General features: G+C 43.4%; 1 protein-coding gene across 1 annotated transcript; it reads left to right on the top strand.

Annotated features, from left to right (window-relative positions):
- The first annotated feature begins 57133 nt into the window (after nt 1-57133).
- LOC139272828 (probable G-protein coupled receptor 139) lies at nt 57134-60110 on the top strand. The gene is made up of 2 exons (XM_070888946.1): nt 57134-57203; nt 59206-60110. Exons 1-2 carry the CDS (start codon nt 57134-57136, stop codon nt 60108-60110), a joined length of 975 nt encoding a protein of 324 aa, XP_070745047.1.
- The last annotated feature ends 11979 nt before the right edge of the window (nt 60111-72089 follow it).

Genomic DNA, 72089 nt, shown 5'->3' with positions numbered 1-72089 from the left:
CTAATTAAGCGGTCACTGTGTTTCCCTTACTGTCCCCACTCTCTATTTCTAATTAATCAGTCACTGTGTTTCCCTTACTGTCCCCACTCTCTATTTCTAATTAATCAGTCACTGTGTTCCCCTTACTGTCCCCATTCTCTATTTCGAATTAAACAGTCACTGTGTTCCCCTTACTGTCCTCACTCTCTATTTCTAATTAAACAGTCACTGTGTTCCCCTTACTGCCGTTGTCCTCTGGTTTTAATTAAACAGTCGCTGTGTTCCCCTTATTACCCCAGACCTCTGGCTCTAATTAAACAGTCACTGTGTTCCCCTTACCGTCCCCACTCTCTATTTCTATTTAAACAGTCACTGTGTTTCCCTTACTGCCCCCATACTCTATTTCTAACTAAACAGTCACCGTGTTTCCCTTACTGCCCCCATACTCTATTTCTAACTAAACAGTCACTATTTTCCCCTTCCTGCCCCAGCCCTCTGGCTATAATTAAACAGTAACTGTGTTCCCCTTGCTGCCCCAGACCTCTGGTTTTAATTAAACACTCACTGTGTTCCGCTTACTGCCCCGACGCTCTATTTCTAATTAAGCAGTCACTGTGTTCCCCTGACTGTCCCTGTCCTTTGGTTCTAATTATAAAGTCACTGTGTTCCCCTTAATGCCCCAGACCTCTGGTTTTAATTAAACAGTCACTGTGTTCCCCTTACCGTCCCCACTCTCTATTTCTAAGTAAACAGTCACTGTGTTCCCCTGACTGTCCCCATTCTCTATTTCTAATTAAGCAGTCACTGTGTTTCCCTTCCTGCCCCATACTCTATTTCTAACTAAACAGTCATTTTGTTCACCTTACTGCCCCAGCCCTCTGGTTATAATTAAACAGTCACTGTGTTCCCCTTGCTGTCTCCACTCTCTATTTCTAATTAAACAGTCACTGTGTTCCCCTTACTGCCGTTGTCCTCTGGTTCTAATTATAAAGTCACTGTGTTCCCCTCACTGCCCCAGACCTCTGGTTCTAATTAAACAGTCACTGTGTTCCCCTTACCATCACCACTCTCTATTTCTAAGTAAACAGTCACTGTGTTCCCCTTACTGCCCCCACTCTCTATTTCTAATTAAACAGTCATTATGATCCCCTGACTGCCCCCACTCTCTATTTCTAATTAAACAGTCACTCTGTTCCCCTTACTGCCGTTGTCTTCTATTTCTAATTAAACAGTCACTGTGTTCCCCTTACTGTCCCCATTCTCTGTTTCTAATTAAGCGGTCACTGTGTTCCCCTTACTGTCCCCTTTCTCTATTTCTAATTAAACAGTCACTGTATTCCCCTTACTGTCCTCACTCTCTATTTCTAATTAAACAGTCACTGTGTTCCCCTTACTGCCCCACTCTCTATTTCTAATTAAACAGTCATTATGATCCCCTTACTGCCTCCACTCTCTATTTCTAATTAAACAGTCACTGTGTTCCCCTTACTGCCGTTGTCCTCTGGTTCTAATTATAAAGTCACTGTGTTCCCCTCACTGCCCCAGACCTCTGGTTCTAATTAAACAGTCACTGTGTTCCCCTTACCATCACCACTCTCTATTTCTAAGTAAACAGTCACTGTGTTCCCCTTACTGTCCCCATTCTCTATTTCTAATTAAGCGGTCACTGTATTTCCCTTACTGTCCCCACTCTCTATTTCTAATTGATCAGTCACTGTGTTCCCCTTACTGTCCCCATTCTCTATTTCTAATTAAGCGGTCACTGTGTTTCCCTTAATGTCTCCACTCTCTATTTCTAATTAATCAGTCATTGTGTTCCCCTTACTGCCCCCACTCTCTATTTCTAATTAAACAGTCACTGTGTTCCCCTCACTGTGCCCATTCTCTATTTCTAATTAAACAGTCACTGTGTTCCCCTTACTGTCCTCACTCTCTATTTCTAATTAAACAGTCACTGTGTTCCCCTCACCGTCCCCACTCTATTTCTAAGTGAACAGTCACTGTGTTCCCATTACTGTCCCCACTCTCTATTTCTAATTAAGCGGTCACTGTGTTTCCCTTACTGCCCCGACACTCTATTTCTAATTAAACAGTCACTGTGTTCCCCTTACTGTCCCCATTCTCTATTTCTAATTAAAGAGTCACCTTGTTCCCCTGACTGTCCTCACTCTCTATTTCTAATTAAACAGTCACTGTGTTCCCCTTGCTGCCCCACTCTCTATTTCTAATTAAACATCATTATGATCCCCTTACTGCCCCCACTCTCTATTTCTAATTAAACAGTCACTGTGTTCCCCTTACCGTCCCAACACTCTATTTCTATTTAAACAGTCACTGTGTTTCCCTTACTGCCCCCATACTCTATTTCTAACTAAACATTCACCGTGTTTCCCTTACTGCCCCCATACTCTATTTCTAATTAAGCAGTCACTGTGTTCCCCTTACTGTCCCTGTCCTTTGTTTCTAATTATAAAGTCACAGTGTTCCCCTTACTGCCCCAGACCTCTGGTTCTAATTAAACAGTCACTCTGTTTCCCTTACCGTCCCCACTCTCGATTTCTGAGTAAACAGTCACTGTGTTCCCGTTACTGTCCCCAATCTCTATTTCTAATTAAGCGGTCACTGTGTTTCCCTTACTGTCCCCACTCACTATTTCTAATTAATCAGTCACTGTGTTCCCCTTACTGCCCCGACTCTCTATTTCTAATTAAACAGTCACTGTGTTCCCCTTACTGTCCCCATTCTCTATTTCGAATTAAACAGTCACTGTGTTCCCCTTACTGTCCTCACTCTCTATTTCTAATTAAACAGTCACTGTGTTCCCCTTACTGCCGTTGTCCTCTGGTTTTAATTAAACAGTCGCAGTGTTCCCCTTATTACCCCAGACCTCTGGCTCTAATTAAACAGTCACTGTGTTCCCCTTACCGTCCCCACTCTCTATTTCTATTTAAACAGTCACTGTGTTTCCCTTACTGCCCCCATACTCTATTTCTAACTAAACAGTCACCGTGTTTCCCTTACTGCCCCCATACTCTATTTCTAACTAAACAGTCACTATTTTCCCCTTCCTGCCCCAGCCCTCTGGCTATAATTAAACAGTAACTGTGTTCCCCTTGCTGCCCCAGACCTCTGGTTTTAATTAAACACTCACTGTGTTCCGCTTACTGCCCCGACGCTCTATTTCTAATTAAGCAGTCACTGTGTTCCCCTGACTGTCCCTGTCCTTTGGTTCTAATTATAAATCACTGTGTTCCCCTTACTGCCCCAGACCTCTGGTTTTAATTAAACAGTCACTGTGTTCCCGTTACTGTCCCCACTCTCTATTTCTAAGTAAACAGTCACTGTGTTCCCCTGACTGTCCCCATTCTCTATTTCTAATTAAGCAGTCACTGTGTTTCCCTTCCTGCCCCATACTCTATTTCTAACTAAACAGTCATTTTGTTCACCTTACTGCCCCAGCCCTCTGGTTATAATTAAACAGTCACTGTGTTCCCCTTGCTGTCTCCTCTCTCTATTTCTAATTAAACAGTCACTGTGATCCCCTTACTGCCCCACTCTCTAATTCTAATTAAACAGTCATTATGATCCCCTTACTGCCCCCACCCTCTATTTCTAATTAAACAGTCACTGTGTTCCCCTTACTGCCGTTGTCCTCTGGTTTTAATTATACAGTCGCTGTGTTCCCCTTATTACCCCAGACCTCTGGCTCTAATTAAACAGTCACTGTGTTCCCCGTACCGTCCCCACTCTCTATTTCTATTTAAACAGTCACTGTGTGTCCCTTACTGCCCCCATACTCTATTTCTCAATAAACAGTCACCGTGTTTCCCTTACTGCCCCCATACTCTATTTCTAACTAAACAGTCACTATTTTCCCCTTCCTGCCCCAGCCCTCTGGCTATAATTAAACAGTAACTGTGTTCCCCTTGCTGCCCCAGACCTCTGGTTTTAATTAAACACTCACTGTGTTCCGCTTACTGCCCCAGACCTCTGGTTCTAATTAAACAGTCACTGTGTTCCCCTTACCGTCCCCACTCTCTATTTCTAAGTAAACAGTCACTGTGTTTCCCTTACTGCCCCATACTCTATTTCAACTAAACAGTCATTTTGTTCACCTTACTGCCCCAGCCCTCTGGCTATAATTAAACAGTAATTGTGTTCCCCTTACTGCCCGAGACCTCTGGATTTAATTAAACACTCATTGTGTTCCGCTTACTGCCCCCACTCTCTATTTCTAATTAAGCAGTCACTGTGTTCCCCTTACTGTCCCTGTCCTTTGGTTCTAATTATAAAGTCACTGTGTTCCCCTTACTGCCCCAGACCTCTGGTTCTAATTAAACAGTCACTGTGTTCCCCTTACCGTCCCCACTCTCGATTTCTAAGTAAACAGTCACTGTGTTCCCGTTACTGTCCCCACTCTCTATTTCTAATTAAGCGGTCACTGTGTTTCCCTTACTGTCCCCACTCTCTATTTCTAATTAATCAGTCACTGTGTTCCCCTTACTGCCCCGACTCTCTATTTCTAACTAAACAGTCACTGTGTTCCCCTTACCGTCCCCACTCTCGATTTCTAAGTAAACAGTCACTGTGTTCCCGTTACTGTCCCCACTCTCTATTTCTAATTAAGCGGTCACTGTGTTCCCCTTACTGCCCCACTCTCTATTTCTAATTAAACAGTCATTATGATCCCCTGACTGCCCCCACTCTCTATTTCTAATTAAACAGTCACTGTGTTCCCCTTACTGCCGTTGTCCTCTGGTTTTAATTAAACAGTCACTGTGTTCCCTTATTACCCCAGACCTTTGGCTCTAATTAAACAGTCACTGTGTTCCCCTTACCGTCCCCACTCTCTATTTCTTTTTAAACAGTCACTGTGTTTCCCTTACTGCCCTCATACTCTATTTCTAACTAAACAGTCACCGTGTTTCCCTTACTGCCCCCATACTCTATTTCTAACTAAACAGTCACTATTTTCCCCTTCCTGCCCCAGCCCTCTGGCGATAATTAAACAGTAACTGTGTTCCCCTTGCTGCCCCAGACCTCTGGTTTTAATTAAACACTCACTGTGTTCCGCTTACTGCCCCGACTCTCTATTTCTAATTAAGCAGTCACTGTGTTCCCCTGACTGTCCCTGTCCTTTGGTTCTAATTATAAAGTCACTGTGTTCCCCTTACTGCCCCAGACCTCTGGTTCTAATTAAACAGTCACTGTGTTCCTCTGACTGTCCCCATTCTCTACTTCTAATTATGCAGTCACTGTGTTTCCCTTACTGCCCCATACTCTATTTCTAACTAAACAGTCATTTTGTTCACCTTACTGCCCCAGCCCTCTGGTTATAATTAAACAGTCACTGTGTTCCCCTTACTGTCTCCACTCTCTATTTCTAATTAAGCAGTCACTGTGTTCCCCTTACTGCCCCTGTCCTCTGGCTCTAATTAAACAGTCACTGTGTTCCTCTTACTGCCCCCAGTCTCTATTTCTAATTAAATAGTCACTGTATTCCTCTTACTGTCCCCACTCTCTGTTTCTAATTAAACAGACACTTTGTTCCCCTTACTGTCCTCACTCACTATTTCTAGTTAAACAGTCACTGTGTTCCCCTTACTGCCGTTGTCCTCTGGTTCTAATTAAACAGTCATTATGTTCCCCTTATTGCCCCCACTCTCCCTTTCTAATGAAACAGTCACTGTTTTCCCCTTACTGTCCCAGACCTCTGGCTCTAATTAAATAATCACTGTGTTCCCCTTACCGTCGCCACTCTCTATTTCTAATTAAACAGTCACTGTGTTCCCCTTACTGCCTTTGTCCTCTGGTTTTAATTAAACAGTCACTGTGTTCCCCTTACTGCCGTTGTCCTCTATTTCTAATTAAACAGTCACTGTGTTCCCCTTATTACCCCAGACCTCTGACTCTAATTAAACAGTCACTGTGTTCCCCTTACCGTCCCCCCTCTCTATTTCTATTTAAACAGTCACTTTGTTTCCCTTACTGCCCCCATACTCTATTTCTAACTAAACATTCACCGTGTTTCCCTTACTGCCCCCATACTCTATTTCCAACTAAACAGTCACTATTTTCCCCTTCCTGCTCCAGCCCTCTGGCTATAATTAAACAGTAACTGTGTTCGCCTTGCTGCCCCAGACCTCTGGTTTTAATTAAACACTCACTGTGTTCCGCTTACTGCCCCGACTCTCTATTTCTAATTAAGCAGTCACTGTGTTCCCCTGACTGTCCCCATTCTCTATTTCTAATTAAGCGGTCACTGTGTTTCCCTTACTGTCCCCACTCTCTATTTCTAATTGATCAGTCACTGTGTTCCCCTTACTGTCCCCACTCTCTATTTCTAATTAAACAGTCACTGTGTTCCCCTTACTGTCCTCACTCTCTATTTCTAGTTAAACAGTCACTGTGTTCCCCTTACTGCCGTTGTCCTCTGGTTCTAATTAAACAGTCATTATGTTCCCCTTATTGCCCCCACTCTCTCTTTCCAATTAAACAGTCACTATTTTCCCCTTACTGTCCCAGACCTCTGGCTCGAATTAAATAATCACTGTGTTCCCCTTACCGTCGCCACTCTCTATTTCTAATTAAACAGTCACTGTGTTCCCCTTACTGCCGTTGTCCTCTATTTCTAATTAAACAGTCACTGTGTTCCCCTTATTACCCCAGACCTCTGACTCTAATTAAACAGTCACTGTGTTCCCCTTACCGTCCCAACACTCTATTTCTATTTAAACAGTCACTGTGTTTCCCTTACTGCCCCCATACTCTATTTCTAACTAAACATTCACCGTGTTTCCCTTACTGCCCCCATACTCTATTTCTAATTAAGCAGTCACTGTGTTCCCCTTACTGTCCCTGTCCTTTGGTTCTAATTATAAAGTTACTGTGTTCCCCTTACTGCCCCAGACCTCTGGTTCTAATTAAACAGTCACTGTGTTCCCCTTACCGTCCCCACTCTCGATTTCTAAGTAAACAGTCACTGGGTTCCCGTTACTGTCCCCACTCTCTATTTCTAATCAAGCGGTCACTGTGTTTCCCTTACTGTCCCCACGCTCTATTTCTAATTGATCAGTCACTGTGTTCCCCTTACTGTCCCCACTCTATATTTCTAATTAAGCAGTCACTGTGTTTCCCTTACTGCCCTATACTCTATTTCTAACTAAACAGTCATTTTGTTCACCTTGCTGCCCCAGCCCTCTGGTTACAATTAAACAGTCACTGTGTTCCCCTTACTGTCTCCACTCTCTATTTCTAATTAAGCAGTCACTGTGTTCCCCTTAGTGCCTCTGTCCTCTGGCTCTAATTAAACAGTCACTGTGTTCCTCTTACTGCCCCCAGTCTCTATTTCTAATTAAATAGTCACTGTGTTCCTCTTACTGTCCCCACTCTCTGTTTCTAATTAAACAGTCACTGTGTTCCCCTTACTGCCGTTGTCCTCTGGTTCTAATTAAACAGTCATTATGTTCCCCTTATTGCCCCCACTCTCTCTTTCTAATTAAACAGTCACTGTTTTCCCCTTACTGTCCCAGACCTCTGGCTCGAATTAAATAATCACTGTGTTCCCCTTACCGTCCCCACTCTCTATTTCTAATTAAACAGTCACTGTGTTCCCTTACTGTCCCCATTCTCTATTTCTAATTAAACAGTCACTGTGTTCCCCTTATTACCCCAGACCGCTGGCTCAAATTAAACAGTCACTGTGTTCCCCTTACCGTCCCCACTCCCTATTTCTACTTAAACAGTCACTGTGTTTCACTTACTGCCACCATACTCTATTTCTAACTAAACAGTCACCGTGTTTCCTTTACTGCCCACAAACTCGATTTCCAACTAAACAGTCACTATTTTCCCCTGACTGCCCCAGCCTTCTGGCTATAATTAAACAGTAACTGTGTTCCCCTTACTGCCCCAGACCTCTGGTTTTAATTAAACACTCACTGTGTTCCGCTTACTGCCCTCACTCTCTATTTCTAATTAAGCAGTCAGTGTGTTCCCCTTACTGTCCCTGTCCTTTGGTTCGAATTATAAAGTCACTGTGTTCCCCTTACTGCCCCAGACCGCTGGTTCTAATTAAACAGTCGCTGTGTTCCCCTTACCGTCCCCATTCTCTATTTCTAAGTAAACAGTCACTGTGTTCCCCTTTCTGTCCCCATTCTCTATTTCTAATTAATCGGTCACAGTGTTTCCCTTACTGTCCCCACTCTCTATTGCTAATCAAGCGGTCACTGTGTTTCCCTTACTGTCCCCACTCTCTAATTCCAATTGATCAGTCACTGTGTTCCCCTTGCTGTCCCCATTCTCGATTTCTAATTAAGCGGTCACTGTGTTTCCCTTACTGTCTCCACTCTCTATTTCTAATTAATCAGTCACTGTGTTCCCCTTAGTGCCCCCACTCTCTATTTCCAATTAAACAGTCACTGTGTTCCCCTTACTGTCCCCATTCTCTATTTCTAATTAAACAGTCACTGTGTTCCCCTTACTGTCCTACTCTCTCTTTCTAATTAAACAGTCACTGTGTTCCCTTACTGTCCCCATTCTCTATTTCTAATTAAACAGTCACTGTGTTCCCCTTACTGTCCTCACTCTCTATTTCTAATTAAACAGTCACTGTGTGCCCCTTACTGCCCCACTCTCTATTTCTAATTAAACAGCCATTATGATCCCCTTACTGCCCGCACGCTCTATTTCTAATTAAACAGTCACTGTGTTCCCCTTACTGCCGTTGTCCTCTGGTTCCAATTAAACAGTCACTGTGTTCCCCTTACTCCGCCAGTCCTCTGGCTCTAATTCAACAGTCACTGTGTTCCACTTACCGTCCCCACTCTCTATTTCTAACTAAACAGTCACTATTTTACCCTTACTGCCCCAGCCCTCTGGCTATAATCAAACAGTAACTCTGTTCCACTGACTGCCCGAGACCTCTGGATTTAATTAAACACTCATTGTGTTCCGCTTACTGCCCCCAATCTCTATTTCTAATTAAGCAGTCACTGTGTTCCCCTTACTGTCCCTGTCCTTTGGTTCTAATTATAAAGTCACTGTGTTCCCCTTACTGCCCCAGACCTCTGGTTCTAATTAAACAGTCAGTGTGTTCCCCTTACCGTCCTCACGCTCGATTTCTAAGTAAACAGTCACTGTGTTCCCGTTACTGTCCCCACTCTCTATTGCTAATCAAGCGGTCACTGTGTTTCCCTTACTGTCCCCACTCTCTATTTCTAATTAATCAGTCACTGTGTTCCCCTTACTGCACCCACTCTCTATTTCTAATTAAGCGGTCACTGTGTTTCCCTTACTGTACCCACTCTCTAATTCTAATTGATCAGTCACTGTGTTCCCCTTACTGTCCCCATTCTCGATTTCTAATTAAGCGGTCACTGTGTTTCCCTTACTGTATCCACTCTCTATTTCTAATTAATCAGTCACTGTGTTGCCCTTAGTGCCCCCACTCTCTATTTCTAATTAAACAGTCACTATGTTCCCCTTACTGTCCCCATTCTCTATTTCTAATTAAACAGTCACTGTGTCCCCCTTACCGTCCTCACCCTCTATTTCTAAGTAAACAGTCACTGTGTTCCCCTTACTGTCCCCATTCTCTATTTCTAATTAATCGGTCACTGTGTTTCCCTTACTGTCCCCACTCTCTATTGCTAATTAAGCGGTCACTGTGTTTCCCTCACTGTCCCCACTCTCTATTTCTAATTAAACAGTCACTGTGTTCCCCTTACTGACCCCATTCTCTATTTCGAATTGAACAGTCACTGTGTTCCCCTTACTGTCCTCACTCTCTATTTCTAATTAAACAGTCACTGTGTTCCCTTTACTGCCCCACTCTCTATTTCTAATTAAACAGACATTATGATCCCCTTACTGCCCCCACTCTCTATTTCTAATTAAACAGTCACTGTGTTCCCCTTACTGCCGTTGTCCTCTGGTTCCAATTAAACAGTCACTGTGTTCCCCTTACTCCCCCAGTCCTCTGGCTCTAATTCAACAGTCACTGTGTTCCCCTTACCGTCCCCACTCTCTATTTCTATTTAAACAGTCACTGTGTTTCCCTTACTGCCCCCATACTCTATTTGTAACTAAACAGTCACCGTGTTTCCCTTACTGCCCCCATACTCTATTTCTAACTAAACAGTCACTATTTTGCCCTTACTGCCCCAGCCCTCTGGCTATAATCAAACAGTAACTGTGTTCCCCTTACTGCCCGAGACCTCTGGATTTAATTAAACACTCATTGTGTTCCGCTTACTGCCCCCAATCTCTATTTCTAATTAAGCAGTCACTGTGTTCCCCTGACTGTCCCTGTCCTTTGGTTCTAATTATAAATCACTGTGTTCCCCTTACTGCCCCAGACCTCTGGTTTTAATTAAACAGTCACTGTGTTCCCGTTACTGTCCCCACTCTCTATTTCTAATTAAGCGGTCACTGTGTTTCCCTTACTGTCCCCACTCTCTATTTCTAATTAATCAGTCACTGTGCTCCCCTTACTGCCCCGAATCTCTATTTCTAATTAAACAGTCACTGTGTTCCCCTTACTGTCCCCATTCTCTATTTCGAATTGAACAGTCACTGTGTTCCCCTTACTGTCCTCACTCTCTATTTCTAATTAAACAGTCACTGTGTTCCCCTTACTGCCCCACTCTCTATTTCTAATTAAACAGTCATTATGATCCCCTTACTGCCCCCACTCTCTATTTCTAATTAAACAGTCACTGTGTTCCCCTTACTGCCGTTGTCCTCTGGCTCTAATTAAACAGTCACTGTGTTCTCCTTACCGTCCCCACTCTCTATTTCTATTTAAACAGTCACTGTGTTTCCCTTACTGCCCCCATACTCTATTTCTAACTAAACAGTCACCGTGTTTCCCTTACTGCCCCCATACTCTATTTCTAACTAAACAGTCATTATTTTCCCCGTCCTGCCCCAGCCCTCTGGCTATAATTAAACAGTAACTGTGTTCCCCTTGCTGCCCCAGACCTCTGGTTTTAATTAAACACTCACTGTGTTCCGCTTACTGCCCCGACTCTCTATTTCTAATTAAGCAGTCACTGTGTTCCCCTGACTTTCCCTGTCCTTTGGTTCTAATTATAAAGTCAATGTGTTCCCCTGACTGCCCCAGACCTCTGGTTCTAATTAAACAGTCACTGTGTTCCCCTTACCGTCCCCACTCTCTATTTCTAAGTTAACAGTCACTGTGTTCCCCTTACTGTCCCCATTCTCTATTTATAATTAAGCGGTCACTGTGTTTCCCTTACTGTCCCCACGCTCTATTTCTAATTGATCAGTCACTGTGTTCCCCTTACTGTCCCCATTCTCTATTTCTAATTAAGCGGTCACTGTGTTTCCCTTAATGTCTCCACTCTCTATTTCTAATTAATCAGTCATTGTGTTCCCCTTACTGCCCCCACTCTCTATTTCTAATTAAACAGTCACTGTGTTCCCCTCACTGTGCCCATTCTCTATTTCTAATTAAACAGTCACTGTGTTCCCCTTACTGTCCTCACTCTCTATTTCTAGTTAAACAGTCACTGTGTTCCCCTTACTGCCGTTGTCCTCTGGTTCTAATTAAACAGTCATTATGTTCCCCTTATTGCCCCCACTCTCTCTTTCTAATTAAACAGTCACTGTTTTCACCTTACTGTCCCAGACCTCTGGCTCTAATTAAATAATCACTGTGTTTCCCTTACCGTCCCCACTCTCTATTTCTAATTAAACATTCACTGTTTTCCCCTTTCTGCCCCAGACCTCTGGTTGTAACTAAACAGTCACTGTGTTCCACTTACTGCCCCCACTCTCTATTTCTAATTAAACAGTCACTGTGTTCCCCTTACTATCCTCACCCTCTATTTCTAATTAAACAGTCACTATGTTCCCCTTACTGTCTCCATTCTCTATTTCTTATTAAACAGTCACTATGTTCCCCTTACTGTCCCCACTCTCTATTTCTAATTAAACAGTTAATGTATTCCCCTGACTGCCCAGCCCTCTGGTATAATTAAACAGTCACTGTGTTCCCATTCATGCCCCAGACCTCTGGCTCTAATTAAAGAGTCACTGTGTTCTCCTTACTGCCCCAGACCTCTGGCTCCAAGGAAACAGTCACTGTGTTCCCCTTACTGCCTCAGACCTCTGGTTCTAACTAAACAGTCACTGTGTTCCCCTTACTGTCCTCACTCTCTATTTCTAATTAAACAGTCACTATGTTCCCCTTACTGTCCCCACTCTCTATTTCTAATTAAACAGTCACTATGTTCCCCTTACTGTCCCCATTCTCTATTTCTAATTAAACAGTCACTGTGTTCCTCTTACTGTCCCCACTCTCTATTTCTAATTAAACAGTCACTGTGTTCCCCGGACTGCCCCAGACCTCTGGCTATAATTAAACAGTCACTGTGTTCCTCTTACTGTCCCCACTCTCTATTTCTAATTAAACAGTCACTGTGTTCCCCTGACTGCCCCAGACCTCTGGCTATAATGAAACAGTCACTGTGTTCCCATTACTGCCCCAGACCTCTCGCTATAATTAAACAGTCACTATGTTCCCCTTACTGCCCCAGATCTCTGGTTGTAATTAAACAGTCACTGTGTTCGCCTTACTGCCCAAACTCACTATTTGTAATTAAACAGTCACTGTTTTCCAGTTACTGCCCCAGACCTCTGGTTTTAATTAAAGAGTCACTTTGTTCCCTTTACTGCCCCAGACCTCTGGCTATAATTAAACAGTCACTGTGTTCCCCTTACTGCCCCAGACCTCTGGTTCTAACTAAACAGTCACTGTGTTCCACTTACTGTCCTCACTCACTATTTCTAATTAAACAGCCACTATGTTCCCCTTACTGTCCCCATTCTCTATTTCTAATTAAACAGTCACTGTGTTCCACTTACTGCCCCCACTCTCTATTTCTAATTAAACAGTCACTGTGTTCCCCTTTCTATCCTCACCCTCTATTTCTAATTAAACAGTCACTATGTTCCCCTTACTGTCCCCATTCTCTATTTCTTATTAAACAGTCACTATGTTCCCCTTACTGTCCCCACACTCTATTTCTAATCAAACAGTCAATGTATTACCCTGACTGCCCCAGCCCTCTGGTATAATTAAACAGTCACTGTGTTCCCATTACTGCCCCAGACCTCTGGCTCTAATTAAACATTCACTGTGTTCCCCATACTGCCCCAGAACTCTGGTTGTAATTAAACAGTCACTGTGTTCCACTTACTGCCCCCACACTCTATTTCTAATTAAACAGTCACTGTGTTCCCCTTACTATCCTCACTCTCTATTTCTAATTAAACAGTCACTATGTTCCCCTTACTGTCCCCATTCTCTATTTCTAATTAAACAGTCACAATGTTCCCCTTACTGCCCCCACTCTCTATTTCTAATTAAAAAGTCACTGTGTTCACCTTACTGCCTCAGACCTCCGGCTCTAATTAAAGAGTCACTTTGTTGCCCTTACTGCCCCAGACCTCTGGCTATAATTAAACATTCACTGTTTTCCCCTTACTGCCCCAGACCTCTGGTTGTAATTAAACAGTCACTGTGTTCCACTTACTGCCCCCACTCTCTATTACTAATTAAACAGTCACTGTGTTCCCCTTACTATCCTCACTCTCTATTTCTAATTAAACAGTCACTATGTTCCCCTTACTGTCCCCATTCTCTATTTCTAATTAAACAGTCACAATGTTCCCCTTACTGCCCCCACTCTCTATTTCTAATTAAAAAGTCACTGTGTTCACCTTACTGCCTCAGACCTCTGGCTCTAATTAAAGAGTCACTTTGTTGCCCTTACTGCCCCAGACCTCTGGCTATAATTAAACATTCACTGTTTTCCCCTTACTGCCCCAGACCTCTGGTTGTAATTAAACAGTCACTGTGTTCCACTTACTGCCCCCACTCTCTATTACTAATTAAACAGTCACTGTGTTCCCCTTACTATCCTCACCCTCTATTTCTAATTAAACAGTCACTATATTCCCCTTACTGTCCCCATTCTCTATTTCTTAGTAAACAGTCACTATGTTCCCCTTACTGTCCCCACTCTCTATTTCTTATTAAACAGTAAATGTATTCCCCTGACTGCCCAGCCCTCTGGTATAATTAAACAGTCACTGTGTTCCCATTACTGCCCCAGACCTCTGGCTCCAATGAAACAGTGACTGTGTTCCCATTACTGCCCCAGACCTCTGGCTATAATTAAACAGTCAATGTGTTCCCCTTACTGCCCCAGATCTCTGGTTGTAATTAAACAGTCACTGTGTTCGCCTTACTGCCCCCACTCACTATTTGTAATTAAACAGTCACTGTTTTCCAGTTACTGCCCCAGACCTCTGGTTTTAATTAAAGAGTCACTTTGTTCCCCTTACTGCCCCAGACCTCTGGTTCTAACTAAACAGTCACTGTGTTAGACTTACTGTCCTCACTCTCTATTTCTAATTCAACAGTCACAATGTTCCCCTTACTGTCCCCATTCTCTATTTCTAATTAAACAGATCCTGTGTTCCCCTTACTGTCCACACTCTCTATTTCTAAATAAACAGTCACTGTGTTCCTCTGACTGTCTCCACTCCCTATTTCTAATTAAACAGTCACTGTGTTCCCCTTACTACCCCAGACCTCTGGCTATAATTAAACAGTCACTGTGTTCCCAGCACTGCCCCAGACCTCTGGTTATAATTAAACAGTCACTGTGTACCCCTTACTGCCCCAGACCTCTGGTTTTAATTAAACAGTCACTGTGTTCCCCTTACTGCCCCACTCCCTCTTTGTAATTAAACAGTCACTGTGTTCCCCTTAGTGCCCCAGACCTCTGGTTTTAATTAAACAGTCACTTTTTTCCCCTTACTGCCCCAGAACTCTGGCTATAATTAAACATTCACTGTGTACCCCTTACTGCCCCAGACCTCTGGTTTTAATTAAACAGTCACTGTGTTCCCCTTACTGCCCCACTCCCTCTTTGTAAGTAACAGTCACTGTGTTCCCCTTACTGCCCCAGACCTCTGGTTTTAATTAAACAGTCACTTTTTTCCCCTTACTGCCCCAGACCTCTGGCTATAATTAAACATTCACTGTGTTCCCCTTACTGCCCCCACACATTATTTCTAATTAAACAGTCACTGTGTTCCCCTACTATCCTCACTCTCTATTTCTAAATAAACAGTCACTATGTTCCCCCCCGCCATTCTCTATTTCTAATTAAACAGTCACTATGTTGCCCTTACTGTCCCCACTCTCTATTTCTAATTAAACAGTCAATGTATTCCCCTTACTGCGCCAGCCCTCTGGCTATAATTAAACAGCCACTGTGTTCCCCTTACTGCCCCAGACCTCTGGTTCTAACTAAACAGTCACTGTGTTCCCCTTACTGTCCTCACTCTCTATTTCTAATTAAACAGTCACTATGTTCCCCTTACTGTCCCAGATCTATGGCTGTAATTAAACAGGCACTGTGTTCCTCTTACTGCCCCAGACCTCTCACTATAACTAAACAGACACTCTGTTCCACTTACTGCCCCAAACCTCTGGTTTTAATTAAACAGTCACTGTGTTCCCCTTACTGCCCCCACTCCCTATTTGTAATTAAACAGTCACTGTGTTCCCCTTACTGCCCCAGCCCTCTGGTTTTAATTAAACAGTCACTTTTTTTTTATTTATTTGTAGCCAATCTTTCCAATTCTTTGTCAAATCACAAACACCAGAGGTCCCCTTGCACACATCAAGGATCACTCTGTGCCAATGCTCTTAGCCAAAAGGCCGAGACCCACTGCACCGTTCCTGGAAGTACTGCAATACCAGATTCGTGCCATGGAGGTGGATGGGTCAGCAACCCCACACACCTCCGTGGAGGTGGATGGGTCAATCCACCCCACCCACCTCCTACTTCCAAAAAGCATAGGAGAACCACCTTCCTGATCCAGGGAGAACCACTTTGGGGTCATGGTTACTCCCCTGTCACTGCCCCAGACATGTGGGTATAATTAAACAGTCACTGTGTTCCCCATACTGCCCCAGATCTCTGGTTGCAATTCAACAGTCAATGTGTTCGCCTTACTGCCCCCACTCACGATTTGTAATTAAACAGTCACTGTTTTCCCCTTACTGCCCCAGACCTCAGGTTTTAATTAAACAGTCACTTTGTTCCCTTTACTGCCCCAGACCTCTGGCTATAATTAAACAGTCACTGTGTTCCCCTTACTGCCCCAGACCTCTGGTTCTAATTAAACGGTCTCTGTGTTCCCCTTAATGTCCTCACTCTCTATTTCTAATTAAACATTCACTATGTTCCCCTTACTGTCCCCATTCTCTATTTCTAATTAAACAGTCACTGTGTTCCCCTTACTGCCCCTGTCCTTTGGTTCTAATTATAAAGTCACTGTGTTCCACTTACTGCCCCTGACCTCTGGCTCTATTTCAACAGTCACTGTGTTCCCCTTACTGTCCCCATTCTCTATTTCTAATTATCAGTCACTGTGTTCCAGTAACTGTCCCCATTCGCTATTTCTAATTAAACAGTCATTATGTTCCCCTTACTGTCCCCATTCTCTTTTTCTAATTAAACAGTCACTGTGTTTCCCTTACTGCCCCCACACTCGATTCTAATTAAACAGTCATTGTGTTCCCCTTACTGTCCCCATTCTCTATTTCTAATTAAACAGTCACGTGTTTCCCTTAATGCCCCCACTCTCTATTTCTAATTAAACAGTCACTGTGTTCCCCTTAGTGCCCCTGTCCTTTGGTTCCAATTAAAAAGTCACTGTGTTCCTCTTACTGCCCCTGTCCTTTGGCTCCAATTATAAAGTCACTGTGTTCCCCTTACTGCCCCTGAATTCTGGCTCTAATTAAACAGTCACTGTGTTCCACTTACTGTCTCCATTCTCTATTTCTACTTAAACAGTCACTGTGTTTCCCTTACTGCCCCCATTCTCTATTTCTAATTAAACAGTCACTGTGTTCCCCTTACTGCCCCTGTCCTCTGGCTCTAATTAAACAGTCACTGTGTTCCTCTTACTGCCCCCAGTCTCTATTTCTAATTAAATAGTCACTGTGTTCCTCTTACTGTCCCCACTCTCTGTTTCTAATTAAACAGACACTGTGTTCCCCTTACTGCCCTCACTCTCTATTTCTAGTCAAACAGTCACTGTGTTCCCCTTACTGCCATTGTCCTCTGGTTCTAATTAAACAGTCATTATGTTCCCCTTATTGCCCCCACTCTCTCTTTCTAATTAAACAGTCACTGTTTTCACCTTACTGTCCCAGACCTCTGGCTCTAATTAAATAATCACTGTGTTCCCCTTACCGTCCCCACTCTCTCTTTCTAATTAAACAGTCACTGTTTTCACCTTACTGTCCCAGACCTCTGGCTCTAATTAAATAATCACTGTGTTCCCCTTACCGTCCCCACTCTCTATTTCTAATTAAAAAGTCACTTTGTTCCCCTTACTGCCCCAGACCTCTGGCTATCATTAAACATTCACTGTTTTCCCTTACTGCCCCAGACCTCTGGTTGTAACTAAACAGTCACTGTGTTCCACTTACTGCCCCCACTCTCTATTTCTAATTAAACAGTCACTGTGTTCCCCTTACTATGCTCACCCTCTATTTCTAATTAAACAGTCACTATGTTCCCCTTACTGTCTCCATTCTCTATTTCGTATTAAACAGTCACTATGTTCCCCTTACTGTCCTCACTCTCTATTTCTAATTAAACAGTCACTGTGTTCCCCTTACTGCCCCACTCTCTATTTCTAATTAAACAGTCATTATGATCCCCTTACTGCCCCCACTCTCTATTTCTAATTAAACAGTCACTGTGTTCCCCTTACTGCCGTTGTCCTCTGGCTCTAATTAAACAGTCACTGTGTTCTTCTTACCGTCCCCACTCTCTATTTCTATTTAAACAGTCACTGTGTTTCCCTTACTGCCCCCATACTCTATTTCTAACTAAACAGTCACCGTGTTTCCCTTACTGCCCGCATACTCTATTTCTAACTAAACAGTCATTATTTTCCCCTTCCTGCCCCAGCCCTCTGGCTATAATTAAACAGTAACTGTGTTCCCCTTGCTGCCCCAGACCTCTGGTTTTAATTAAACACTCACTGTGTTCCGCTTACTGCCCCGACTCTCTATTTCTAATTAAGCAGTCACTGTGTTTCCCTTACTGTCCCATACTCTATTTCTAACTAAACAGTCATTTTGTTCACCTTATTGCCCCAGCCCTCTGGTTATAATTAAACAGTCACTGTGTTCCCCTTACTGTCTCCACTCTCTATTTCTAATTAAGCAGTCACTGTGTTCCCCTTACTGTCCCTGTCCTCTGGCTCTAATTAAACAGTCACTGTGTTCCTCTTACTGCCCCCAGTCTCTATTTCTAATTAAATAGTCACTGTGTTCCTCTTACTGTCCCCACTCTCTGTTTCTAATTAAACAGACACTGTGTTCCCCTTACTGTCCTCACTCTCTAATTCTAGTTAAACAGTCACTGTGTTCCCCTTACTGCCGTTGTCCTCTGGTTCTAATTAAACAGTCATTATGTTCCCTTGATTGCCCCCACTCTCTCTTTTGAATTTAACAGTCACTGTTTTCCCCTTATTGTCCCAGACCTCTGGCTCTAATTAAATAATCACTGTGTTCCCCTTACCGTCGCCACTCTCTATTTCTAATTAAACAGTCACTGTGTTCCCCTTACCGTCCCCACTCTCTATTTCTATTTAAACAGTCACTGTGTTTCCCTTACTGCCCCCATACTCTATTTCTAACTAAACATTCACCGTGTTTCCCTTACTGCCCCCATACTCTATTTCTAACTAAACAGTCACTATTTTCCCCTTCCTGCCCCAGCCCTCTGGCTATAATTAAACAGCAACTGTGTTCCCCTTGCTGCCCCAGACCTCTGGTTTTAATTAAACACTCACTGTGTTCCGCTTACTGCCCCGACTCTCTATTTCTAATTAAGCAATCACTGTGTTACCCTGACTGTCCCTGTCCTTTGGTTCTAATTATAAAGTCACTGTGTTCCCCTTACTGCCCCAGACCTCTGGTTCTAATTAAACAGTCACTGTGTTCCCCTTACCGTCCCCACTCTCTATTTCTAAGTATACAGTCACTGTGTTCCCCTTACTGTCCCCATTCTCTATTTCTAATTAAGCGGTCACTGTGTTTCCCTTATTGTCCCCACGCTCTATTTCTAATTGATCAGTCACTGTGTTCCCCTTACTGTCCCCTCTCTCTATTTCTAATTAAGCAGTCACTGTGTTTCCCTTACTGCCCCATACTCTATTTCTAACTAAACAGTCATTTTGTTCACCTTACTGCCCCAGCCCTCTGGTTATAATTAAACAGTCACTGTGTTCCCCTTACTGTCTCCACTCTCTATTTCTAATTAAGCAGTCACTGTGTTCCCCTTACTGCCCCTGTCCTCTGGCTCTAATTAAACAGTCACTGTGTTCCTCTTACTGCCCCCAGTCTCTATTTCTAATTAAATAGTCACTGTCTTCCTCTTAGTGTCCCCACTCTCTGTTTCTAATTAAACAGACACTGTGTTCCCCTTACTGCCCTCACTCTCTATTTCTAGTTAAACAGTCACTGTGTTCCCCTTACTGCCGTTGTCCTCTGGTTCTAATTAAACAGTCATTATGTTCCCCTTATTGCCCCCACTCTCTCTTTCTAATTAAACAGTCACTGTTTTCACCTTACTGTCCCAGACCTCTGGCTCTAATTAAATAATCACTGTGTTCCCCTTACCGTCCCCACTCTCTATTTCTAATTAAACATTCACTGTTTTCCCCTATCTGCCCCAGACCTCTGGTTGTAACTAAACAGTCACTGTGTTCCACTTACTGCCCCCACTCTCTATTTCTAATTAAACAGTCACTGTGTTCCCCTTACTATCCTCACCCTCTATTTCTAATTAAACAGTCACTATGTTCCCCTTACTGTCTCCATTCTCTATTTCTTATTAAACAGTCACTATGTTCCCCTTACTGTCCCCACTCTCTATTTCTAATTAAACAGTTAATGTATTCCCCTGACTGCCCAGCCCTCTGGTATAATTAAACAGTCACTGTGTTCCCATTCATGCCCCAGACCTCTGGCTCTAATTAAAGAGTCACTGTGTTCTCCTTACTGCCCCAGACCTCTGGCTCCAAGGAAACAGTCACTGTGTTCCCCTTACTGCCTCAGACCTCTGGTTCTAACTAAACAGTCACTGTGTTCCCCTTACTGTCCTCACTCTCTATTTCTAATTAAACAGTCACTATGTTCCCCTTACTGTCCCCATTCTCTATTTCTAATTAAACAGTCACTGTGTTCCCCTGACTGCCCCAGACCTCTGGCTATAATTAAACAGTCACTGTGTTCCCATTACTGCCCCAGACCTATGGCTGTAATGAAACAGTCACTGTGTCCCATTACTGCCCCAGACCTCTCGCTATAATTAAACAGTCACTGTGTTCCCCTTACTGTCCTCACTCTCTATTTCTAATTAAACAGTCACTGTGTTCCTCTTACTGTCCCCACTCTCTATTTCTAATTAAACAGTCACTGTGTTCCCCTGACTGCCCCAGACCTCTGGCTATAATTAAACAGTCACTGTGTTCCCATTACTGCCCCAGACCTATGGCTGTAATGAAACAGTCACTGTGTCCCATTACTGCCCCAGACCTCTCGCTATAATTAAACATTCACTGTGTTCCCCTTACTGCCCCAGATCTCTGGTTGTAATTAAACAGTCACTGTGTTCGCCTTACTGCCCACACTCACTATTTGTAATTAAACAGTCACTGTTTTCCAGTTACTGCCCCAGACCTCTGGTTTAATTAAAGAGTCACTTTGTTCCATTTACTGCCCCAGACCTCTGGCTATAATTAAACAGTCACTGTGTTCCCCTTACTGCCCCAGACCTCTGGTTCTAACTAAACAGTCACTGTGTTCCACTTACTGTCCTCACTCACTATTTCTAATTAAACAGCCACTATGTTCCCCTTACTGTCCCGATTCTCTATATCTAATTAAACAGTCACTGTGTTCCACTTACTGCCCCCACTCTCTATTTCTAATTAAACAGTAACTGTGTTCCCCTTTCTATCCTCACCCTCTATTTCTAATTAAACAGTCATTATGTTCCCCTTACTGTCCCCATTCTCTATTTCTAATTAAACAGTCACTGTGTTCCTCTTACTGTCCCCATTCTTTATTTCTAATTAAACAGTCACTGTGTTTCCATTACTGTCCCCACTCTCTTTTTCTAATCAAACAGTCAATGTATTCCCCTGACTGCCCCAGCCCTCTGGTATAATTAAACAGTCACTGTGTTCCCATTACTGCCCCAGACCTCTGGCTCTAATTAAACATTCACTGTGTTCCCCATACTGCCCCAGACCTCTGGTTGTAATTAAACAGTCACTGTGTTCCACTTACTGCCCCCACTCTCTATTTCTAATTAAACAGTCACTGTGTTCCCCTTACTATCCTCACTCTCTATTTCTAATTAAACAGTCACTATGTTCCCCTTACTGTCCCCACTCTCTATTTCTAATTAAAAAGTCACTGTGTTCTCCTTACTGCCTCAGACCTCTGGCACTAATTAAAGAGTCACTTTGTTGCCCTTACTGCCCCAGACCTCTGGTTGTAATTAAACAGTCACTGTGGTCCACTTACTGCCCCCACTCTCTGTTACTAATTAAACAGTCACTGTGTTCCCCTTACTATCCGCACCCTCTATTTCTAATTAAACAGTCACTATATTCCCCTTACTGTCCCCATTCTCTATTTCTTAGTAAACAGTCACTATGTTCCCCTTACTGTCCCCACTCTCTATTTCTTATTAAACATTAAATGTATTCCCCTGACTGCCCAGCCCTCTGGTATAATTAAACCGTCACTGTGTTCCCATTACTGTCCCAGACCTCTGGCTCTAATTAAAGAGTCACTGTGTTCTCCTTACTGCCCCAGACCTCTGGCTCCAATGAAACAGTGACTGTGTTCCGCTGACTGCCTCAGACCTCTGGTTCTAACTAAACAGTCACTGTGTTCCCCTTACTGTCCTCACTCTCTATTTCTAATTAAACAGTCACAATGTTCCCCTTACTGTCCCCATTCTCTATTTCTAATTAAACAGTCACTGTGTTCCTCTTACTGTCCCCACTCTCTATTTCTAATTAAACAGTCACTGTGTTCCCCTTACTGCCCCAGACCTCTGGCTATAATTAAACAGTCACTGTGTTCCCATTACTGCCCCACACCTATGGCTATAATGAAACAGTCACGGTTTTCCCATTACTGCCCCAGACCTCTCGCTATAATTAAACAGTCACTGTGTTCCCCTTACTGCCCCAGATCTCTGGTTGTAATTAAACAGTCACTGTGTTCGCCTTACTGCCCACACTCACTATTTGTAATTAAACAGTCACTGTTTTCCAGTTACTGCCCCAGACCTCTGGTTTTAATTAAAGAGTCACTTTGTTCCCCTTACTGCCCCAGACCTCTGGTTCTAACTAAACAGTCACTGTGTTCCACTTACTGTCCTCACTCTCTATTTCTAATTAAACAGTCACAATGTTCCCCTTACTGTCCCCATTCTCTATTTCTAATTAAACAGATCATGTGTTCCCCTTACTGTCCCCACTCTCTATTTCTAAATAAACAGTCACTGTGTTCCTCTGACTGTCTCCACTCTCTATTTCTAATTAAACAGTCACTGTGTTCCCCTTACTGCCCCAGACCTCTGGCTATAATTAAACAGTCACTGTGTTCCCATCACTGCCCCAGACCTCTGGCTATAATTAAACAGTCACTGTGTACCCCTTACTGCCCCAGACCTCTGGTTTTAATTAAACAGTCACTGTGTTCCCCTTACTGCCCCACTCCCTCTTTGTAATTAAACAGTCACGGTGTTCCCCTTACTGCCCCAGACCTCTGGTTTTAATTAAACAGTCACTTTTTTCCCCTTACTGCCCCAGACCTCTGGCTATAATTAAACATTCACTCTGTTCCCCTTACTGCCCCCACACATTATTTCTAATTAAACAGTCACTGTGTTCCCCTACTATCCTCACTCTCTATTTCTAATTAAACAGTCACTATGTTCCCCCCACCGCCATTCTCTATTTCTAATTAAACAGTCACTATGTTCCCCTTACTGTCCCCACTCTCTATTTCTAATTAAACAGTCAATGTATTCCCCTTACTGCGCCAGCCCTCTGGCTATAATTAAACAGCCACTGTGTTCCCCTTACTGCCCCAGACCTCTGGTTCTCACTAAACAGTCACTGTGTTCCCCTTACTGTCCTCACTCTCTATTTCTAATTAAACAGTCACTATGTTTCCCTTACTGTCCCAGATCTATGGCTGTAATTAAACAGGCACTGTGTTCCTCTTACTGCCCCAGACCTCCCACTATAACTAAACAGACACTCTGTTCCACTTACTGCCCCAAACCTCTGGTTTTAATTAAACAGTCACTGTGTTCCCCTTACTGCCCCCACTCCCTATTTGTAATTAAACAGTCACTGTGTTCCCCTTACTGCCCCAGCCCTCTGGTTTTAATTAAACAGTCACTATTTTTAATTTATTTGTAGCCAATCTTTCCAATTCTTTGTCAAATCACAAACGCCAGAGGTCCCCTTGCACACATCAAGGATCACTCTGCGCCAATGCTCTTAGCCAAAAGGCCGAGACCCACTGCACCGTTCCTGGAAGTACTGCAATACCAGATTCGTGCCATGGAGGTGGATGGGTCAGCAACCCCACACACCTCCGTGGAGGTGGATGGGTCAATCCACCCCACCCACCTCCTACTTCCAAAAAGCATAGGAGAACCACCTTCCTGATCCAGGGAGAACCACTTTGGGGTCATGGTTACTCCCCTGTCACTGCCCCAGACATGTGGGTATAATTAAACAGTCACTGTGTTCCCCTTACTGCCCCAGATCTCTGGTTGCAATTCAACAGTCAATGTGTTCGCCTTACTGCCCCCACTCACTATTTGTAATTAAACAGTCACTGTTTTCCCCTTACTGCCCCAGACCTCAGGTTTTAATTAAACAGTCACTTTGTTCCCTTTACTGCCCCAGACCTCTGGCTATAATTAAACAGTCACTGTGTTCCCCTTACTGCCCCAGACGTCTGGTTCTAATTAAACGGTCTCTGTGTTCCCCTTAATGTCCTCACTCTCTATTTCTAATTAAACATTCACTATGTTCCCCTTACTGTCCCCATTCTCTATTTCTAATTAAACAGTCACTGTGTTCCCCTTACTGCCCCTGTCCTTTGGTTCTAATTATAAAGTCACTGTATTCCACTTACTGCCCCTGACCTCTGGCTCTATTTCAACAGTCACTGTGTTCCCCTTACTGTCCCCATTCTCTATTTCTAATTATCAGTCACTGTGTTCCAGTAACTGTCCCCATTCGCTATTTCTAATTAAACAGTCATTATGTTCCCCTTACTGTCCCCATTCTCTTTTTCTAATTAAACAGTCACTGTGTTTCCCTTACTGCCCCCACACTCGATTCTAATTAAACAGTCATTGTGTTCCCCTTACTGTCCCCATTCTCTATTTCTAATTAAACAGTCACGTGTTTCCCTTAATGCCCCCACTCTCTATTTCTAATTAAACAGTCACTGTGTTCCCCTTACTGCCCCTGTCCTCTGGCTTTAATTAAACAGTCACTGTGTTCCTCTTACTGCCCCCAGTCTCTATTTCTAATTAAATAGTCACTGTGTTCCTCTTACTGTCCCCACTCTCTGTTTCTAATTAAACAGACACTGTGTTCCCCTTACTGCCCTCACTCTCTATTTCTAGTTAAACAGTCACTGTGTTCCCCTTACTGCCGTTGTCCTCTGGTTCTAATTAAACAGTCATTATGTTCCCCTTATTGCCACCACTCTCTCTTTCTAATTAAACAGTCACTGTTTTCACCTTACTGTCCCAGACCTCTGGCTCTAATTAAATAATCACTGTGTTCCCCTTACCGTCCCCACTCTCTATTTCTAATTAAACAGTCACTGTGTTCCCTTACTGTCCCCATTCTCTATTTCTAATTAAAAAGTCACTGTGTTCACCTTACTGCCTCAGACCTCTGGCTCTAATTAAAGAGTCACTTTGTTCCCCTCACTGCCCCAGACCTCTGGCTATAATTAAACATTCACTGTTTTCCCCTTACTGCCCCAGACCTATGGCTGTAATGAAACAGTCACTGTGTTCCCATTACTGCCCCAGACCTCTCGCTATAATTAAACAGTCACTGTGTTCCCCTTACTGCCCCGAATCTCTATTTCTAATTAAACAGTCACTGTGTTCCCCTTACTATCCTCACCCTCTATTTCTAATTAAACAGTCACTATGTTCCCCTTACTGTCTCCATTCTCTATTTCTTATTAAACAGTCACTATGTTCCCCTTACTGTCCCCACTCTCTATTTCTAATTAAACAGTTAATGTATTCCCCTGACTGCCCAGCCCTCTGGTATAATTAAACAGTCACTGTGTTCCCATTCATGCCCCAGACCTCTGGCTCTAATTAAAGAGTCACTGTGTTCTCCTTACTGCCCCAGACCTCTGGCTCCAAGGAAACAGTCACTGTGTTCCCCTTACTGCCTCAGACCTCTGGTTCTAACGAAACAGTCACTGTGTTCCCCTTACTGTCCTCACTCTCTATTTCTAATTAAACAGTCACTATGTTCCCCTTACTGTCCCCATTCTCTATTTCTAATTAAACAGTCACTGTGTTCCTCTTACTGTCCCCACTCTCTATTTCTAATTAAACAGTCACTGTGTTCCCCTGACTGCCCCAGACCTCTGGCTATAATTAAACAGTCACTGTGTTCCCATTACTGCCCCAGACCTATGGCTGTAATGAAACAGTCACTGTGTTCCCATTACTGCCCCAGACCTCTCGCTATAATTAAACAGTCACTGTGTTCCCCTTACTGCCCAAGATCTCTGGTTGTAATTAAACAGTCACTGTGTTCGCCTTACTGCCCACACTCACTATTTGTAATTAAACAGTCACTGTTTTCCAGTTACTGCCCCAGACCTCTGGTTTTAATTAAAGAGTCACTTTGTTCCCTTTACTGCCCCAGACCTCTGGCTATAATTGAACAGTCACTGTGTTCCCCTTACTGCCCCAGACCTCTGGTTCTAACTAAACAGTCACTGTGTTCCACTTACTGTCCTCACTCACTATTTCTAATTAAACAGCCACTATGTTCCCCTTACTGTCTCCATTCTCTATTTCTAATTAAACAGTCACTGTGTTCCACTTACTGCCCCCACTCTCTATTTTTAATTAAACAGTCACTGTGTTCCCCTTTCTATCCTCACCCTCTATTTCTAATTAAACAGTCACTATGTTCCCCTTACTGTCCCCATTCTCTATTTCTTATTAAACAGTCACTATGTTCCCCTTACTGTCCCCACTCTCTATTTCTAATCAAACAGTCAATGTATTCCCATGACTGCCCCAGCCCTCTGGTATAATTAAACAGTCACTGTGTTCCCATTACTGCCCCAGACCTCTGGCTCTAATTAAACATTCACTGTGTTCCCGATACTGCCCCAGACCTCTGGTTGTAATTAAACAGTCACTGTGTTCCACTTACTGCCCCCACTCTCTATTTCTAATTAAACAGTCACTGTGTTCCCCTTACTATCCTCACTCTCTATTTCTAATTAAACAGTCACAATGTTCCCCTTACTGCCCCCACTCTCTATTTCTAATTAAAAAGTCACTGTGTTCACCTTACTGCCTCAGACCTCTGGCTCTAATTAAAGAGTCACTTTGTTGCCCTTACTGCCCCAGACCTCTGGCTATAATTAAACATTCACTGTTTTCCCCTTACTGCCCCAGACCTCTGGTTGTAATTAAACAGTCACTGTGTTCCACTTACTGCCCCCACTCTCTATTACTAATTAAACAGTCACTGTGTTCCCCTTACTATCCTCACCCTCTATTTCTAATTAAACAGTCACTATATTCCCCTTACTGTCCCCATTCTCTATTTCTTAGGAAACAGTCACGATGTTCCCCTTACTGTCCCCACTCTCTATTTCTTATTAAACAGTAAATGTATTCCCCTGACTGCCCAGCCCTCTGGTATAATTAAACAGTCACTGTGTTCCCATTACTGCCCCAGACCTCTGGCTCTAATTAAAGAGTCACTGTGTTCTCCTTACTGCCCCAGACCTCTGGCTCCAATGAAACAGTGACTGTGTTCCCCGACTGCCTCAGACCTCTGGTTCTAACTAAACAGTCACTGTGTTCCCCTTACTGTCCTCACTCTCTATTTCTAATTAAACAGTCACAATGTTCCCCTTACTGTCCCCATTCTCTATTTCTAATTAAACAGTCACTGTGTTCCTCTTACTGTCCCCACTCTCTATTTCTAATTAAACAGTCACTGTGTTCCCCTGACTGCCCCAGACCTCTGGCTATAATTAAACAGTCACTGTGTTCCCATTACTGCCCCAGACCTATGGCTGTAATGAAACAGTCACTGTGTTCCCATTACTGCCCCAGACCTCTCGCTATAATTAAACAGTCACTGTGTTCCCCTTACTGCCCAAGATCTCTGGTTGTAATTAAACAGTCACTGTGTTCGCCTTACTGCCCACACTCACTATTTGTAATTAAACAGTCACTGTTTTCCAGTTACTGCCCCAGACCTCTGGTTTTAATTAAAGAGTCACTTTGTTCCCTTTACTGCCCCAGACCTCTGGCTATAATTAAACAGTCACTGTGTTCCCCTTACTGCCCCAGACCTCTGGTTCTAACTAAACAGTCACTGTGTTCCACTTACTGTCCTCACTCACTATTTCTAATTAAACAGCCACTATATTCCCCTTACTGTCCCCATTCTGTATTTCTAATTAAACAGTCACTGTGTTCCACTTACTGCCCCACTCTCTATTTTTAATTAAACAGTCACTGTGTTCCCCTTTCTATCCTCACCCTCTATCTCTAATTAAACAGTCACTATGTTCCCCTTACTGTCCCCATTCTCTATTTCTTATTAAACAGTCACTATGTTCCCCTTACTGTCCCCACTCTCTATTTCTAATCAAACAGTCAATGTATTCCCATGACTGCCCCAGCCCTCTGGTATAATTAAACAGTCACTGTGTTCCCATTACTGCCCCAGACCTCTGGCTCTAATTAAACATTCACTGTGTTCCCGATACTGCCCCAGACCTCTGGTTGTAATTAAACAGTCACTGTGTTCCACTTACTGCCCCCACTCTCTATTTCTAATTAAACAGTCACTGTGTTCCCCTTACTATCCTCACCCTCTATTTCTAATTAAACAGTCACTATGTTCCCCTTACTGTCCCCATTCTCTATTTCTAATTAAACAGTCACTGTGTTCCACTTACTGCCCCACTCTCTATTTTTAATTAAACAGTCACTGTGTTCCCCTTTCTATCCTCACCCTCTATCTCTAATTAAACAGTCACTATGTTCCCCTTACTGTCCCCATTCTCTATTTCTTATTAAACAGTCACTATGTTCCCCTTACTGCCCCCACTCTCTATTTCTAATTAAAAAGTCACTGTGTTCACCTTACTGCCTCAGACCTCTGGCTCTAATTAAAGAGTCACTTTGTTGCCCTTACTGCCCCAGACCTCTGGCTATAATTAAACATTCACTGTTTTCCCCTTACTGCCCCAGACCTCTGGTTGTAATTAAACAGTCACTGTGTTCCACTTACTGCCCCCACTCTCTATTACTAATTAAACAGTCACTGTGTTCCCCTTACTATCCTCACCCTCTATTTCTAATTAAACAGTCACTATATTCCCCTTACTGTCCCCATTCTCTATTTCTTAGGAAACAGTCACTATGTTCCCCTTACTGTCCCCACTCTCTATTTCTTATTAAACAGTAAATGTATTCCCCTGACTGCCCAGCCCTCTGGTATAATTAAACAGTCACTGTGTTCCCATTACTGCCCCAGACCTCTGGCTCTAATTAAAGAGTCACTGTGTTCTCCTTACTGCCCCAGACCTCTGGCTCCAATGAAACAGTGACTGTGTTCCCCGACTGCCTCAGACCTCTGGTTCTAACTAAACAGTCACTGTGTTCCCCTTACTGTCCTCACTCTCTATTTCTAATTAAACAGTTACTGTGTTCCACTTACTGCCCCCACTCTCTATTTCTAATTAAACAGTCACTGTGTTCCCCTTTCTATCCTCACCCTCTATTTCTAATTAAACAGTCACTATGTTCCCCTTACTGTCCCCATTCTCTATTTCTTATTAACCAGTCACTATGTTCCCCTTACTGTCCCCACTCTCTATTTCTTATTAAACAGTAAATGTATTCCCATGACTGCCCCAGCCCTCTGGTATAATTAAACAGTCACTGTGTTCCCATTACTGCCCCAGACCTCTGGCTCTAATTAAACATTCACTGTGTTCCCCATACTGCCCCAGACCTCTGGTTGTAATTAAACAGTCACTGTGTTCCACTTACTGCCCCAGACCTCTGGTTGTAATTAAACAGTCACTGTGTTCCACTTACTGCCCCCACTCTCTATTACTAATTAAACAGTCACTGTGTTCCCCTTACTATCCTCACCCTCTATTTCTAATTAAACAGTCACTATACTCCCCTTACTGTCCCCATTCTCTATTTCTTAGTAAACAGTCACTATGTTCCCCTTACTGTCCCCACTATCTATTTCTTATTAAACAGTAAATGTATTCCCCTGACTGCCCAGCCCTCTGGTATAATTAAACAGTCACTGTGTTCCCATTACTGCCCCAGACCTCTGGCTCTAATTAAAGAGTCACTGTGTTCTCCTTACTGCCCCAGACCTCTGGCTCCAATGAAACAGTGACTGTGTTCCCCGACTGCCTCAGACCTCTGGTTCTAACTAAACAGTCACTGTGTTCCCCTTACTGTCCTCACTCTCTATTTCTAATTAAACAGTCACTGTGTTCCCCTTACTGTCCTCACTCTCTATTTCTAATTAAACAGTCACAATGTTCCCCTTACTGTCCCCATTCTCTATTTCTAATTAAACAGTCACTGTGTTCCACTTACTGCCCCCACTCTCTATTTCTAATTAAACAGTCACTGTGTTCCCCTTACTATCCTCACTCTCTATTTCTAATTAAACAGTCACTATGTTCCCCTTACTGTCCCCATTCTCTATTTCTCATTAAACAGTCACAATGTTCCCCTTACTGCCCCCACTCTCTATTTCTAATTAAAAAGTCACTGTGTTCACCTTACTGCCTCAGACCTCTGGCTCTAATTAAAGAGTCACTTTGTTGCCCTTACTGCCCCAGACCTCTGGCTATAATTAAACATTCACTGTTTTCCCCTTACTGCCCCAGACCTCTGGTTGTAATTAAACAGTCACTGTGTTCCACTTACTGCCCCCACTCTCTATTACTAATTAAACAGTCACTGTGTTCCCCTTTCTATCCTCACCCTCTATTTCTAATTAAACAGTCACTATATTCCCCTTACTGTCCCCAATCTCTATTTCTTAGTAAACAGTCACTATGTTCCCCTTACTGTCCCCACTCTCTATTTCTTATTAAACAGTAAATGTATTCCCCTGACTGCCCAGCCCTCTGGTATAATTAAACAGTCACTGTGTTCCCATTACTGCCCCAGACCTCTGGCTCTAATTAAAGAGTCACTTGTTCTCCTTACTGCCCCAGACCTCTGGCTCCAATGAAACAGTGACTGTGTTCCCCGACTGCCTCAGACCTCTGGTTCTAACTAAACAGTCACTGTGTTCCCCTTACTGTCCTCACTCTCTATTTCTAATTAAACAGTCACAATGTTCCCCTTACTGTCCCCATTCTCTATTTCTAATTAAACAGTCACTGTGTTCCTCTTACTGTCCCCACTCTCTATTTCTAATTAAACAGTCACAGTGTTCCCATTACTGCCCCAGACCTCTGGCTATAATTAAACAGTCACTGTGTTCCCCTTACTGCCCCAGATCTCTGGTTGTAATTAAACAGTCACTGTGTTCGACTTACTGCCCCCACTCACTATTTGTAATTAAACAGTCACTGTTTTCCAGTTACTGCCCCAGACCTCTGGTTTTAATTAAAGAGTCACTTTGTTCCCCTTACTGCCCCAGACCTCTGGTTCTAACTAAACAGTCACTGTGTTCCACTTACTGTCCTCACTCTCTATTTCTAATTAAACAGTCACAATGTTCCCCTTACTGTCCCCATTCTCTATTTCTAATTAAACAGATCCTGTGTTTCCCTTACTGTCCCCACTCTCTATTTCTAAATAAACAGTCACTGTGTTCCTCTGACTGTCTCCACTCTCTATTTCTAATTAAACAGTCACTGTGTTTCCCTTACTGCCCCAGACCTCTGGTTTTAATTAAACAGTCACTTTTTTCCCCTTACTGCCCCAGACCTCTGGCTATAATTAAACATTCACTGTGTATCCCTTACTGCACCAGACCTCTGGTTTTAATTAAACAGTCACTGTGTTCCCCTTACTGCCCCACTCCCTCTTTGTAATTAAACAGTCACTGTGTTCCCCTTACTGCCCCTGACCTCTGGTTTTAATTAAACAGTCACTTTTTTCCCCTTACTGCCCCAGACCTCTGGCTATAATTAAACATTCACTGTGTTCCCCTTACTGCCCCCACACATTATTTCTAATTAAACAGTCACTGTGTTCCCCTACTATCCTCACTCTCTATTTCTAATTAAACAGTCACTATGTTCCCCCCCCCATTCTCTATTTCTAATTAAACAGTCACTATGTTCCCCTTACTGTCCCCACTCTCTATTTCTAATTAAACAGTCAATGTATTCCCCTTACTGCGCCAGCCCTCTGGCTATAATTAAACAGCCACTGTGTTCCCCTTACTGCCCCAGACCTCTGGTTCTAACTAAACAGTCACTGTGTTCCCCTTACTGTCCTCACTCTCTATTTCTAATTAAACAGTCACTATGTTCCCCTTACTGTCCAAGATCTATGGCTGTAATTAAACAGGCACTGTGTTCCTCTTACTGCCCCAGACCTCTCACTATAACTAAACAGACACTCTGTTCCACTTACTGCCCCAAACCTCTGGTTTTAATTAAACAGTCACTGTGTTCCCCTTACTGCCCCCACTCCCTCTTTGTAATTAAACAGTCACTGTGTTCCCCTTACTGCCCCAGCCCTCTGGTTTTAATTAAACAGTCACTTTTTAAAAATTTATTTGTAGCCAATCTTTCCAATTCTTTGTCAAATCACAAACGCCAGAGGTCCCCTTGCACACATCAAGGATCACTCTGCGCCAATGCTCTTAGCCAAAAGGCCGAGACCCACTGCACCGTTCCTGGAAGTACTGCAATACCAGATTCGTGCCATGGAGGTGGATGGGTCAGCAACCCCACACACCTCCGTGGAGGTGGATGGGTCAATCCACCCCACCCACCTCCTACTTCCAAAAAGCATAGGAGAACCACCTTCCTGATCCAGGGAGAACCACTTTGGGGTCATGGTTACTCCCCTGTCACTGCCCCAGACATGTGGGTATAATTAAACAGTCACTGTGTTCCCCTTAGTGCCCCAGATCTCTGGTTGCAATTCAACAGTCAATGTGTTCGCCTTACTGCCCCCACTCACTATTTGTAATTAAACAGTCACTGTTTTCCCCTTACTGCCCCAGACCTCTGGCTATAATTAAACAGTCACTGTGTTCCCCTTACTGCCCCAGACCTCTGGTTCTAATTAAACGGTCTCTGTGTTCCCCTTAATGTCCTCACTCTCTATTTCTAATTAAACATTCACTATGTTCCCCTTACTGTCCCCATTCTCTATTTCTAATTAAACAGTCACTGTGTTCCCCTTACTGCCCCTGTCCTTTGGCTCTAATTATAAAGTCACTGTGTTCCACTTACTGCCCCTAACCTCTGGCTCTATTTCAACAGTCACTGTGTTCCCCTTACTGTCCCCATTCTCTATTTCTAATCATCAGTCACTGTGTTCCAGTTACTGTCCCCATTCGCTATTTCTAATTAAACAGACATTATGTTCCCCTTACTGTCCCCATTCTCTTTTTCTAATTAAACAGTCACTGTGTTTCCCTTACTGCCCCCACACTCGATTCTAATTAAACAGTCATTGTGTTCCCCTTACTGTCCCCATTCTCTATTTCTAATTAAACAGTCACGTGTTTCCCTTAATGCCCCCACTCTCTATTTCTAATTAAACAGTCACTGTGTTCCCCTTACTGCCCCTGTCCTTTGGTTTCAATTAAAAAGTCACTGTGTTCCTCTTACTGCCCTTGTCCTTTGGCTCCAATTATAAAGTCACTGTGATCCCCTTACTGCCCCTGAATTCTGGCTCTAATTAAACAGTCACTGTGTTCCACTTACTGTCTCCATTCTCTATTTCTACTTAAACAGTCACTGTGTTTCCCTTACTGCCCCCATTCTCTATTTCTAATTAAACAGTCACTGTGTTTCCCTTACTGCCCCCACCCTCTATTTCTAATTAAACAGTCACTATGATTTACTTACTGCCCCCACTCTCTATTTCTAATTAAACACTCACTGTGTTCCTCTTACTGTCCCCATTCTCTCTTTCTAATTAAACAGTCACGTGTTTCCCTTACTGCACCCACTCTCTATTTCGAATTAAACAGTCACTGTATTCCCCTTACTGCCTCTGGCCTTTGGTTCCAATTATAAAGTCACTGTGTTCCCCTTACTGCCCCTGACCTCTGGCTCTAATTAAACAGTCACTGTGTTCCCCTTACTGTCCCCAGTGTCTATTTCTAATTAAACAGTCACTGTGTTCCCCTTACTGTCCCCATTCTCTATTTCTAATTAAACAGTCACTGTGTTTCCCTTACTGTCCCCACTGTCTATTTCTAATTAAACAGTCACTGTGTTCCCCTTACTGTCCCCATTTTCTATTTCTAATTAATCAGTCACTGTGTTCCCCTTACTGTCCCCATTCGCTATTTCTAATTAAACAGTCACTGTGTTCCCCTTACTGCCCCTGTACTTTGGTTCTAATTATAAAGTCACAGTGTTCCCCTTACTGCCCCTGACCTCTGGCTCTAATTAAACAATCACAGTGTTCCCCTTACCGTCCCCACTCTCTATTTCTATTTAAACAGTCACTGTGTTCCCCTTACTGCCCCAGACCTCTGAATTTAATTAAACACTCACTGTGTTCACCTTACTGCCCCCACTCTCGATTTCTAATTAAACAGTCACTGTGATCCCCTTACTGTCCTGTCCTTTGGTTCTAATTATAAAGTCACTGTGTTCCCCTTACTGCCCCTGACCTCTGGCTCTAATTAAACAGTCACTGTGTTCCCCTTACTGGCCCCACTCTCTATTTCTAATTACACAGTCACTGTGTTCCTCTTACTGCCCCCACACTCTATTTCTAATTAAACAGTCACAGTTTAATTGAGAGGGCATCTCATAGAAACGTATAAGATTCTGACGGGACTTGACAGGTTAGATGCGGGAAGAATGTTCCCGATGTTGGAGAAGTCCAGAACCAGGGGACATCGTCTTAGGATAAGGGGTAGGCCATTCAGGACTGACATGAGGAGAAACTTCTCCACTCAGAGAGTTGTTAACCTGTGGAATTCCGTGCCGCACAGAGTTGTTGATACCAGTTCATTGGATATATTCAAGAGCGAGTTAGATATGGCCGTTACAGCTAAGCGGATCAAGCAGTATGCAGAGAAAGCAGGAAAGGGGTAATGAGGGAATGATCAGGCTTGATCTTATTGAATTACGGTGCAGACTCGAAGGGCCGAATGGTCTACTCCTGCACCTATTTTCTATGTTTCTATGTTTTTTCTCAGAGACTTCTAACCAAAATTGTAACTGCTGATTTCGGCTGTTTTTTAAGTGTTACTAAGGTTAACCATACAGTTTTAATGCGTTATAATGTGCTATACCTACATAAGCAAGTGTCACATACATAGGCAATTATTCCTCAGACCTTCCTTGTACTGCTGAGTTGACTACCTTCAGCATTGTGATATGACCACCTAACTGTCTGCTCTTTGCCTGGTGCAATTCTATATCCCTTACAAATATCCCCTTATGGCCCTTGGCTATATGCCCAAGATAGGCCATTTCCCAATTAATTCCTCATGGCTGAGCTTCCAGGGTTATCCATTCTCTTGGGTAGCGCTACTTCCCGAGATGCAGGGCCTACCTGTTGACTTTTCCATCAAGGTTATACTAAATAAGTCCTTTTTCTGCCGGACTGTCTAATTTCCATTTGTTCAATGTTTTAACTATACTACGGGCTAGGGCCTGCTTCATACGTAAGTCACACTTTTTACAGGATAATACTAGCAAGATAAGTTCCCTTGCACTACAACCAGTACATTGAGTCCAGCATAGTTCGTGTATAAGTCCTTGCTAGCCAACATTTTCTTGACTTCGAATTATGCCCCGCCTGGTGTATCCTCTGTTTATTCTATCATTCCTCCATTTGGTGTCTTCTCTATTCTGTCGAATTCTGCCCCGCCTGGGGTATCCTCTGATTCTTCTATCTTTCCGCCACCTGGGGTCTTCTCTATGTTGTCGAATTCTCTTTCATTGTGTCCAATTCAGTCGAGTTTGTTCCTCATTCAGTTCGAGTATCGGTTTGCCTTGTGGCCTGATGGCCTTCGCATAACCTCCTCAGGTAATGTCCATCATTGTCCCATCGATGGTTTCCGCCTTTAGTTCAGGGGTTATAATAAACCCATTTATCTCTGTCTCGTCAAGCGGAGTAAAGCAGAAGTCAGTATCCATAAAGGTGCATGAGATGTTCCTTTCTTCATTTCAGTTACAGTGGTGCTCACACATCAATCTACATTTCCTCATGGAACAGCGATAATTTCGTAGTCCTTGTGTTAGCGGGGTGATACTCAAGGTGCACCCGTCCACTTGGTCATATCCACAGTCATCTTTGATCATTCGTAGTGGATCTCGACATAAAGCAATGTGGTTATTTTTATAACAATCATCTATGCTGAGACTCTTAGTACTGTTGTTCTCTGCAGTTACGATTCTGGATTGTCATGTTACTACACACGAGTTTCACCGACATTTCTCTCCAACAATCCCTGTAAGGTTCGTGTTAGGGCATCAACTCGATCATCTATAGTGTTTACCATCGCAACTCCCGCTGCGTATCCCGCCGCTTATCCTGTGCCTATCATTTCTAGTATCCCTCTTTTTCCCTGGTCCCGCTTTTTACCTGACCCTCTTTCCACATTAAACTTCATGGTTTTTGATTCAGGACCTTTAAGTGCTCGCAGGGTCAGGTTTCTATACAGGTTTATGGTGTTTGACCCGCAGAAGTTGGGGATGGTTATTTTGGAATAGAGTAATTATTCACTGACATACCCCGAATGGTCTGCCTTATTAATCCCCCTTTTGCCTCAGCGTTCCCCTTTGTCCCTCCTGATTATAAAACACACCGTGATCTTATTCCCACTAATTATTGGTCCCGTATTACTGGACCATCTCCAGTGCTGTTTCGTTTCCTTGTTACTTTGTTTTATGTCCGTTACTTAATTCTACTGTTGCTTTGTCCGTCACCATCAGTGTTTTAGATTCTTTAAAACAACAAATGTCGCCCGAGTCCCTGTAATACAGGCCTTGCCGTTCCTCAGCCTGGGTTGTCCATGATATCAGGCTGCATTGCCCCACGTTGTTCCCACGAGCACCAGATTTCTGCAAAAAAAATAATTTTGACCGGGCGTCACCAGTTAGTTAGTGACCATGCTTTTTAACTGGTCCAGTGTTTCCACTTGCAGATGCCCCTTATAACTACGCAGGCGCACATGTCCCTTACCATCCTCACCATCACCTGATTGGTCCCTTTGGGGTATTTGGACCGTCTGTTCTTTAGTGTCGTTCTCTAAGTCCTTGATTACTTGCTGATCTCCAGTCTGTGCCTTTAAATCATGTAATTGCTTACAGAGTTCAATCACAAACCTGTCTTTATAAGGTCCTTCATTCTCGTTTCCTGTAACTAAGACTTCTGGCAATCTCATTGGTTCAAAGAGTGTCAGTCCTGTCGTCCGACTAGAGGTTGCCCTGAGCTTCATCAGTATACTGGATAACCTATCTACACATCCCTTTCCAATCTCTTTGATTGCCTCAGCTAGGGCCACTTTTAAGGTCCGATTCATTTTTTTTTGCCCAATCTGGAAGGTACCGGATGGTATGGGATATTTTTGCCTGATCCCTAGTAAAGCGCAGGCCTGTTTCATTATCTTCGCTGTGAAGTGTGTACCTTGATCTGAGTCCAGCTGCAGTGGCATTCCCCATCGGGGTATTATAACTAGACAGCACGTCTGCCCCTTGTTGCTGGGTAACGGTCCAGTAAAATCTATCTGCAAATTTTCCCAGGCTCACTTCGGTTGAGGTTGAAGTACCATTCTGACCTTTATTTTCCTCCCTGAGTTGTATTTTGCATATGTCAGGCACCTTCTACAGTGGTTCTCTATATCTCTACTCATTCCCTTCCACCACCAGCATCTGGATATCCAGCTTATCATGTTGGTTCTACCTGTAAGGACATACTCGTAGTATAAACTTAGTCGTCTTCCCTGGATACATTCCGGGGCCACCACATTCCCATCTTTCCTCCATATCCCGTTGGTCCCTTGTTGGGCCTCTCTCTGCTTCCACCCCTCCTTTCCTGTGGCGTGGCTTCTCCCTGTACCTTAAGGATGTTTACTTCCTCAGGCCCGATTGTACATGCTCTGACCTGGGCTTCCCCAGCCAGTGTACCTGTCTCCACCACCTGCTTGGCTGCCTCATCTGCCCATGCATTTCCCTGCTGATGTTGATTATCGTACACCCTTGGGGTAGGAGGGAGGTTTCCACTAATTTTTTAGCAATATCCTGGTGTTTTATTGTCCCTCCTCCTGAAGTCATATATCCCCGTCTACTCCAGGTTATCATATAATCATGCACTACTCCAAAAGCAGACCGACTGTCTGTATAGATATTTACTCCTTTTCACTTAGCCAGGCTCAGAGTCGGTGAGAGCCACCAATTCAGCCACTTGAGCTGATAAGCCCCCTTCAAACCGTCCTTCCATTCTAACCTGTCTGCTGCAATCTACCACTGCCCATCCCGTCCGTAGTGTCCCGTTGATATAGCGCCGAGACCCATCTACATATAGATCCATGTCTGCATCCTCAAACCTGACTACTTCCCTCGTCTTCTCCTGTTGGGCTACACTGATGTTCCTTTCGCTGCATAATGATCCATCCTGCATGATTGTTACAGTTGTCTTTTGTTGTTACCGTCTCATTTGGCGGGTGGGGGGGTGGGGGGAGGGGCTGGGGAGGGGGTAAGAGCATTGCTTCCCACCTAGCCCGTCGTGTGTCAGATACCGGTTTTAGCCTTCCTGTGTTAAGCAATTCTACTAAGAGGAAAGGAATTTTTTCAATATTTATTCTCCCTAAATTGGCCTGGGTTTTTACCTGGTTTTTGCCTCTCCCAAGAGATCACATGGCTCCAGTTGGGGTGGAGTGTAGATGTTTTCAGTATAAGAGGTGTTGCAGTAGTGTGGGGTGGACTGATTGGGTTGGGTGCTCTTTCCCTTTCCGTTATTGTTGATGGGTTTGTATTGTAACCTTTAGGGTGCTGATGAAGACCGTGCGGCTCTTTGTCAACCAGCGCAGACACAATGGGCCAAAATGGCCACCTTCTGCGCTGTAAATTTCTGTTTCTAAAAGGGAGTTAGATGTGACCCTTATGGCTAAAGCGATCAAGGTGTATGGAGAGAAAGCAGGATGCCGCACTGATGTAGCCATGATCATATTGAATGATGGTGCAGGCTCGAAGGGCCGAATGGCCTACTCCTGCATCTATTTTCCATGTTTTAATGTTTCTATGTTAACTAAGGTGTGCTGGGTATGTGTCCTGACAGTACTATGCCACTGGCCTATGCCTATCCCCATTTAATGATCTTTACCATGGTGGGTATAGATGTGAAAGGGACTATTCTGGTCGGGTAATCCCAGGGCTGGAATATTTGTGACAGCTTGTTTTTTCTTCTGTAGTTGAATAGCCCTAGAATCTGCCTGACCCCTTTCACGGTTCCTGGCCTGGGCATTGATTGAATTGCTTCCTTTCTATCCTCAGTCATCTGTCTCTTCCCTTGTGATATTATGTATCCTAGATATGTTACTTCGCTCCTTCCTACCTGTACCTTCCTCGGATTTATTTTTAACTCTGTAGAGCTCCTAGGACTGTAATTAAAGCTAGTACACGTTGTTATTCTGTGCTGGAGGCAATAACGATATCATCCACATGCTACAAAAGCGTACTCCCTTCTTTGCCTGCTGGGGGCCACGCCATCCTGCGCCTCCTCCATTATTGCAGCTAAAACATATCAGCAGGGCTGCGTGGGGGCGGGGGGGGGGGGGGTGTGTCTCCTCCCCCCTCTCTGCTGCTATTTTTGCTATCTTCTCCCTTTGTTGTGACGTTAATTCATTTACGTGTTCTGCCCACTCCAAAGCTTCATCCCTCAGTCTAAATTCCAACTTAATTATATTTGATGGGCTCCTCCGAGCTCATCTTTAAACATTCCATTCTTGTGGAATTCCAAGTTTTCTTTTTCTGCTACGGCTGTGCACTGCAGTATCCGTCCAGCCCCGTCTTTTATCTCTTCCAGCTTATTTTTCTTAGTTTCTAACTCTTGAATTTGTTTTGTTTGAGTATCTGTTCATATTCTGACTATCACATCACTTCCTCTGACTATCAGGCGAGTTTTCTGGCTGCCATCTTTGCTTTTCCATTTCTTTTATTAAGAAACCCAAATTAATAATATCCAGTATAAAACAGCTGTCAATGGAAAGAGTTAACTCCTTTGCAGGTTTGTAAGAAGGCCTGATGTCATTACGTGAATTTGCATAATGTTTTTAAACCTTTCACGATATCAGTCTTTATGCCTTCAAAACTTGATAAGAAATTAGGAATCCGTTAAAACAGCAGAAATCATTAGTAAAGCTGCCATTAGCTTTAAATAAACATTCTCATCGGGAAAGACAGCATTTTAGATGAAACTGCAATTGTTTCTAAACTTCCAAATCAAATACATATCAAATATTTCTTTAAATTGATTTAAAACGAGACCACACATTTTTAATAGCTATTTTGTTTATTGAAATCCAATTTAAAATAAAGTACTGGCAACTGTGGCTTATTTTTCTTAACTCTGTAAATCATAGTCAAAACATCATCACAGGCAGTCCCTCGGAATCGACGGAGACTTGCTTCCACTCTTAACATAAGTTCTTTGGCGGCTGAACAGTCCAATACGAGAGCCACAGACCCTGTCACAGGTGGGACAGACATTCGTGGAGGGAAGGGGTGGGTGGAACTGGTTTGCCGTGCACTCCTTCCGCTGCCTGCACTTCACTTCTTCACACTCTCGGCACTGACACTTGAAGAGCTCAACACCTTCCCGGATGCACTTTCTCCACCCAGTGCGGTCTTCGGCCAGGGTCTCCCAGGTGTCACTGGTGGTGTATCACTTTAGGGAGGTTTTGAGGGTGTCCTTGTAACGTTTCCGCTGCTCACCTTTGGCTCATTTGCAATGAAGGAGCTTCGCATAGAGCATTTGCTTAGGGAGTTTCGTGTCTGGCATGCGAACGATGTGGCCTGCACAGTGAAGCTGATTGAATGTGGTCAGTGCTTCAATACTGGGGATGTTAGCCTGGATGAGGACACTGATGTTGGTGCGCCTACCCTCCCAGGGAATTTGCAGGATCTTGCAGAGACATCATTGGTGATATATCTCCAGCGACTTGAGGTGCCTTCTATACTTCGTCTATACTTCTAATCCATACAGGAGGGCGGGTATTATGACAGCTCTGTAAACCATGAGCTTTCTGATAGATTTGAGGGCCCGGTCTTCGAACACTCTGTTCCTCAGACGGCCGAAGGCCGCACTGGGCACTGGAGGCGATGTTGAATCTCCGCCTCAATCTCTGCCTTTGTTGATAAGAGGCTCCCGAGATATGGAAAATAGTCCACGTTGTCAAGGGCCGCACCATGAATCTTGATGACTGGAGTGCAGTGCTCTGCGGCGTGAACAGGCTGGTGGAGGACCTTTGTTTATGGATGTTAAGCAATCAAAAAAATCAAAAAAGTAAATAGTCAAAACAATCAGGGAAACTGCCACATATTTTACATTTTCATACAAACTATATACATTCCAGCATTTCGTTTTTTAAGGTCCCATTCACTGAGCAAATCTTGTGTTTTATTTCTCTCGGCACAAAAGCTAAATCTTCCGTGCTGGTTCCATCTTTTAAAACAATTGTCCTCTCAGCAACATTTTGTAATTCCCAGTTTTTTTCCCCTTCCTTTGCTGAGTTTGCATAGCTTAGATTATTTTCTCCTCGCTATCTCCAAAACCCTCTCTTGCTTGTTTAGACTGTTCGCAACTTTTTCTCGATGAGCACCGTCCATTTTGAAAAGGATTTCAAACCCGAAATTTAAATCTCCTTTACTGCAGTGAAACTTTCTCATAATTTAAAATCATTATCAACATAAAGTGTATTTTATCTCTTTTCCAATCTTTTCTCCTTTCTTCAAATTAGGTTTTGTATCTAGCAAACATTTTACACAGAGGGCTTGTGTCTCCATGAATTTGTTAATTTAAACCTCATAACACAATCACAAACACTTTTTTTCCAATTAGACGTTCAATTTGTTTTTCTTCTAGCAATCTAGTTTCAGTGTTGCATCTTTATCTTTTGATTAAAAACAAGCTGTCCTTTATGAATTTAATACAGCTTATACTATGTATTTTCCAGCCACTTAATGCATGCCATTTTTCGTCTGGGTACATTTACCTCTCTACCATATTCCGCGTACTGTTTCCAAGCATTTGGAAATCTCTAAATTGGAAAGAGCATTTGGAAAGCTCTAACATCCAGCTGGAGCAACAATACTGCTTGCCTCCCTAATCTGGTTACTACGACTGGAAGTGTTGGTTTTATTTGCCGTCTTTCCTGCTAGCATTTATACACAGGACCCTTTTCATCCATATCTCAGAGAACCCCTTTTGTCTTCATTTTATCCCACTTCCTCGTTTTCCTAAACATCCTGGGGTCCCACCCCCTTTTTAGGTTGTATTCCTTCTTTCTCAGGCAATACACCTATCCACAACCTTGTTTTTCGTCCTTCCGTGGTTCGCTATTACATTGCCCTACACCTTACCGCCTTCTAGTTCTTTATACAGATTACTTCCTTCCCCGTCAATGCTACAGCTGTAGGTGGTACAAAAACATACTCACTGCCATTGCTAGCTGTCACATCATCCAGGTTCGAGGGCCTGCACCCTGCTCGCAGCGCCAATTGTTGGGGTAAAAGGAAGAATTCTCTCCCTCGGGGCGGACTACCTGATATAGGTAATTGACGCCTCGCCCATCGCTCTCCGTATAACGACCACGGAATTAAACAAAGGAAACCTTAGATTCAACTGGCTTTACTTTGAGCCAGTGCAAGGGAGGGTTAATCGTGGACCCTTCAAAATACAAGATGTTTTGAGTATAATTTACGGAGAGGAGCTGCCCTCCTACAAAATTATCGATAGGTCTATTGCTATCAGCTGAGTTACATTGATTTGTCTACTCTTATCAGATTGGCTCTGAGTGGTACATGCAATTGTCTCTCTTCCATCATATATTAATTGTGTTCTTCCATGATTTGCACTTTGCGATGGTCTATTAGTCGCCTGAAGTAACTGTTCCAAAATACTGGCTTTCTCATCTCTTCCTCAGAGACTTCTAATCAAAATTGTAACTGCAGACTTCAGCTGTTGTGTTAAGTGTTACTAAAGTTAACCATACAGTTTTAATGCATTATAAGTGTCCTATACCTACATAAGCAAGTGTTACATACATAGCCAATTATTCCTCAGACCCTCCTTGTACTGATCAGTTCACTATCTTCAGCATTGTGTTATGACTACCTATCTGTCTGCTCTTTGCCGGCTACAATTGTAAATCCTTACATGGCAGCTTGTCAAAGGCCTTCTGCAAGTCCAAATACACCACATCCATTGGTTCCCCTTAATGCACCCTGTGTGTTACATTCTCAAAGAATTCCAGCAAATTTGTCAACCATAACTTCCTCTTCATAAATCCCTGCTGCTTCTGCCTGACCGAATTTTGCTTTTCCAAATGTCCTGCTACTGCTTCTTTAAGAATGGACTCCAACATTTTCCCAACCACAAAAGTTATGCTAACTGGTGTAGAGTTTCCTCCTTTTTGTCTGCCTCCTTTTCTAAATAGGAACGTTACATTTGCAGATTTCCAATCTGCTGTGAGCTCCCCAGAAACCAGGGAATTTTGTTAAATTACAACCAATGCATGCATAATCCCTGCCGCTACTTTTCTTAAGACCCTGGGATGCAAGTCATCCAGTCCAGGGGAATTATCTGCCTAATGTTACGTATCGAACTTACTCGAGCATTTGGTAGGAAAAAAAAGAAAACAGAATATTTCTAAATGCTTAGCGATTGGAAAATGTTGATATTGAGAGGGACCTATGTGTCCTTGTAAACGAATCACTGAAAGTTAACATGCAGGTACAGAAAGGAATTATGAAAGAGAATGGTATGGTGGCCTTTATTCTAAAGGGATTTGAGTATGAGACTAATGACATCTTGCTGCAATTATATCGAGAAATGGTGAACTCACCACCAGTATGTTAGAGTAGGGTCACCACCAGAAATGTTGGAATAGGGTCACCTCAATTAATGTTACGGTAGGGTCACCATAAGTAATGTTAGAGCACGATCACTACGAGTAATGTTACAGTAGGGAAGCAGTATTAATGTTAGAGAAGTGTCAATACCAGTAATGTTAGAGTAGGAGAACAATTATTAATATTATTGTACAATCACCACCATTAAGGTTGGAGTATGATCACCAACATTAACGGTCATATCGGGTCACAACCAGTAAGGTTAGATCCATATCACCACCGGTAAAGTTACAGTAGAGTCACGGCCAATAAAGTTGGAGTAGTATCACCAACAGTTATGTTACATAAGAGTCACAGGCAGTAATATTGGAGTAGATTCTCTCCCAGTAATGTTACAGTAGAGTGACCACCAGTAATGTTAGATTAGGGACACCACTCGTAGTGTTAGAGAATGTAAATACTAGAGGTGTTATAGTAAGATTTCCACCAATATTGTTAGTGTAGAGTCACGACCAATAATGTTGGAGTAGAGTCACCGCCAGTAAGGCTAGAGTAAGGTTACCACCTGTAATGTTAGAGCAGGGACACCATTAGTAATGTTGATAATGTAAGTACTAGAAATGTTTGAGTAGGATCACCACCATTAATGTTAGATTAGGGTGCCCACCAGTACGTTAGAGAAAAGTCATCACCAGACATGTTAGCGTCGGACCACCATCAGTAATGTTAGAGTAGAGTCACCAGCCGTAATGTTAGAGCAGGGCAACCATCAGGAATGTTAGATTTTCGTTACCACCAGTATGGTTGGAGTAGGGTGATCACCAGTAATGTTAGAGTAGGGTCATCACCATTAATGTTAGAGTAGGATCACCACCGGTAATGATACAGTAGATTCATCACCAGTAATGATAGATAGAGTGAATATCACTAATACTAATACAAAATCAATACACTGCGGATGCTGGAATCTGAAATAAAAAGAGAAAATGCTGGAAATCACAACGGGTCAGACAGCATCTGTGTAGAGAAAAACAGAGTTAATGTTTCAGGCCGATGACCCTTCGTCAGAACTGGCAAATGTTTGAAAATAATTCATTCTTAAGGGGCACTGAAAGGGGGAGCAGAAGAAAGAACGTAAGGAGAGGTCTGTGATAAAGTGGAAGGCAGGAGAGATTAGAGAGACAAAGGGATGATGGATCGAATTGAAATGGTAAAATGGCCGGAGTTAGAAAAAAGTTATTATAGATGGGGTGTGAATGGCGAAATAATGGGAGGCTTCCATTGGAGACAAAGAAAAATACATAAGCTCGAGGGGAGGGCGGGGGATGGGGTGGGGTGGGAGGGGGTCAGAGGGGTGGAGGGTGGACACGACCCAAAGATGGGGAGAGGTTATGCTCTGAAATTGTTGAAATCAGTGTTGAGTCCAGAAGGCTGTAAAGTGCATACACGAAAGATGAGGTGCTGTTCCTTGAGCGTACGTTAAGATGCATTCGAAAAGGGTAGGAGTCCGACCATGGATATATCAGAGTGGGAGGGGAGAGGAGAATTAAAGTGACAGGTGACCCGAACCTCAGGGTCACACTTACATACTGAACAGACGTGTTCGATTAGAGTCACCACCTATAATTTTGGTGTTGTATCAACACCAGTAATGTTAGAGTAGAGTCACGACCAGTGAGAGTGGAGAAGCGTCATCACCAGTAACGTTAGATTAGACACACCAGTAATAATCTTAGTGTAGGCACAAAACAAGTCATGTTAGAGTTGAGTCACCGCCAGTAACATTAGAATAGGGCCAATACCAATAACGTTGGAGTAGATTCTCCAACAGATCTGTCGGGTTAGAGTAACCACCAGGATTGTTAGAATAGAGTCACCACCAGTAAGGTTCGAGTAGGATCACCATCAGTAATGTTAGCGTAGGGACACCACTAATAATGTTAGATAATTATCAATACCTGTATTGTTACACTAGAATAACCACCAGTAATGAAAGCTCAGGAGCAACAGCAGAAAAGTTGGAGTAGGTCACCACCATTAATGTTAGAGTAGAGTCAATGCCGACATTGTTAGATTAGAGTGACCATTAACACCAGTAATGTTAGAGATGGACCAGTACCAGTAATATTAGAGTAGGGTCACACGAGTAATGTTAGTGTAGGGTCGCCACCAGTAATCATAGAATCATAAAAATTTACAGCATGAAAGGAGGTTATTTCTGCCCATCGTGTCCACACTGGCTGACCACAAACTATCCAGCTGAATCCCATTTTTCAGCTCTTGGTCAGTAGCCCTGTAGGTGACGGCACTTCAAGTGAACATTCAAGGATTTGTTTTAACGTGGTGAGGATTTCTGCCTCCACCCACCTTTCAGGCAGTGAGTTCCAGACCCCAACTGCCTTCTTGGTGAAGAAATGATCCCTCTTAACATTCTTGTAAATCTCCACTGCACCCTTTCCAGTGCAATCTCATATGTCCTGTAATGTGGTGACCAGAACTGTACACATTACTCCAGCTGCGGCCTAAACAGTGTTTTATACAGTTGAAGCATTACCTCCTTGCTTTTGTATTCCATGTATCGACTAATAAAGGTAAGAATTCCACATGTATTCTTAAACACATTATCTACCTTGCCTGTTACCTACAGGGATCTGTCTATCTGCATTCCAAGTTCCCTTTGTTCCGTTATACTTTTCTGTGTCATACCATTTAATGTGTATTCCCATGCGTTGTTAGAACTCACCAGATGCATTACCACAAACTTAGCCAGATTGAATAACGTTTGCCATTGTTCTGCCCACGTAACCAGTGCATTGATATCTTCCTGCAGTCCGCAGCTTTCGTCTTCATTATGAAACACACAGCCTATTTTAGTGTAATGTTAGAGTATGGTCATCCCCAGGAATGTTAGAATAGAGTCACCACCAGTAATGTTAGAGTGGGGTCACAAGCAGTAATGTTAGAGTAGAGTTCATACCGGCATTGTTAGATTAGAGTGACCATTAACACCAGTAATGTTAGAGTATGTATCAATACCTGCATTCTAGTGTGACAATATAGGTATTGATACAGTAATGTTAGAGTAGGATCACGACCAGAAATGTTAGAGTAGAGAAGTACATTGTTAGATTAGAGTCAATACCGGCATTGTTAGATTAGAGTGACCATTACACCAGTAATGCTAGAGTAGCACCAATACCAGTAATATTAGAGATGGACCAATACCAGTAATATTCGCGTAGATTCTCCACGAGATTTGTTAGAGTACGGTAACCACCAGGAATGTTAGAGTAGTGTCACTGCAATTATGGTTGCAGTAGGTTCAACGCCAGTAATGTTAGAGTAGGGACTACTAATTTTAGACAAGTGTCAATACCAGTAATGTCACAGTGGAGTCACTACCAGTAAGTGTAGAATAGTTACTCCACGTGAAATGTTAGCTAGAGTTATCACCAGTAATGTTAGAATAGGATCAGCACCAGTAATGTTAGAGTAGAGTCACTAAGACTAACGTTGGAATAGAGTCATCACCAATAATGTTATAGTAAGGTCACCAGCAGTAATATCAGAATAGGGTCACCACCAATAATGTTAGAGTAGGGTCACCACCAGTAAAATTAGAGTAGGGTCACCACCATTAATATTAGAGTAGGGTCACCACCAGTAATGTTAGAATAGGATCATCACCAGTAATGTTAGAGTAGGGTCATCACCAGTAATGTTAGAGTAGGATCACCACCAGTAATGTTAGAGTAGCGTCACGAGCAGAAATGTAAGAGTTGAATCAACAGCGTTGATTTTAAATTAGAGTCGATACCAGTATTGTTGGATTCGTGTGACCACCAATAATGGTAGAGTTGTATCAACATTTCTAATGTTAGAATAGGACCAATACCGGTAATGTTAGCTAGGGGCACCACTAGAAATGGTAGAATAGGTTCGCCAACAGTAACGTTGGAGTAGGTCACCAAGAATAATGTTGGAGTACAGTCATCACCAGTAATATTGTAGTAGGTTCACCATCTGTAATATTAGAGTAGGATCACCAGCAGCAAAAAAAAAACACCAGCAGCAACGTTGGAGTAGGATTACCTCTGGTGATGTTAGAGTAGGGTCACCACCAGGAATGTGAGAGTAGGTTCACCGCCAATAATGGTAGAATAGGGTCAATATCAGCAATGTTAGATTAGTCTCAATACCAATATTGTTAGAGTCGAATCATCACCATCAACGTTAGAGTAGAATCTCCCTCAGTAATTATAGAGTAGGTTCACCATCAGTAATGCTAGGGTAGAGGCTCCACCAGCAATGATAGTGTAGGGTCAGCATCAGTAATGTAAATGTAGGATCACCACCGGTAATGATAGAATAGGGTCACCTAAAGTAATAATAGAATAGCATCACGACCAGTAAAGTTAGAGTGGATTCACCGCCAGTAATGTTAGATTATAGGGTCAATACCAATCATGATAGAAACATAGAGACACATAGGAAATAGGTGCAGGAGTAGACCATTCGGCCCTTCGAGCCTGCACTGCCATTCAATAAGATCATGGCTGATCATTCCCTCAGTAACCCTTTCCTGCTTTCGCTCCATACCCCTTGATCCCCTTAGCCGTAAGGGCCATATCTAACTCCCTCTTGAATATATCCAATGAACTGGCATCAACAACTCTCTGCGGCAGGGAATTCCACAGGTTAACAACTCTCTGAGTGAAGATGTTTCTCCACATATCAGTCCGAAATGCTCTACACCTTATCGTAAGTCTATGTCGCTTGGTTCTGGACTTCCCCAACATCGGGAACATTCTTCCCGCATCTAACCTGTCCAGTCCCGTCAGAGTTTTATGCGTTTCTATGAGATCCCCTCTTATCCTTTTAAACTCCAGTGAATAAAGGCCCAGTTAATGCAGTCTCTCCTCATATGACAGTCCAGCCATCCCTGGAATTAGTCTGGTGAACCTTCGTTCCACTCCCTCAATAGCAAGAATGTCCTTCCTCAGATTAGGAGACTAAAACTGAACACAATATTCCAGGTGAGGCCTCACTAAGGCCCTGTAAAACTGCAGTAAGACCTCCCTGCTCCTATACTCAAATCCTCTCGCTATGAAGGCCAACATACCATTTGCTTTCTTCACCACCTGCTGTACCGGCATGCCCACTTTCAGTGACTGATGAACCATGAAACCCAGGTCTTGTTGCACCTTCCCTTTTCCTAATGTGCCGCCATTCAGATAATATTCTGCCTTCATGTTTTTCACCCAAAATGGATAACCTCACATTTATCCACATTATACTGCATCTGCTGTGCATTTGCCCACTCACCTAACCTGTCCAAGTCACCCTGCAGCCTCTTAGCGTCGTCCTCACAGCTCACACCGCCACCCAGTTTAGTGTCATCCGCAAACTTGGAGATATTACACTCAATTCCTTCATCTAAATCGTTAATGTATATTGTAAAGAGCTGGGGTCCCAGCACTGAGCACTGTGGCACTCCACTAGTCACTGTCTGCCATTCTAAAAAGAACCCGTTTATCCCGACTCTCTGCTTCCTGTCTGCCAACCAGTTCTCTATCCACGTCAGTACATTACCCCCAATACCATGCACTTTGATTTTGCACACCAATCTCTTGTGCGGGACGCTGTCAAAAGCCTTTTGAAAGTCCAAATACACCACATCCACTGGTTCTCCTTTGTCCACTCTGCTAATAACATCCTCAAAAAATTCCAGAAGATTGATCAAGCATGATTTTCCTTTCATAAATTCATGCTGACTTGGTCCGATCGTGTCACTACTTTTCATATGCGCTGCTATTTCATCCTTAATGATTGATTCCAACATTTTCCCCACTATAGATGTCAGGCTAACTGGTTTATAATTACCCATTTTCTCTCTCCCTCCTTTTTTAAAAAGGGGTGTTACATTAGCTACTTTCCAGTCCATAGAAACTGATCCAGAGTCGATAGACTGTTGGAAAATGATCACCAATGCATCCACTATTTCTAGGGCCACTTCCTTAAGTACTCTGGGATGCAGATTATCAGGCCCCGGGGATTTATCGGCCTTCAATCCCATCAATTTCCCTAACACAATTTCTCATCTAATAAGGATATCGTTCAGTTCCTCCTTCTCACTAGCCCCACTGTTTCCTAGTACATTCATAAGGTTATTTGTGTCTTCCTTCGTGAAGACAAAACAATGTATTTGTTCAATTGGTCTGCCAATTCTTTGTTTCCCATTATAATTTCACCTGAATCCGACTGGAAGGGACCTACGTTTGACTTTACTAATCTTTTTCTCTTTACATATTTATAGAAGCTTTTGCAGTCAGTTTTTACATTCCCTGCAAGCTTCCTCTCGTAATCTATTTTCTACCTCTTAATTGAACGCTTCGTCCTCCTCTGTTAAATTCTAACTTTCTCTCAGTCCTCAGGTTTGTTGATTTTTCTAGCCAATGTATATGCCTCTTCCTTGGCTTTAACACTAGCCTTAATTTTCCTTGTTAGCCATAGTTGAGTCACCTTCCCCAATTTATTTTTACTCCAGACAGGGATGTACAATTGCTGACGTTCATCCATGTTATCTTTAAATGTTTGCCATTGCTTATCCACCGTCAAAGCGTTTAGTTTCCTTTGCCAGTCTATTCCAGCCAATTCACGCCTCATACTGTTGAAGTTACCCTTTCCTTAAGTTCAGGACCCTAGTTTCCGAATTAACTGTGTCACTCACCACCTTAATATAGAATTTTACCATATTATGGTCACTCTTCCCCAAGGGGCCTCGCACAACAAGATTGCTAATTAGTCCCTTCTCATTACACATCACCCAGTATAGGATGGACAGTTCTTTAATGATTCCTCGATATATTGGTCTAGGAAACCATCCCTAATACACTCCAGGAAATCCTCCTCCACCGCATTGCTACCTGTTTGGTTAGCTGAATCAATATGTAGATTAAAGTCGCCCATGATAACTGCTGTTTCCTTATTGGACACTTCCCTTATTTCTTGTCCCCAACCTCACTACTGCTGTTTGGTGGTCTGTACACAACTTCCACTAACGTTTTCTGCCCTTTGAAATTCAGCAGCTCCACCCATACCGATTCCACATCATCCAGGCAAATGTCCTTTCTTACTATTGCATTAATTTCCTCTTTAACCAGCAACGGCACCCCGCCTCCTTTTCCTCTCTGCCTATCCTTCCTAAATGTTGAATATGCCTGCAAGTTGAGTTCCCAGCCTTGGTCACCTACAGCCATGTCTCCGTGATGCCAATTACATCATATCCATTAGCTGCTGTCTGCGCAGTTAATTCGTCCACCTTATTCCGAATACTCCTCGCATTGAGGCACAGAGCCTTCAGGCTTGTCTTTTTCACACACTTTGCCCCTTTAGAATGTTTCTGTAATGTGGCCCTTTTTGTTTTTTGCCTTGGGGTTCTCTGCCCTCCACTTTTACTATTCTCTTTTCTATCTTTTGCTTCTGCCTCCATTTTGCCCTCTGTCTCCCTGCATAGGCTCCCATCTTCCTGCCATATTAGTTTAACTCCTCCCCAACAGCACTGGCAAACACTACCCCGAGGACATTGGTTCCAGTCCTGCCCAGGTGCAGACCGTCCAATTTGTACTGGTCCCACCTCCCCCAGAACCGGTTCCAATGTCCCAGGATTTTGAATTTGAATCCCTCCCTCTTGCACCACTCCTCAAGCTATGTATTCATCTGTGCTATCCTGCGATTTCTACTCTGACTAGCACGTGGCACTGGTAGCAATCCTGAGATTACTATCTTTGAGGTCCTACTTTTTGATTTAGTTCCTAGCTCCCTAAATTAGTCTCCTAGGACCTCATCCCGTTTTTTACCTATATCGTTGGTACCTATATGCACCACGACAACTGGCTGTTCACCCTTTCTTTTCAGAAGGTCTTGCAGCCGCTCCCAGACATCCTTGACCCTTGCACGAGGGAGGCAACATACCATCCTGGAGTCTCGGTTGCAGCCTATCTATTCCCCTTACAATTGAATCCCCTATCACTATAGCTCTCCCACTTTTTTTCCTGGCCTCCTGTGCAGCAGAGCCACCCACGGTGCCATGAACTTGGCTGCTGCTGCTCCCCGCTGATGAGTCATCCCCCTCAACAGTACCCAAAGCGGTGTAACTGTTTTGCAGGGTAATGACCGCAGGGGACCCCTGCACGAGCTTCCTTGCACTGCTCTTCCTGTTGTTCACCCATTTACTATCTGGCTGTGTACCCTTTACCTGCGGTGAGACCAACTCGCTAACCGTGCTATTCACGTCATTCTCAGCATCGTGGATGCTCCTGAGTGAATCCACTTGCAGCTCCAGTGCCGCAATGCGGTCCGTCAGGAGCTAGAGGCGGATGCAATTCCCGCACACGTAGTCGTCAGGGACACCAGAAGCGTCCCTGACTTCCCACATAGTACAGGAGGAGCATAACACGTGTCCGAGCTGTCCTGCCATGACTTAACTCTTAAATAAACTTAATTTGGCAACAACAATGCTAAAGGTTACTTACTGATAGAGAAAAGAAAAAAGAAAAACAACTTACCAATCACCAGCCAATCACTTACCACCTTGGCTGTGACGTCACCTTTCGATTTCCTTCTACTTTTTTTGCCTTCTCTCCCTGCTGCAGCTGCAGCTGCACCAGCTGGCCTTTATAGGCCTGTCACCGCTCGCCTCTCGCCGAACTCACCACGCTGGGCCTTCTTATAGGCCTCCCCACGCTGCCTCTCGCCGAAATAGATTACAGTCAACATTAATAATGTCAAACTACTCCCCTCCCCGCGGAAACATTTCATCCACGTGGTGCCAGAAGCAGGACCAGAGGCCCCGAATCTTCCCCCCACTGTCCCTCACCCCCTCACACCCGGCCTGCGCCCGATAGTGGCGGGAGGGTGCCGATGACGGTGTGCTGCTGCTCCGCCGCGAGCCTACTTCTCCGGCGCACCGAGCCTCCCGTGAGCCGCGAGCCCCGACGAGGGGAGATTAGCTGCAGTGGCCGGGGCGGTGCGGGAGGGCGGTTGGGGCTGCGAGTCGGACAGCCTTGGGGCCGAACATCGGAGAGCCTCGAGGCAGTGTCGGAGGACCTTGGGGCTGCGAGTGGAACAGGCTGGGGGAGAGAAAGGCTGGGGGAGAGGGAGAGAGGCTGGGGTGGGGGGATCGGATGGGAAAAATGGGAACTTAGGAAAGACAGATCACCTTCTTCGAACCCCCTACAAGGGCTATCGTTGGGATTGATGGTATCCAGAAGTCACGACACTGTCAATATTCACTTCATACCCAATAAACCTGTTAACAATCCATGCACAATGCCCCATCTATGGTGGATGGCGGAGGATGCACTTGCGCTTGGCTAAGGCATTTTGGTTGGGGAGGGAAGTACCTCGGCTGGGGGAGGCATACACTCGGACAGGGATACAGACTTTGGCTGGGGGAGGAATGCAATTGCACTGGGGTACTGCACTTTGACTGGGGAGGGAAGAACTTGGACTGGCGTAAGGCACTTTGGCTGGCGGAGCGATGTACTTGGACTTGGGTACGGGATTTTGGCAGTGGAGGGATGTACTTCGACTAGGGTATGGCACTTTGGTTGGCCCTTGCTGTCTTCTGGGGTTCTCTGTCCTCTGTCGCTTCAGGAAGTCAAAGTGGATCGAGTTACAATATGCAAAGTCAGTAGACCTTGGGATGGGCGGATCCAGTGACACATTCCTGTGAAACTTCAGGGTGTGGCTTATCCTCCAAGGCGACCAATCAGAAATAAGGGGTGAAGCCTATTGGCCATTTTTTTCAGTGCAAATAAGCGCGTTTTGCTTTTGTATTAGCTGATAATGTTAGAGTCGTGTCACCACCAGTAATGTTAGAGTAGAGTCACTCCAAGTAATGTCAGCGTAGGGTTATCACCAGTCATATTAGAGTAGCGTCGCCACCAGTAATGCTAGATTAGATTATGGACACGTTTATTTGAACTGCAAAAACGGCCAATAGGATCCACCATTTATTTCTGATTGTTCCTCCTGGTGGATAAGCCACACCCTGAAGTTTAACAGGAATGTCTCACTGGATCTGCCCATCCCAAGGTCACCACTGGGACTGTTAGAGTAGGGTCACCACCAGTAATGTTAGAGTAGGGACACCACTAATAATGTTAGAGAATTGTCAATACCAATATTGTTAGCGTTGGATCACCATCAGTCAGGCTTGGGTAGGGTGACCGCTGGTCATGTTAGAGTAGGATCAGTACCATAAATGTTTTTGTACAGTCAACACCAAAACGATAGAGTTGAGTCACCATCAGTAATGTTAGAGTCGAGTCACTGCCAATAATGTTAGCGTAGAGTCACCACCAGTAATGTTAGATCAGAGTCACCGCCAATAACGTTAGGGTAGTATCAACACCAGTTATGTTGGCGTTGGATCACCACCAGTAATGTTAGAGTACGGACACCACTACTATTGTTATAAAAGTGTCAGTACCAGCATTGTTAGAGTTGGATCACCACCAGCAATAGTAGAGTAGAGTCACCACCTGCAAGGTTGGAACAGGGTCACCACCAGTAATGTTAGAGTAGGGGCACCACCAGTAATGCTATAGAGTCACCAATAATTAGTTTGGAATAGGGTCATCAGCAGTAATGTAATAGTCGGCTCAAAACCAGTAATAATAGAGTAGTGTCACCAGCAGTAATGTTAGAGTAGGACCGCAAGCAGTAATGTCGATAGATATGTAAAGAGAAAAAGGTTAGTAAAGACTAACGTAGGTCCCCTGCAGTCAGAATCAGGGGAAGTCATAACGGGGAACAGAGAAATGGCGGACCAATTGAACAAGTACTTTGGTTCGGTATTCACTAAGGAGGACACAAACAACCTTCCGGATATAAAGGGGTCAGAGAGTCTAGTAAGGAGGAGGAACTGAGGGAAATCCTTATTAGTCGGGAAATTGCGTTGGGGAAATTGATGGGATTGAAGGCCGATAAATCCCCAGGGCCTGATGGATTGCATCCCAGAGTACTTAAGGAGGTGGCCTTGGAAATAGCGGATGCATTGACAGTCATTTTCCAACATTCCATTTACTCTGGATCAGTTCCTATCGAGTGGAGGGTAGCCAATGTAACCCCACTTTTTAAAAAGGAGGGAGAGAGAAAACAGGGAATTATAGACCAGTCAGCCTGACATCGGTATGGGTAAAATGATGGAATCAATTATTAAGGATGTCATAGCAGTGCATTTGGAAAGAGGTGACATGATAGGTCCAAGTCAGCATGGATTTGTGAAAGGGAAATCATGCTTGACAAATCTTCTGGAATTTTTTGAGGATGTTTCCAGTAGAGTGGACAAGGGAGAACCAGTTGACGTGGTGTATTTCGACTTTCAGAAGGCTTTCGACAAGGTCCCACACAAGAGATTAATGTGCAAAGTTAAAGCACATGGGATTAGGGGTAGTGTGCTGACATGGATTGAGAACTGGTTGTCAGACAGGAAGCAAAGAGTAGGAGTAAATGGGGACTTTTCAGAATGGCAGGCAGTGACTAGTCGGGTACCGCAAGGTTCTGTGCTGGGGCCCCAGCTGTTTACATTGTACATTAATGATTTAGACGAGGGGATTAAATGTAGTATCTCCAAATTTGCGGATGACACTAAGTTGGGTGGCAGTGTGAGCTGCGAGGAGGATGCTATGAGGCTGCAGAGCGACTTGGATAGGTTAGGTGAGTGGGAAAATGCATGGCAGATGAAGTATAATGTGGATAAATGTGAGGTTATCCACTTTGGTGGTAAAAACAGAGAGACAGACTATTGTCTGAAAGGTGACAGATTAGGAAAAGGGGAGGTGCAACGAGACCTGGGTGTCATGGTACATCAGTCATTGAAGGTTGGCATGCAGGTACAGCAGGCGGTTATGAAAGCAAATGACATGTTGGCCTTCATAGCGAGTGGATTTGAGTACAGGGACAGGGAGGTGTTGCTACAGTTGTACAGGGCCTTGGTGAGGCCACATCTGGAGTATTGTGTACAGTTTGGTCTCCTAACCTGAGGAAGGACATTCTTGCTATTGAGGGAGTGCAGCGAAGGTTCACCAGACTGATTCCCGGGATGACGGGACTGACCTATCAAGAAAGACTGGATCAACTGGGCTTGTATTCACTGGAGTTCAGAAGAATGAGAGGGGACCTCATAGAAACGTTTAAAATTCTGACGGGTTTAGACAGGTTAGATGCAGGAAGAATGTTCCCAATGTTGGGGAAGTCCAGAACCAGGGGTCAGAGTCTAAGGATAAGGGGTAAGCCATTTAGGACCGAGATGAGGAGAAACTTCTTCACCCAGAGAGTGGTGAACCTGTGGAATTCTCTACCACAGAAAGTTGTTGAGGCCAATTCACTAAATATATTCAAAAAGTAGTTAGATGAAGTCCTTACTACTAGGGGGATCAAGGGGTATGATGAGAAAGCAGGAATGGGGTACTGAAGTTGCATGTTCAGCCATGAACTCATTGAATGGCGGTGCAGGCTAGAAGGGCCGAATGGCCTACTCCTGCACCTATTTTCTATGTTTCTATGTTTCTATGTTAGAGTAGGGTCACCATCAGCAATGTTATATTTGGTTCCCCACCACTAATGTTGGAGTTGATTCAACACCAGTAATGCCATAGTAGAGTCACCACCAATAAATTTGTAGTTGGGTCACCATCAATAATGCTCGGCAAGGGTCAATATCAGCAATGTTAGATTAGCGTGTATAACATCACTGTCAGTATAGAATCTGCACCATTAACGTTGAAGTTGAATCTTCACCAATAATAGAAGTGTAGAGTCACCACGAATAATGTTAGAGTAGGGTCACCACCTGTAATGTTAGTGTGGGGTCATCACCAGTAATTGTAGAGTGGAGCCACCATCAGTAATGTTAGATTAAGGTCAAAACCAGTAATGTTGGAGTAGCTTCACCACCAGTAATGTCACAGTACGGTCACCAGCAGTAATGTTATAATCACAACCAGTAATTTTAGAGTAGCGTCATCTCCAGTAATGTTAGTATAGGGGCACACCAGCAATGTTGAAACCGATTCATAATCACAATACAAAGCAATTTTAATTATGTACAGCATTCACTGAATTAATATGAGGCCACAAGAACCTAATGCAGAATCCGGGATAGAATCTTCTCTTGAGGGTAAGTTCCCTCTGGGTTTACTTTCCGTTCATTGATTTAATGGACGGAGATTCGCTTACGGAGTTGTACAAGTTCCCCATAGGCGTCCGGCCGCGCTGCAGTGGACAATCTAGCCTTGTTTGTTAAGTGACTGGAACTAATGCCAATTATTGTGTAACCTGATTTTCTCTCAGGGGCACCGATTGTCCTATAAAGGGTGAGCGATAACGGATCACAGAGGAACTACAGTCAGAATCGTGAAGCCGGACAGCAGTCAGATATTCTTACACAAAATGGTACAGCCAACAATTCTGCAGATTAGGGACATTTACTATCCTTTTCTCGCAGCATTCCGTGTTCCCGGTAAGTCAATATATCCTTTTGCCTAACATCTTTTGACAACTTCACTGTTAGTGATTAGAAAACAGATTCCGAGAATTTCTTCATTGCAGTCATTGATCCACTGGGAGAATTCGGTGAATATCAGAGGGAATTCTCACAGTCTGCGCGGCCGCTGAGGCGCTGTTCTGGTTGCTGATGCACGGGTGCCGGGAGCTCAACTTTGCTCTGTATACTGAGGGAGTACGAGGCTGATACCCCGACCGCTCTAACAGTACATAGTTCACTACAGCTTAGTAGCCATATAATAACCCAATGTGAGCCTTTGTTCCCTGTCTCCATTAAGTTGATAATCCCTTGAACTGCGGCCAGCTCCACCCAATAAAGGACTGAGAAAGATATTTGGAGCAATAATTGCCGCTCAGGGAGCTGCTCCCCTCCCCTCGGCTGCCAAAAACCTTCGCGGCTCCACCAACTCCCGCTCTGTTACCGAACAGTTCCGATTCGAAGCAGAAAAAGCGCGGAGTTTTGACCCAAACTTAATGTTTGTCTCAGATGGATGTTTTATTTAAAGTCATATATTTCTAGTAATTGTTTGGCAATTATATTTAACACAGCTGATCCCGATGCCGCTCCAGTGAACCACTTCTAATTAAACCGATGAAATTCAATGTAAAATCCCATCAATTATAATTGTCTCCTTGCATCACACGGTGCCAGCCTCATGGTGAGATGGTTTAAGCGCCCCACACTGCATTGAAATATGTGTTTGGATGTATGTAAGGGAATCCGCTTCTTTATTGTGTCTCGAATATGAACAAGTTACAGAACCATCCAAAGATGTAATACTTTTGCACAAAATGTCATCACCACTCGACTTTATAGGGGCTTTTATCTGTAACTGTACTATCCCTGCGAGATACTGCAGTTTGGCCTGGACCAATGGAGCCTCAAATTGGTGTCAGGGGCGATAGCGTTTGGAATAGCAATCGGGAGAGATGTATGATGGATGGCTGATCCAATGCCGCCCAGATTCAAAGTTAGCCTCCGACCTCGCCCCATCCGTTGATCCTGGGTGTCGGTGGTCGGGTAGCTCTCCGTTACAATTTTCCCGATTGATTCCGAGTGACCCTCGGCCACAGCCCCGATAACATCTGACTGAAGTAGAAACAGAAAATGCTGGAAATCTCAGCGGGCCAGGCAGCATCTGTGGAGAATGAAACGGAGTTAACGTTTTCGGTCGATGGTCCTTCGTCAGAGCAGGCAATAGTTCGAAAATTAACACATTCTTAAGGAAGTGCTGAGGCCCTGAAAAGGGGAGGAGGGGGTTGGTGGAAAGAACAAAATGGTAGGGTGGAAGGTAGAAGAGATTTGAGAGACAAAGAGAATGATGGGCTGAATTGAGATGGTCATAGCACGTTAGGAAACAAAAGGTGAGTCTAGGTGGGGTGTAAATGGTGGAATAATTGCCAGCTACCATGGAAAACAGAGGGAAAAAATAAAAATAAAGGAGGGGGAAAGGTTTTGCAAAAAAAGTGAGGAAATAGAGCAAAGTTTGAGGAGAGATTATGGTCTGAAATTGTTGAACTCGATGTTGAGTCCAGAAGGTTGTAAAGTGCCTAAAGGAAAGGTGAAGTGCAGTTCCTCGAGCTTGCCTTGAGCTTCATTGGGGCAGTGTAGGAGGCTGAGGATGGAGATGTCAGAGTCGGAGTGGAGAGCAGAATTAAAGTGACAGGCGACCGGAAGATTGGGGTCATGCTTACCGACTGAACAGAGGTTTTCCGCAAAGCGGTCACCCAATCTGCGTTTGGTCTCCTCCAATGTAGAGGAGAACGTCTGACTGAAGTGTGCTGGACTGCGGGTCTCAGTCCCTCGATACTGAGTTTATAATGATGTAATACTTTGCACAAAATGTCATCACCATTCGACTTGATAAAAATGTAAGACATCTTAAAGTTTCCCTAAAATATTCTGTAAGATGCACCTGCGTGCGCTGTTACTGACCTCTTGTCCCTCTCTCTTACAGCGAACCTACTGACAATTGTGATCCTCTCACGGGGAAACTGCGGCCTTTCCAAATGTATCTCGGTCTACATGGCGGCGATGGCAACAGCAGATCTACTGGTCATGATCTTCAATGTAATAGTGTATCACATTTGTACATATCACTTTCCACATTCCTTCCTGTCCTACACTGCCGTTTGTAAGTTCATTATTTACATCAATTCTACCAGTCTGAATATGTCGGTGTGGTATACAATCTTGTTCACAGTTGACCGATTTGTAGCTATATGTTGTCAAAAGTTTAAAACAAAGTATTGCAGAGTGAGAACGGCAGCCGCGGCTATAACAATGGTCTCTGTCCTGATCTATTTCCAGAGCGTCCCATTTTTGTTTGCGTATAAATTTCAACAAATAATTAACAATATTCATTGGGGGTGTCTCCCCAGAATTGACTTTTTTACTTCGCCTGCAGGCGTCGGATTCATATGGATGCAAATTGTATTAACGACATTGTTTCCGTTTGCTCTGATATTACTGTTTAATTGCTTGACAGTCAGACGTATTTTAGTGGCCAGTAGAGCCCGCAGGGGACTCCGGGGTCACAGCAGTGAGAATCAGAGCGATCCCGAGATGGAGGACCGAAGGAAATCTGTTATTTTATTGTTCAGTGTATCGGGAAGTTTTATAGTGTTGTGGCTGACAGCTACGTTTAGTCCTTTAACTAGCGGACTGACAAACACCGCGCATTACCGAGGTGATTATACAGCTCCTGCATACATCGCCACAGAAACCGGATATATGCTCATGTATTTGAGTTCATGTACAAACACGTGTATCTATGCAGCTACTCAAACTAAATTCAGGGAAGAGCTGAAGAATGTGGTGAAATCTCCTTGGACATTGATTCTGACATTGGTTAAAAAATAAAGAATGAAACCAAAGTATCCTGTCCTAACTGGAGCTAAATTACAGCCCGTGTTCCAGTTTAGAATGGCCGTCTTTCTGTTCGGAATAAATTGCTTTGTTTTTGTGATAATGAAGAGCAAACATTTCTCCCACTTTGTGCCGTACGTGTAATGTCTGCTGCTTTCCCCGGTTGAACATTCTCGATTCCCACTGAAACAGCTTTCATCCTGTTCAAGATTCAAAGAGATTTCCTATAAATGCAAGTTGATATTTTAGACTAATTGATAAGATGTTGTTTGCTGTGACTAGTCAAAAGCTCCGTTATCAGCAATAATAAGATTCACAAATGGCACAGATTAACAAAGCCATAAAAAAGAAAAAGCAAGCACTGCGGTTCATTTCTATGGGGCTAGAATGGAAAACAGAGAAGTGATGTTGGAATGCATAGAAACGTGGTTAGACCATACGTGGAGTACTGAGCATAGCAGTGGTCTCCATAGTATAAAAAGGGTATACAAACACTCTAGAAGGTGCAAAAACGACTGACCAGAACTACGAGTTTATACCTATCAGGAAAGTTTCATCAGGCTGCGGGGTGACTTTATAGAGGTCTTTAAGATTATGAAACGGTTTGATAGGGTAGACTTAGAAACTATGTTTCCATTTGCGGGGGAGACAAGGATTAGGGGCCATACATCTGAGATATTCATTAATATTTCCAATAGGGAATTCAGAAGGAATTATTTACCCAGAGAGTGGTGAGAATGTGGAAGTCGCTACCATATAGTGCAGTTAAAGCGAATAGTATAGATGCAATTAAGGGGAAGCCGGTTAATAACATGGGGGGGGGGGGAGAGAGAGAGAGAAGGATATGTTGATGGGGTGTAAGGAAGAAGGGTGGGAGGAGGCTCCTGTGGTACATAAACACCGGAATTAACCCGTTGGGACGAATGTCCTGTTTCTGTGCTGTAAATACTATGTAAGACTATGCAAAAACAGTCATGACTGAGCTTTAGCAGTGGAGTAGACATGTGGACGTCAGCGTTAACTACCTTACATCGCAGGGACTGGAATGTGATGCTCAGTTTAACTAACAGATAACTTTTCTTTTCGTGCCTCCAAACTGCAAAAAATCTACGCACCTACGTGGTGGTCCTGGATCCACAGACGCTCACGTTACTGGGCCTCTATGAGGAGCCATGAGTAAAGGCCCACGTATCCCAGGGACGCCCGCGGTTTGCAAGCACCCCTAGAATATGTGGGCCGGACCAACCAATGAAAGAAGGTAATCCCCATTCAGTCATATGGGGATTGAAACCCCATAAGCATGAATGGGGATCACATAAAAGCACATACACGTAACAAATAAATAAAAAAAACATATTTATAATTAATTTAATTACAATTTAATTAAACGTATAAAACATATATTTTATTTTTTGAAAAATTAACTTAAATGTTTTAAAGAGGCTGAAAGTAAATGTAACTTATTTTACAGCCGTTTTAATATTTAAATAATAGATTTTTAAAAATGTGTATCACCCTTACGCTGGTAAAAGCAAGCCTTATGTCTACTCTGAACAAGCGTATGAATTTCACGGGCATTCGTTGGGCAGCGGTTGGGGAAGTAGCCAAAATCTCCACCTGTCCATACCCTCTTCTGGGGGATGTGGATGATCTGTCAAGCAGATGCATGACAGAGCGCAAGTTCCGAATTTCCGCGCTGCGCTGTCACACAAAAATCCTAAACTTGTGCGGCCCTTACAGCTACATATGCACCTCGTACGCATCCGGAAGGGGCTGGCATGTGTTACAATCCAGCAGGAACTTGACTCGTCAACGTGGCCTTAGACATCTTTGTTCACAGATATTTGCTAAACATCTCAATTGGTCATCATAATGTTAGAACAGGGGAATTAACCATTCGACCAAACCAGACCTAGTCGGCGTTTACCCAACTCCCGAAAAAATATTTTCAATCACTTTATCGGCAATGTCTCAATATCCCTTCAACCTAATTTCTTTATCGATCTTCTCAATTTATTCTTGAATATTTACAGGTTTTCTGACTCGTTTAATGCCACGATGCCACAACTCTCCCTGTAAAAAGGTTTCTCCTACTATCAGTTATCAATTGCTTACATTTATTCTTTAATCTATGGAATGTCTTTACAGATTCCACAACTAATGGAATCTGCTTGTACCTGCCCTGTCCCATCCCTTCTTAAAGTAAATCACCTGCATACTACGGAACAAATTATATCAGCCTGGTATCAACGCACAATCTATTAATAGTTAGAAAAGTGTCGCGAAAATTGTTAATTGATACCTTCCTTGTGGAGATGGTTGTGTCCTTGCTTGTCCTGAACAGTGGGAAAAATGTATTTGATAGATTTATCACGAAAACAAAAACCAGGATATTCAAGGGGAGATTCCAGTCAAACACGCCCAGACCCCTGATCCATTGATAGGTCGACAAAAAGGGCAGCTTTGGCTTGTATGAGATATCTGGTGCTGCCTGATCTTAAGATATTTGGCGGAAAATTGTGGTTGGAGGCTTCCTTCGGATGAACGCATCCGACCCGAAACAAATCTACAAAACTACCTGTTGGTCCCGGAGAAATGTAGGAATCCGATCGAAGGCCTTCATTCACTTTGTATGCAGATATGACTTTTACGTACAGACGTTATGTTGCAATGACGTGGGCCTGGACCACCAATCACGATCTAGTATTCTCATTGATAAAAATGGGAACGCCCTTTGTATGAGTTCCCATTATAATCAATGAAAATACCCCCTAAAATAAGAAACACAGCACAATAAATTAAAACAAAAACACCTCACATACTTAAAATTAATTGAAATTTAACGTAATTAAATGTTTTAGAAAATAAAAATTTGGGGGATTTGTTAATGTGTTTTAATAAGGTTAAAAATAAACTTACCTTAATGGACAGGGTTTTTAACATAAAAATGAATGATCAAATTAAATGTTCTATGTTTTAAAGTAAGCTATGTACCTGCTTTTACCAGATGTAAAATTTTGAAGGAGATTCTCTGGGCATGAGTTGGGCAAATAGCCCAATCCCAAAAGATGGCCTTCTCCCGGGGATGCAGTCCATATGTCGAGATAAATTTTGACAGATTGGAAACGTTGGTTATCGGTGCATGCGTATTGCCCAGTGAAAAGCGGCTTTTGCGAGGCCTTGCCGGATCCGTGCACACTTTGCATGGACCCGGCGAGACTGCAATCATTGGCCCATTGATGTGTCTGCAGCAACAATGTGTGGTCCATGAAGCAACATAGAAACATAGAAACATAGAAAATAGGTGCTGGAATAGGCCATTCGGCCCTTCGAGCCATTCAATATGATCATGGCTGATCATGCAACTTCAGTACCCCATTCCTGCTTTCTCTGCATAACCCTTGATCCCTTTAGCTGTAAGGGTCACATCTAACTCACTCTTGAATATATCTAACGAACTGGCATCAAAAATTTCTGTGGTAGCGAATTCCACAGGTTCACAATTATCTGAATGAAGAACTTTCTCCTCATCTCGGTCCTAAATGGCTTACCCCTTATCCTTAGACTGTGACCCCTGGTTCTGGACTTCCCCAACATCAGGAACATTCTTTCTGCATCTAACCTGTCCAATCCCGTCAAGCCAGCATGTGATATGCATGAAGAATATGTTCTGAGTAACGGTTCCAAAACATGGTCAGTCACGCTGACAACATCACTGCATGAAATAGTTAATGTGGTTCTAGAGAGTGAGAACATGTGTAAAACCAAAGGATAGAGAAGTGCGTAAATGTCGAGATAGATATATGATAATGATGAGATGTTGTTTCGTTATAGCCTTAAGTATTCTAATATCAACAGCGGAGGCACATTAAGGAAAGGATTAATTAGACTGCCCTGAACTGTGATAATGTTATACTGTATTGGTTTATCTTTATATTGCAGTAATGTCAATCTTTAGCCTTTGCCTGTTAACTAGGGAAGTATCAATCACACTAAAGTGTCACTTGGCTGATGGGAAAAGCTGACTGCAGGATGAAGCAACAAGAGATTTAATTAAAGACATGCCATGTACACAGATTCATAAATCTCAGTGAAAGTTAAGTATTTCAGAAAGTGAGGGATGGTTTTGGTCTGCAAGGGAAAACATCTGGGTATACATAATCATTTTAATTGACATCAATGATACATAAACAAAACAAGACTCATAATTCAAGGTTTCCCTTGGTAGGATTGCAATTATATTGATCAAGAGTGAAACTATCGATAAGGTAACGCGCTAAGATTCTCATACTTGTTAGGCCAATGGGGAAAAACAGCTTGTTTAGCAAGAAAACTATTGTGATTGATAAAACATATATAAAGTAATTATCTTTATATTGCGTTGAATGTTAATTATTATATAATTATGTAATACAGAATTGTGTGGTGGGGGAGTGAGAGCAATTTAAAGAAAATAGCAGTTTGTAATGAATATTTGACATATTATATGCCGAAGATACTCAGCTCAGAACTGTGACTCATTTGAGTCATCAAGCAACCATCATAAGAAGTGGATGTAATGTGTACCTTTTAAGTGTGTGTTTAAGTACTATTGCATGTACTGCGTGTTCAACACACCTATATCACGTCGCTTCAATGTTGAATACCCTTATTGGAAACCTCACTCTAACAATAGCCTGAGCACATTAAATGTCAATGGGCTTCCTTTATTAATTGTGTTTAAGGGGACACTTTACCCGTCGCACTTTAACATTCCACTTGATCCTGAAATTCTCCAAAAGCTAAAATCAACATGGTTGCAGGCCCCCGTTTAACCCAGGCTCTGCCAGTCCGGCTGGCATCCAGCTCTTCGGGACAGTGCTAGTGCGTTGCGGGCAGTTTTTTGCAACAGGTACATTCTCATTGAACGTGCAACAATACTTAATCTCAACTGGCAACAGGCAGAGGTTTTAATTCCATCGGACAGCGATGCATCTGCACGCAGCTACCATCATGAGAAGCCGAGATGCAATGGACCATATCATCCAATATGTACAGGTATAATAGAAATCAAACTTTACTATTATATTATCTGTCACACTCCATCCCATAAACTCATTGCCCCTGTTTATAATTAAAGAGTTGACATGTTGCCTTGACTTTCTCTATTTATAATAAATGAGTTAACGTGTAACCCTGACAGTCCCATTTCCTTTATTTGTTATTAAACAATTAAAATCTTCCCATGTCCTCTATTGCTAAATAAATGGTCGATCTGGCGCACCCTGACCCTATTTCTAATTTACCAGCTGCAGCATTCCCCTAAATTGTCCTCTTTCTTTCTACTTAAATATTTACTGCGTTCCGCTAACTTTTCCAATTCTCTATTTCTATTTAAACAGTCACTGTGTTCTCCTTACCGCCCCTGACGTCTGGCTCTAATTAAACAGTCATTGTGTTCCCTTTACTGCCCCTGACGTCTGGCTCTAATTAAACAGTCACTGTGTTCCCCTTACTGCCCTCATTCTCTATTTCTAATTAAACAGTCACTGTGTTCCCTTTACTGCCCCCATTCTCTATTTCTATTTAAACAGTCACTGTGTTCCCGTTACTGCCCCTGACGTCTGCCTCTAATTAAACAGTCACTGTGTTCCACTTACGGCCTCCATTCTCTATTTCTAATTAAACAGTCACTGTGTTCCCTTTACTGCCCCTGACATCTGGCACTAATTAAACAGTCACTGTGTTCCCATTACTGCCCCCATTCTCCATTTCTAAGTAAACAGTCACTGTGTTCCACTTACTGCCTCCATTCTCTATTTCTAATTAAACAGTCACTGTGTTCCCTTTACTGCCCCCATTCTCTATTTATATTTAAACACTCACTGCGTTCCCCTTACCTTCCCTGCCCTCTGATTCTAAGGAAACAGTCACTATGTTCCCATAAATTCTCCTCTCCTCTATTTCTCAATTAAAAAGTTACAGTTTGCCTCTTTCTTCCTCGATTCTCTTATTCTAATTAAAACGTTACTCTGTTCCCCTAAATTTCCCTGTCATTTGTTTCTAATTAAACACTCACTTTATTACCCTTACCTCCCATACTCTCTGTTTCTAATTAAGCAGTGATGATATTCACTGCAACTCCCCTTGTTTCACTATTTCCAGTTATGTCATCTCCGAGCTTATCTTGTCCATGAGACCCAGATCCTACTCTCTTGATCGGCTTCTCAATTAATTGCTGAGAACATAAGAATTTTAAAACATAAGAAATAGGAGCAGGTGTAGGACATCTGAACCCTGGAGCCTGCTCTGCCATTTAATAAGATCATGGCTGAGCTGATCATGGACTCAGCTCCACATACCTGCCTACTCTCCATAACCCTTTATTCCCTTATCGTTTAAAATTCTGTTTATCTCCGCCTTTAATATATTCAATGACCTAGCCTCCACAGCTCTCTGTGGCAGAGAATTTCATAGATTTACAATCCTCTGAGAGAAAAAAATTCCTCCTCATCTCAGTTTTAAATGGTCGGCCCCTTATTTTGAGACTACGTCCTCTACTTTTAGTTTCCCCTATGTGGAAATATCCTCTCTGCATCCACCTTGTAAAGACCCCTCGTTACCTTATAAGTTTCAATATGATCATCTCTCATTCTTCTGAACTCCAATGTGCATAGGCCCAACCTACTCAACTTATCTTCATAAGACAACCATCTCATCTCTGGAATCAACCCATTGAACATTCTCTGAATAGCCTCCAATGCAAGTATATCCTTCCTTAAATATGGAGTCCAAAACTGCACGCAGTACTCTAGGTGTGGCCTCACCAACACCCTGTACAGTTGTAGCAGGACTTCTCTGCTTTTATACTCTATCCCATTTACCATAAAACATAGAAACATAGAAACATAGAAAATAGGTGCAGGAGTTGGCCATTCGGCCCGTCGAGCCTGCACCGCCATTCAATGAGTTAATGGCTGAACATGCAACTTCAGTACCCCATTCCTGCTTTCTCGCCATACCCCTTGATCCCCCTAGTAGTAAAGACTACATCTAACTCCTTTTTGAATATATTTAATGAATTGGCCTCAACAACTTTCTGTGGTAGAGAATTCCACAGGTTCACCACTCGCTGGGAGAAGACGTTTCTCCTTATCTCGGTCCTAAATGGCTTACCCCTTATCCTTTGACTGTGACCCCTGGTTCTGGACTTCCCCAACATTAATAAGAACAGAAGAACATAAGAACATAAGAATTAGAAACAGGAGTAGGCCATCTAGCCACTCGAGCCTGCTCCGCCACCCAACAAGATCACGGCTGATCTGGCCGTGGACTCAGCTCCACTTTTCCGCCCGCTCCCCATAACCCTTAATTCCCTTATTAGTTAAAAATCTATCTATCTGTGATTTGAATATATTCAATGAGCTAGCCTCAACTGCTTCCTTGGGCAGATAATTCCACAGATTCACAATCCTCTGGGAGAAGAAATTCCATCTCAACTCGGTTTTAAATTGGCTCCCCCGTATTTTGAGGCAGTGCCCCCTAGTTCTAGTCTCCTCGACCAGTGGAAACAACCTCTCTGCCTTATCCTGTCTATCCCCTTCATTATTTTAAATGTTTCTATACGATCCTTCTGAACTCCAACGAGTAAAGACCCAGTCTACTCAATCTATCATCATAAGATAACCACCTCATCTCCGGAATCAGCCGAGTGAATCGTCTCTGTACCCCCTCCAAAGCTAGTATATCCTTCCTTAAGTAAGGTGACCAAAACTGCACGCAGTACTCCAGGTGCGGCCTCACCAATACCCTATACAGTTGCAGCAGGACCTCCCTGCTTTTGTACTCCATTCCTCTCGCAATGAAGGCCAACATTCCATTCGCCTTCCTGATTACCTGATGCACCTGCAAACTAACTTTTTGGGATTCATGCACAAGGACCCCCAGGTCCCTCTGCACCGCAGCATGTTGTAATTTCTCCCCATTCAAATAATTATCCCTTTTACTGTTTTTTTTTCCCAAGGTTGATGACCTCACATTTTCTGACATTGTATTCCATCTGCCAAACCTTAGCCCATTCGCTTAACCTATCTAAATCTCTTTGCAGCCTCTCTGTGTCCTCTACACAATCCGCTTTCCCACTAATCCTTGTGTCATTTGCAAATTTTGTTACACTACACTCTGGCCCCTCTTCCAGGTCATCTATGTATATTTAAACAGTTGTGGTCCCAGCACCGATCCCTGTGGCACACCACTAACCACCGATTTCCAACCCGAAAAGGACCCATTTATCCCGACTCTCTGCTTTCTGTTAGCCAGCCAATTCTCTATTCATGCTAATACATTTCCTCTGACTCCGCGTACCTTTATCTTCTGCAGTAATCTTTTGTGTGGCACCTTATCGAATGCCTTTTGGAAATCTAAATACACCACATCCACCGGTACACCTCTATCCACCATGCTCGTTATATCCTCAAAGAATTCCAGTAAATTAGTTGCACATGATTTCCCCTTCATGAATCCATGCTGCGTCTGCTTGATTGCACTATTCCTATCTAGATGTCCCGCTATTTCTTCCTTAATGATAGCTTCAAGCATTTTCCCCGCTACAGATGTTAAACTAACCGGCCTATAGTTACCTGCCTTTTGTCTGCCCCCTTTTTTAAACAGAGGCGTTACATTAGCTGCTATCCAATCCGATGGCACCTCCCCAGAGTCCAGAGAATTTTGGTAGATTATAACGAATGCATCTGCTATCTCTTTTAATACCCTAGGATGCACTTCATCAGGACCAGGGGACTTGTCTACCTTCAGTCCCATTAGTCTGTCCAGCACTACCCCCCTAGTGATAATGATTGTCTCAAGGTCCTCCCTTCCCACATTCCCATGACCAGTAATTTTTGGCATTGTTTTTGTGCCTTCCACTGTGAAGACCGAAGGAAAATAATTGTTTAAGGTCTCAGCCATTTCCACATTTCCCATTATTAAATCCCCTTTCTCATCTTCTAATGGACCAACATTTACTTTAGTCACTCTTTTCCGTTTTATATATCGGTAAAAGCTTTTACTATCTGTTTTTATGTTTTGCGCAAGTTTACATTCATAATCTATCTTCCCCTGCTTTATTGCTTTCTTAGTCATTCTTTGCTGTCATTTAAAATTTTCCCAATCTTCCAGTTTCCCACTAACCTTGGCCACCTTATACGCATTGGTTTTTAATTTGATACTCTCCTTTATTTCCTTGGTTATCCACGGCTGGTTATCCCTTCTCTTACAGCCCGTCTTTTTCACTGGAATATATATTTGTCGAGCACTATGAAAGAGCTCCTTAAAAGTCCTCCACTGTTCCTCAATTGTGCCACCGTTTAATCTGTGTTCCCAGTCTACTTTAGCCAACTCTGCCCTCATCCCACTCTAGTCCCCTTTGTTTAAGCATAATACGCTCATTTGAGACACTACTTCCTCACCCTCAATCTGTATTACAAATTCAACTATACTGTGATCACTCATTCCGAGAGGATCTTTTACTCGGAGATCGTTTATTATTCCTGTCTCATTGCACAGAACCAGATCTAAAATAGCTTGCTCCCTTGTAGGTTCTGTAACATACTGTTCTGAGAAACAATCCCATATGCATTCTATGAATTCCTCCTCAAGGCTACCCCATGCGATTTGACTTGACCAATCGATATGTAGGTTAAAATCCCCCATGATTACTGCCGTTTCTTTTTCACATGCCTCCATCATTCCCTTGATTATTGCCCACCCCACCGTGAAGTTAATTTTTCGGGGCCTATAAACTATGCCCACCAGTGACTTTTTCACCTTACTATCTCTAATCTCTACCCACAACGATTCAACATTTTGTTCATTAGAGCGAATATCGTCTCTCACAACTGCCCTGATATCATCCTTTATTAACAGAGTTACCCCACCTCCGTTCCCTTCTTGTCTATCTTTCCGAATTGTCAGATACCCCTGTATGTTTAATTCCCAGTCTTGGCCACCCTGCAACCACGTTTCTGTAATGACCACCAAATCATACACATTTGTAATGATTTGTGCCGTCAACTCATTTATTTAGTTCGGATGCTGCGTGCGTTTAGGTAGAGTGTTTTAATACTAGTTTTTAAATCATGATTTTTAGTTTTGACCCCTCCTGCAGCCCCTTTATATTCATACATATTGTCCCTTGCTATCACCTTGTGGTTTATAGTTACCCCAGTGCTACTCTGCTCTGTTGCCTCCTGCCCTTCGCATTCTTTCTTGGGGTTCTAATCATCTGAGCTCTCATCCACTCTAACTAGCTCAGAGCCCTCTCCTGGGTTCCCATCCTCCTGCAAAGCTAGTTTAAAGCCCTCCCAGCTGTATTATCAAAACCACCCGCGAGAACATTGGTCCCATCTCTGTTGAGGTGTAACCTGTCCGACTTGTACAGGTCTCACCTTCCCCAGAAGCGGTCTCAATTGTTCAGGAAACTAAAGCCCTCCCTCCTACACCAATGGGAGAGTGGAGGGCACCAGTCCCAACTCTCACAGGACGGGAGAGTGGAGAGCACCAGTTCCAACTGTCCCAGGACGGGAGAGTGGAGAGCACCAGTTCCAACTGTCGCAGGAGAGAGAATGGAGAGCACCAGCTCCAACTGTCGCAGGAGAGAGAGTGGAGAGCACCAGCTCCAACTATCGCAGGAGAGAGAGTGGAGAGCATCAGCTCCAAATGTCGCAGGAGAGAGAGTGGAGAGCACCAGCTCACACTGTCACAGGACAGAGAGTGGAGAGCACCAGTTCAAACTGTCACAGGAGAGAGAGTGGAGAGCACCATGTTCCAACTGTCACAGAATAGAAAGTGGAGAGCACCAGTTCAAACTGTCACAGGATGGGAGAGCGGAGAGCACCAGTTCCCACTGTCACAGGATGGGAGAGTGGAAAGCACCAGTTCCAACTGTCGCAGGAGAGAGAGTCGAGAGCACCAGTTCCAACTGTCGCAGGAGAGAGAGTGGAGAGCACCAGTTCCCACTGTCACAGGACAGGAGAGTGGAGAGCACCAGTTCCAACTGTCGCAGGATGGGAGAGTGGCGAGCACCAGTTCCAACTTTCGCAGGATAGAGAGTGGAGAGCACCAGTTCCAACTGTCGCAGGAGAGAGAGTGGAGAGCACCAGTTCCCAGTGTCAGAGGACAGAGAGTGGAGAGCACCAGTTCCCACTGTCACAGGATGGGAGAGTGGAGAGCACCAGTTCCAACTGTCGCAGGAGAGAGATTGGAGAGCACCAGTTCCCACTGTCACAGGATGAGAGAGTGGAGAGCACCAGTTCCAACTGTCGCAGGAGAGAGAGTGGAGAGCACCAGTTCCAACTGTTGCAGGAGAGAGAGTGAGGCCAACATTGCATTTGCCTTCCTGATTACTTGCTGTACATGCATACTAACTTTTGTATTTCATGCACAAGGACCACCAAGTCCCTCTGTACTGCAGCACTTTTGCAATTTTTCTCAATTTAAATTATAATTTGCTTTTGTATTTTTTCTGCCAAAGTGGATAACCACATTATACTCCATCTGCCAAATTTTTGCCACTCACTTAGCAGATTTTTTGTGTCCTCCTCACAATTTGCTTTCTCACTCATCTTTTTATCGTCAGCATACTTGACTATATTACACTCGGTCCCTTCATCCAAAGCATTAATATAGATTTTAATAGTTGAGGACCCAGCACCGATCCCTGCGGCACCCCACTAGTCACTGTTTGCCAACTGGAAAATTATTCATTTATCCTGACTCTCTCTTTTCTGTAAGTTAGTCAATCCTCTCTCCATGCTAATATATCCCCCCTAACGCCGTGAACTTTTATCTTGTGCAGTAACCTTTTATGTGGCACCTTATTGAATGCCTTCTGGAAATCCAAATACACCACATCCACTGGTTCCCCGTTATCCATCCTACTCGTTACATCCTCAAAGAACTCCAGAAAATTTGTCAAACATGATTTCCCTTTCATAA

The sequence above is a fragment of the Pristiophorus japonicus genome, chromosome 9 (assembly GCF_044704955.1).
Source record: "Pristiophorus japonicus isolate sPriJap1 chromosome 9, sPriJap1.hap1, whole genome shotgun sequence".
Classification (NCBI taxonomy): Eukaryota; Metazoa; Chordata; class Chondrichthyes; family Pristiophoridae; genus Pristiophorus; species Pristiophorus japonicus.
Note: the sequence above shows the minus strand (reverse complement) of the source record. Positions and strands in the feature narration are given on the sequence as shown.

What these genes read in the sequence shown, in the direction of transcription:
- LOC139272828 (XM_070888946.1), top strand. Translation starts at nt 57,134, where the DNA reads ATGGTACAGCCAACAATTCTGCAGATTAGGGACATTTACTATCCTTTT. An exon ending in CGCAGCATTCCGTGTTCCCG is followed by an intron (nt 57,204 to 59,205) that starts GTAAGTCAATAT and finishes TCTCTCTTACAG; the next exon opens with CGAACCTACTGACAATTGTG.